General features: G+C 41.2%; 1 protein-coding gene across 2 annotated transcripts; it reads right to left on the bottom strand.

The window, feature by feature from the left end:
- Positions 1-19,748: 19,748 nt before the first annotated feature.
- On the bottom strand, positions 19,749-51,888 carry LOC139463910 (uncharacterized). Of its 2 annotated transcripts, XM_071245330.1 has the most exons (3): positions 51,730-51,888; positions 30,889-30,969; positions 19,749-26,955 (listed from the first exon to the last, which is right to left on the bottom strand). In XM_071245330.1, exon 3 carries the CDS (start codon positions 26,938-26,940, stop codon positions 22,498-22,500), a length of 4,443 nt encoding a protein of 1,480 aa, XP_071101431.1. In that variant the 5' UTR covers positions 26,941-26,955; positions 30,889-30,969; positions 51,730-51,888; the 3' UTR covers positions 19,749-22,497. The 2 variants fall into 2 exon arrangements, with proteins under 2 accessions (XP_071101431.1, XP_071101432.1); XM_071245331.1 differs by lacking the exon at positions 30,889-30,969.
- Between the last annotated feature and the right edge of the window lie 20,201 nt (positions 51,889-72,089).

A 72,089-nucleotide genomic window follows, 5' to 3' on the forward strand; every position in this document is an offset into this window, starting at 1 on the left:
CAAAACGCGCTCTCGCGACCAACTGAATGACATTCTGGTAGGTTACGGAAAGATACGAGTGGTGACGTATGAAGTTGATTTGTCCCGGAATCACTCGAGTTGTCACGAAAAGATACGAATACCCGAAACGCACTCTCGCGACCTACTCGTCGTATTCATGACATTCTGGTGTAGGTTACGGAAAGATGGGGACGAAAGTCAAATGCGTTCAGGGGACGGCAGAGACTAGTAGAAGTTGTTGGTTCATTCCGGTTCGTCGCTCTGGTTGACGTGACAGAAAACATGATATGAAATATTCGTTTTTGACAACACATGCGGAGCGTGGGGATGACAAGTGAGCGTTATTGTACGGTTTGAATTGTTCCTTGTCACGCGGAGCAGACGACATTGCCGCCATACCTCAATGAAACAAATGGAGAGAGTGACACAGCGAACTAGTTTTAACTTCAAACGACAATGCGGATATTCCTTGCACTTCCTGTCAAAATAGGCCTCAACAGTTTAATGTTTGGGGGAAGCGGTTTTTTTGTTAAAAAATAATATTAATTACAATAGAAACCCGTTTATCAATTCCGATTGCTGACCCGTGAAGATCCGGGTGGAGAACAGGTCTTCAGCAACCCATATACATGTAGCTGGAATACCGCCACACTCAGCAATATTTCAATCCAGTGATCGATATTGTGAGCAATGGTTCATGCAATCAACCAAGTCAACGATCCTGAACAAGGAACCTATTCTAAAACAATCCCCACGTGGGCTGCAGGTAAATAATCCAATTGAGTTTTGAACACATTTAATTAGCAAAACAGCTTTGTTTCTATTTTATGCGCTCGTTTGTATGTTCTATCTGACTTAATGTTGTAAAAAGTCCCTAAATGTGAAAGAGTTGTAACGAGAAAAGATGTATTTGCCAGTCACGCTGACCGTCACTAAAAGAACAAATTCCAGCATTTAACTACGGCAATTCTATTAAGGAAAAAAGGTCGTATCATACTCTGTCCTTTGCCATATGTATGAATAATGCAAACACAATTTGCTGATGGATCCCAGTGGCCGTGTTTTGAAGTCATGTTGGCCGATTGTCTGAAATTAGTTGTCCTCTTAAAGCTGCAATGCAGTGTACACTGAAACACCGTTCTTCAGCAAGCACGACCCAGCTTTCTTTACAAAATGAGGGATGAATGCAAAGAATTAATTCGGGATATAATCTACAATTTTGAGCCAATAATTAGTAAAATAATTGTTATTTTTGTAGAAGGATTCGAGTTATATGTTTCTTATACGTTTACAAAATGAGTTTGTAGTTTAACGCCGCACTGGCAATACCCTAGCTGTTAGACCGAGGCATGTAAATAATCATGTCAGGGCCAGACAAACTTGTGATTGATATTATGAATTTTGTCACGTAATAACAGAGCCTGACCACCCGATCCATTCATCTTGCCTGTGCACCGTGAAGATCCGGGGTAGAATAGGTCTTCAGCAACCCATGCTTGTCGTTAGAGGCGACTAACGGGAACGGGTGGTCAGGTTCAGTGACAAGTTTGATGCATGCCATCGTATCCCAGTTGCGTAGATCGATGCTCATGATGTCAACCATGGGATGGTCTGGTTCAGTAAAAACTCATTTGTTCACTCATTTCTCGAACGGGCTAGTCACACTACCTCAGACAGGACAAGACTTCTGAAACGTGGTGGACATTCCCTGTCAAATTACGTCGTGTTTCAGCTGGTCCACATGAAGCCCTGATAACCCAATCTACACTGGGGGTCCAGACCTCCTCCGTGGTCTAGTGGATAGTGTGTCTGCCCGGACAGCAGAAGATCCGCGTCATACGTTAAAAGATGGTACTTGTTGTTACCCTGTCTGGCGCTCGGCATTAAGAGGATAAAACAAGGACTGGTCGGTATTCTGTGTCTGAGTGGTTATGATGTTAAACTGCGGCATGGTATCTCTATGGTCTAATGGTAGAGCGTCCGCCCGGAGAGCGGAAGGTCTGGGGTTCGATCCCCGGCTGCGTCATACCAAAAGACGTTAAGACGTTAAAACATGGTACTTGGCATGGTACTGGCGCTCGGCGTTAAGGGGCTAAAATAAGGACTGGTCGGCTCGGAGTCAGTATAATGTGCGTGAGTGGTTATCCATGTTAAACTGGGGCAAACTGGGGCAAGCTGGGGCATGGTATTTCAGTGGGCTAGCACTATAAAACCAGCATGCGCAAGTTCATGCACGCCGCTATATATAAGTGCAATAATCTTGAACGCGACGTTTAACCCAATTCCACCACCCAAGGGGCTGAACAGGGGTTGGTATGGTATTTATTTCAATCAATATTCCATCACATACTTCTGAATAGGAATACAAAAGTGCATTTCATCCCAGCAAATGCCAACTGTACATTTGTTTAATTTCGTTTACTTGCTATGAAAGTGTTCCGAGGAATAAATGGACGAGTACCACGCCAGCAATTACACATCCCCTTTCACTGTTTCATGACATCTACCACGCATTATCACCACGCGACCCTCAATAGTGACACTTCGCTTCACTTTCAAGAAGACACACTTCAAAATCAAACCTGTCCAAATGCTTATCGTCTGACTCAGCGCTGGTTCCGTGAGTGTAGATAGTAACAGAAGGACAAGTTTCTTTAATTGCCACTAGGGTGCGCCACCCACCTTGGATGACCAAATACTTCTTTCTGTCTACCTATTTACTCTGGGATGTATTTCAAGCAAGACTTGGGCGCACTGTCTACCCTTGAAACCAGAGCTTCTGAATTCAGGTGTGACTAATTACTGTGCTCGTGAGTGGCGTTTCGTCTCCGCGTTGTTTGTACGAGTCTTTTCCCGCCATTGGTAGTTGTGTCGTCTGCCCGTGGAACACTGTCGAGGGTACGACGGAGATTGGGGTATATCGCACCGCTGTGGAACATTCCTCTCCAAATGTCAAGTCTCTTTATATTTAGAGTTTATGATGACAAAATAATATAACTACCAGATGAAATATTTGGCAGGTCGAAAGACATTTCGCGGTGGGTTGTCAATATTTTTTTTCGTTTACGTATTTGGTACATTTTCATCTTGATTATACGGATTGCGGTAGGATTTAAAATTTTAAACCGGCTGGGCTAATGTTTGCACATTTCTCCATAAATGTCAGACTGTAAATTTTCATCATCCTGCTAAAATACGCATGATCTAGACGTATCTCGCTGCTGTTAGTGTCTCGGTCAATATTTCCTCACAATGCGTTACTTTACATTACCATTTGAAATGCATATATGCTGACAAAGCTGAAAAGCATAGCAATATTTCATGAACACAAATCTAGAGCGTAGTGATGCGTAGTTTAACGTACACCAAGCTATCTGTCAGCTCTATTTCTTATCAAAGTTCAGAGAAGTACTGGGGCGGTGGTGTAGTCTAGTGGTGAAAGCGTTCGCACATCAAGCCGACGACCCGGGTTCGATTCCCCACGTGGGTACTATGTCTGAAGCCCATTTCTGGCGTCCCCCGCCTTGATGTTGCTGGAATAGAGCTTAAAGCGGCGTAAAACCATACTCACTCACTCAGATATGCTCTCACTCACACAGAGATGTACTCCTGGTCATAATATTGTCCCCCAACACCGTCACTACCATCATCCTAATTACCATTAACATCCCCACCACCATCACTATCAAGATCATCATCATACTCCTTATCATCATAAGCACCACCACCACCACCGTCATCATCATCATCATCATCATCATCATCATGATCTTCCACCAACCTCACCATCATTAACATATCACAAAACCATCACCTTACTGATTTCTTCATCACGAGGTGGCATTTATACAATTGCAATATTTGCATAACTATCGTTACTGTATTGCAATATGATCACCTTTCCCATTTCCCATGAAGACCCCATGTTTGCCATAAAAGGCGACTATGCTTGTCGTAAGAGGCGACAAACAGGATCTGGTGGTCAGGTTCGCTGACTTGGTTGAAGCATTTCATCGACCCCAATTTTGTGGATCGATGCTCATGAAATCAATCACTGGATTGTCTGGTCCAGACTCGATTATTTACAGACCGCAGTCATATAGCTGGAATATTGCTGAGTGCGGCGCAAAACAACAAACCAACCAACCAACCCAATGTAGATTTTCTTGCACTAGGAAGGCGTGTGATAGCCCACCGATATTTACCAATTCGGATTTAGCGATCATTGGACTGGTCAGCTGAGGCGATATGACGTCATATTGCTATATCGTTGAGAATAACAAAATGATCGGTCATGACGTCATGTATTGACATATCGTCAGCTAAACAATGTGTTACCTTTGATGTACTTTCTCTAAAGACTTGAAATGTCAAACATATTTTGGCTTAAAATGATAATGAGGAATACGTAGAATTACCATTCAAAACCGGATTTTCGGATAATCTGTAGCTTGTTGATTATTCGATAATTAACCGACACGATGACAAACTACAGCATGTCCGACATATCTCGGCTTCAGAATCTTTGGGGAGGTAACTCTGAGTATTCGTACAGATCAATTTATGCACATATTCTGAATTAATACCCATCTTTTCGTTGAAAACGCGTCATTGTACAACGTTGCACGTGGTCTGATGTTTATACTATTAATCACTGGTTTGCCGGGCCCAGACTCGATTATGCCATAACTGATTTTTTGCTTTGCAGAGTTGCGTCCCTTTTGCACGCAAGGAAACTATGATTGTGGGTTCGAATCCCGGTTTTCCCCGATTATGTTTCTAGGTTTGACAGCACCATACCCGTGCTCATTGGTTTCACGGAAGTGGTAAACGTCTGAGACCTGCATCACTTCGGGCGGCGTTAAACCCAACTCACTCACTCATTCATAATTGATTTCCCCCAAATAAGATAGAAATAATACAAAAGTCATTGGCTAATTCAACACGCACAAACGACACCAAAATATAAATGTCATCCCCGCATATAACATATAGTTGTTCGCAAAAACCACAGGGTATGGCTTTTTAAAGATGTTGTGTTTCACACAATCAGTTAACGTAAGTGGACAGGACAGTTTGTCCACATCCGTTCTGCGATCGCACGAAACAATAAAGTCTTCTCCTCCTCATTTAGAAGCGTAACTGTCTCCTTGCATAGGTGTTATACAAGACACCTTCCTAAATCAGCACCTCGTGTGTCAGGTGTTATCTAAGCCACTCCCCGTGTCTCAAATGTGTGATCGACCAACCATTGTGCATTTTCAGAAAGGCGGGCTGGGGTGTGACAAAGCGATCGTTTCCAACCCTCTCTCTTTCCCTGAATACCCTGACCTCTCAGGTATTACGTTAGAGGGATGGATTCGGGCTGCTAGTTTCAATTGACTTTTGTTACAGGTATAATTTGCTACCGAGACCGTAAACCTGACGGGAGTCTTTCCTATTATGAAAGCAATGCAAGAATCAAATTATCCACCTTTTGTGCTGAAGTCATGAAGAGGAGAGCTTCTGTATGAGAACATGTTTTGTACTCAACCAGTGTATTGACGTAGACTTGGGTTTACAGCGTACATAAAATAGTTACCAGTGTGTCTAAGTTACAGCACCGTGATTCCACCCCCATTCATTACAGCACACAACAGAAATACATACAGGCTCAAGTAAAGTTAAGCTTCATGTACATTCATTACGCTCGGTTGGCGTGTTGCAGGGTGCTTTGTTTGACGCAAGGTCTTCCTATGTGGTAGCCTAATGTTAAAAATAGAATGCTCCAACATCTTCATGGGCGGATACAGGGTTTGTGTGTGTGTGTGTGTGTGTGTGTGTGTGTGTGTGTGTGTGTGTGTGTGTGTGTGTGCGTGCGTGCGGGGGTGTACACCCCCCTTTTTTATTTTGAAAAAACTCTTTATTTCTGTATAAATTAGCATCAAAGACAATAAATAGATCTTCATTGTGCACCCCCCTTTTCAAAAAAGCTGTATCCGCCCATGATCTTACATGCATCGTTTATGTTTCATTCCTTTTGCGCTTAGTGATTATGCGTGGTAAGAGCAGTCTTCCTGGAATATTATATCTGTGATTGACACATAGTCAATGAGTGTCAACCACGTTTTGCGATATTAATTCCTTATTAAACACCGTGCATGTAAAATGGCATTAGTGGGGGAGTGAATATTGCTTTACATTATAATGAGTGAGTGAGCATTGTTTAACGCCTCTTTTAACAGTATTCCAGTTATATCACGGCGTGTATTAGTGGGAGGAAAGTGATGTAGGTCTCAGACGTTTACCACTTCGGTGAAACCCACGAACACTGGTATGGTGCTGACAAACCTAGAAACATAATCATAGGTTTCTGGCGTGCTGAAGGGAAGCAACTCTGCACAAGGAATTGCGGCGCCTTAGACGAATGAATATTTTCTGACACAATGACATTATTCGGTGAGTGAATATAGCTATATATTTTATAATGCATAAGGCGCCGCAATTCTTTAACTTGGCATAAGCGAATGACTCACATGACATTATTCAGTGAGTGAATATAGTTATATATTTTAAAATGCACAAGGCGCCGCAATACTTTAACATGGCATAAGCGAATGACTCACATGACATTAGTGAATTGGCGAACATTGATAATCGCTGTAAATGACGATAGCTTCGAGAGTAAAACAGTTATACATCTTATTAAAGGGGATACATTATGAAACATATTTCAATAACATTATGCTTTTAATGGATACATGATATATAACTAATGAATACACGTCTGTGGTCTGATATGATTGAGAGGTTTATATATTTAATAAATTCCCGGGCAAAAGAAAAAATACACTTGAATATACCTGCTTTACTGTGCTCATTACTGTGTACTGTGAAATTGCGACGCCATGTTCCTTGAGACGTCATATGCACGTCACCTGTTGTACAGATACGGATACGCACTGATGTAGGTAAGGAACATCGCTTATATTACATCACGATCAAATAACAATTTCTTGTTTGTTGCATTTTTAGCCACCGTTAAACATGGTGTATACTTTCTTTTACTCGTCAGTATTGTTCAGTCCTAGTTTATGGACATTTCCCGAGGGATGTGTACAGCAACCCCGTTAATCCAGACTGTACCGTTTTAATGACATCGTTCAGATTATACAATTTTGGATCAACGAAACATGGGTATAGCGAATTGCCTTTTTGAAAACCATGAAGACAGTTTCAAAGTCGGGCCTTGAGGACTAAGGGGGATTCACTGTATAAAATATTCACATAACTAAGGTATGAGTGTATTGAGAACGCAACCTTGAGCGCCAGAAGGATTCTACATTCTATTCTTACTGACAGGAAATTATAATTTCATATTTAAAACATTTTTTTCAGATAATAGATGGGCGCATTTAAATGTAATTTTCTTAAGATTACAGTATTATTGCAACTATTAGTTTCAAGAGTTACAATTTTGAGCTGTTACCGTCGATGACGAGAAATCGGCGCCAGCGTTAATATAGGCTTCGGAAGGGCGTCGCACTGAGGAAACTATATATTAAACACTTATCGACAAAACAATCCTTATGCTTGTGTACACCAGAATGTTTAATAAGCCACTTAAACCCAGGGAGGAATGACGAATTGTACAATAACCCGTTTGTAATGATCGAACTTTCTGTCTGGAATTTAAAGGTACATTCTTCTTGAGCTGGCTTGTTTTTAAAGGTTTTCTTCATATATTATTATCACGTGAGTGATAGCAAAACTACTACTACTACTACTACTACTACTACTACTACTACTACTACTACTACTACTACTACTACTGCTGCTGCTGCTGCTGCTGCTACTGCTACTACTACTACTACTACTAGAATAGTTCTTCAGCAACCCATACTTGTCGTAATAGGCGACATGTTTGTCGTAAGAGGCGACTAACGGGATCGGGTGGTCAGGCTCGCTGACGTGCTTGATGCATGTCATCGCATCCCAATTGCGTGGATCGATGCTTATGATGTCAATCACTGGGTTGTCTGGTCCGGACTCGATTCTAAACGGACCGCCGTCATATTGCGGCGCTAAACAACAAACAAACAAACTACAATTACTACTACTACTACTTCTACTACTTCTACTACTACTACTACTACTATTAGTACTACTACTACTACCGCTGCTACTACTACTACTACTACTACTACTACTACTACTACTACTGCTACTACTTCTACTACTATCACTGCAACTGCTACATCTACAACTACTACTTCTACTACTACTACTGCTACTACTGTCACCACCCACTACTACTACATCTACTACTGCTGTTGCTACTACTACTGCTGCTGCTACTACTACTACTACTACTACTACTACAACTGCTGCTGCTGCTGCTACTACTACTGCTACTACTACTACTCTACTACTACTACTACTACTCTACTACTTATACTACTACTCTTCTACTACTTATACTACTACTACCACTCTACTACTACTTCTACTACTACTACTCTACCACTACTTCTACTACTACTACTACTCTACTACTACTTATTCTACTACTACTGGGGCGGTCGGGTAGCCTAGTGGTTACTACTACTACTACTACTACTCCTACTACTGCTTCTACTACTACTTCTACTTCTACTACTACTACTTCTACTACTACTCTTCTACTACTACTACTTCTACTACCAATTTACTACTACTACTCTACTACTTCTCTACTACTACTACTGCTACTGCTGCTACTACTACTACTACTACTCTACTACTACTTCTACTGCTACTACTCTACTACTACTTCTACTACTACTATTACTGCTACTCTACCACCACCACCACCACTACTAATACTAATACTAATACTACAGATACTAAACGTAGCTGCACATGAAACATGTTGGACATTCCCTGTTCATTTACGTCGTGTGTTCCACCAGGCCCACTTGCAGCAATCCCATCGACACGGGAATTCCTCCGTCATACAGTGGTAGGGCGTCTGCCTGGAGAGCAGAAGATCCCTGACTGCAACATACCAAAAGACGTTAAAAGATGGCACTTGTTGCTACCCTGCCTGACATTTAGGGGACAAAACAAGGACTGGTCGGAGTCAGTATACTGTGCCTGAATAGCGTATCCATATCAAACTGCGGCATGGTATCTCAGTGGGCTAGCACTATAAAACCGACCTTACTCTGGACTAGTGCTTAATAGGCAGACACACACCAGTCTTATTGCTATGTTAACCTATATTTGACAAATAACCTTGATGTGTTTTGGGCATCTGTGTGTTCCCACAACGTGTCCGCAACAAAGAAACAACGCCCCCTTCCTCCCTCACTCACTCGGGTTTTTAATTTAGGGGCGGTCGGGTAGCCTAGTGGTTAAAGCGTTAGCTCGTCACGCCGAAGACCCGGGTTCGATTCCCGATATGGGTACAATGTGTGAAGCCCATTTCTGGCGTCCCCCGCCGTGATATTGCTGGAATATTGCTAAAAGCGGCGTAAAACCATACTCACTCACTCACTCGGTTTTTGAACTTTCGTACACAGTTCTAGCATATGACCCAAAGTGAGATGGGCGCGCTGGTTCGAATCATGAAACCACACTGGTTGATTTACAACACAAGTCTCCTGGGAATAATTCTGCCCTAAATGAAAAGTGTTTTCAATGTGACGTAACAGTAACAGTTATACGTGTGTGCAGGCATATAAAATGAAGCCCGCAATTTCGTGACTCCAGAGTTGACCTTCCCATCATAATGTCCGCACATCAATTTTCATGGAAGCATCGTCAAATATGGAACCATTATTAATGACTCCAAACATTCGTCTCCACAGGATGGCGCATCGACCAGTCGGATATCCTCGCGGGCATCGTTTGAATAATCGTAATAGGCCAACAGTGAAATCATCCATACAATGATTAAATCACCTTCTGAAGTTTTGTTCGAAAATGTAAAGCTTATGGACATTTGGGAGATGCTTGAGTTCAGATAATTCTTACGATTGTGAATACTGCTGAGATTGGGTGAAATGTGCAAAAAAACTACTGTAAATCTTTCACATTCTTCACATTTATATCGTACATAATTTTGCAGTATTATTTGTTTAAGTTTGAAAGTTTTCAGTTCAGATTGATATTGGAGAGGGGCCGTGAATAAAAGTTTCTTGAAGATTCTACTCTCTGTATTAGAACGTAGAATGAACTGTATGTGTAGATCGTAGTGTTTTAATGTTGCTCGAGGTGAGGTGAGTTGAGTTGAGTTGAGTTGAATTGAGTTGAGGTGAGGTGAGGTGACTACACACGACCATCTACACCTACTTCATATCACACTAAACACAGCCGTCTACATCTTCCTCATATCATGCTACACACAACCATCTACACATACTTCATATCATGCTACACACAACCATCTACACCTACTTCATATCATGCTACACATAACCATCTACACCTACGGTTGTGTGTAGTGTGATATGAAGTAGGTGTAGATGATTGTGTGCAGTGTGACACCACACCACACCACATCACACCCCATCACACCACACCACACCACACCACTGCACACCACACCCCACCCCACCCCACCCCAACACACCACACAAAAAAACCATGCCATGCCATGCCACGCCACGCCACGCCACACAGACACCACGCCACATATCAACACACAGGCACCACGCCATACAACACCACACCACATCTCAGGTCACCACACCACACTCCCACCCTAAGCACACCACATGCCAGCTCACCACACCATACCCCCACCACACTCTCACCCCATCACACCCCACGCCACCACATCCGAGCTCCGGTGGTGTGGTGTGGTGTGGTGTGGTGTGGTGTGGTGTGGTGTGATGTAATGTGATGTGGTGTGGTGTGATGTAATGTGATGTGGTGTGGTGTGGTGTGATGTGGTGTGGTGGGATGTGGTGTGGTGTGGTGTGGTGTGGTGGGTGTGTGGTGGAATGTGGTGTGGTGAGCTCGGATATGTTGTGGTGTGTTGTGTTGTGTTGTGGTGTTGTGTGATGTAATGTGATGTGGTGTGGTGTGGTGTGGTGTGGTGTGATGTGGTGTGATGTGGTGTGGTGTGGTGTGATGTGGTGTGGTGTGGTGTGGTGGGATGTGGTGTGGTGGGGGTGTGGTGTGGTGTGGTGTGGTGTGATGTGATGTGGTGTGGTGGGATGTGGTGTGGTGGGTGTGTGGTATGGTGTGGTGTGGTGGTGTGGTGTGGTGTGGTGTGGTGTGGTGAGCTGGGAAATGTTATGGTGTGTTGTGTTGTGTTGTGTTGTGGTGTGGTGGGATGTGGTGTGGAATGGTGTGGTGTGATGGGATGTGGTGTTGTGTTGTGTTGTGTGGTGTGGTGTGGTGTGGTGTGGTGTGGTGTGGTGGCATGTGTTGTGTTGTGTGTTGTGGTGTGTTGTGTTGCGTTGTGGTGGGATGTGGTGTGGTGTGGTGTGGTGTGGTGTGGTGGCATGTGGTGTGGTGTGATGTGATGTGGTGTGGTGTGGTGTGGTGTGGTGTCATGTGGTGTGGTGTGGTGTGGTGTGGTGTGGTGTGGTGTAGTTGGGTGTGGTGTGGTATGGTGTGGTGTGATATGATGTGGTGTGGTGAGCTGGGTGTGGTGTGGTTTGGTTTGGTGTGATGTGGTGTGGTGTGCTTGGAGGTGGTGTGGTGTGGTGTGGTGGTGGTGTGGTGGTGGTGTGGTGGTGGTGTGGTGTGATGTGGTGAGCTTGGAGGTGGTGTTGTGTGGTGTGGTGTGGTGTTGTGTTGTGTGGGTTTTGGTGTGGTGTGGTGTGGTGGCATGTGGTGTGGTGTGGTGTGGTGTGGTGTGGTGTGGTGTGGTGTGGTGTGGTGTGGTGTGGTGTGGTGTGGTGTAGTTGGGTGTGGTGTAGTTGGGTGTGGTGTGGTATGGTGTGGTGTGATGTGATGTGGTGTGGTGAGCTGGGTGTGGTGTGGTTTGGTTTGGTGTGATGTGGTGTGGTGTGCTTGGAGGTGGTGTGGTGTGGTGTGGTGTGGTGGGGGCGTGGTGTGGTGTGGAGGGATGTGGTGAGCTTGGAGGTGATGTGGTGTGGCGTGGTGTGGTATGGTGTGGTGTGGTGTGGTGTGGTGTGGTGTGGTGTGGTGTGGTGTGGGTTTTGGTGTGGTGTGGTGTGGTGTGGTGTGGTGTGGTTGGGTGTGGTGTGGTATGCTAAGATCCCTTTGAGAAACAGTATTTCAGTTCTATCAGGGAGTGTGAGCTTTTTACGAAAGGAAAGCCCAGAGTGCATGCATGTCTTAGATATTGAGCACGTTTGTGGGCCCGCGAGCACGTGAGTATGGTCCTGGCGAACCTAGAAAACATCTGGGATTCGAACCTGCAATCATAGCTTTCAGGCACGCCTAGAATGGACCGAAAAATGTACTCCCAATAAATTAGATATGATAGGTATGTGACGTCACACACGTGAGTGACCCAACGAACCCGCCCCTCCTCCTCCCACAAGCAGCCCTTAATGCCCTCTCACTTTCAAACCTGAAACTAGGGAAATCATGTTTTGCTAAACTTTAAAGACCTTTTTTTGGTTTGGTGTGGTGTGATGTGGTGTGGTGTGCTTGGAGGTGGTGTGGTGTGGTGTGGTGTGGTGGGGGTGTGGTGTGGTGTGGTGTGATGTGGTGAGCTTGGAGGTGGTGTGGTGTGGTGTGGTGTGGTGTGGTGTTGTGTTGTGTGGGTTTTGGTGTGGTGTGGTGTGGTGGCATGTGGTGTGGTATGGTGTGGTTTGGTGTGGTGTGGTGTGGTGTGGTGTAGTTGGGTGTGGTGTAGTTGGGTGTGGTGTGGTATGGTATGGTGTGGTGTGATGTGATGTGGTGTGGTGAGCTGGGTGTGGTGTGGTTTGGTTTGGTGTGATGTGGTGTGGTGTGCTTGGAGGTGGTGTGGTGTGGTGTGGTGTGGTGGGGGCGTGGTGTGGTGTGGTGGGATGTGGTGAGCTTGGAGGTGATGTGGTGTGGTGTGGTGTGGTGTGGTGTGGTGTGGTGTGGTATGGGTTTTGGTGTGGTGTGGTGGCATGTGGTGTGGTGTGGTGTGGTGTGGTGTGGTGTGGTGTGGTTGGGTGTGGTGGCATGTGGTGTGGTGTGGTGTGGTGTGGTTGGGTGTGGTGTGGTATGGTGTGGTGTGGTGTGATGTGGTGTGGTGAGCTGGGTGTGGTGTGGTTTGGTTTGGTGTGATGTGGTGTTGTGAGCTTGGTGGTTGTGTCTGTGTGGTGTGGTGTGGTGGGGGTGTGGTGGGATGTGGTGTGCTTGGAGGTGGTGTGGTGTGGTGTGGTGTGGTGTGGTGGCATGTGGTGTGGTGTGGTGTGGTATGGTGTGGTGCAGTATAACCAGGTAGCAGCTTATGTATTATATACTGTTTCATATACTGACACAGAGACAATAGAATACAATAGAATAAAATGTACAAGTGGTCCTCTTGTAGTAGGGTTCACGAATAATGAAGTTTGCACATTTCAACAGCATGTTATACATACAGGTTGTTGAAGTCTAGCTTGGTGGAACGTGTATGATGATACTTGTACACACGAATTTGTTCGTACAGGCAACACAAGATAGCCACAAAAACATTTAGTACTGGAAGAGTTATGTCCCTTGAAATGTCAATTTTCACGTATCATGACAATGACTCGGTGTTATTGCAAAGTCGTGGACAGTTTGTTTACCCAGTGCCATGATTGGGGTTGATACCGGCGTGAGTTAAACAGTGGTGGTATAATGTTATTATATACCGGAAGCGACATGTCGGTCAGTAATAACAAATAAACGCCTCTTTGCATTTTATCATGATGCTTTGCTTTGCATTGCCATGCCCTATGACTTCAAATAGTATAGTGAGTGAGTGAGTTGGGCTTAGCGCCGCTTTTAACAGTATTCCAGTTATATCGAGGCGTGTCAGCTTAACGTGGGAGGAAATCCCGAAGTAATGCTGGTATCAGACGTTTACCACTTTGGTGAAACCCATGAGCACGGGTATGGTGCTGACAAACCTAGAAACATAATCGGGGCGAACTGGGATTCGAACCCACAATCATAGGTTTCTGGTGTGCCTAAGGGAGACAACTCTGCACAGCGAATCACGGCGCCTTAGACGACCGGGCCACCCGTGCCCCAACATAGTATAGAGTGTTTGTGTTTGCCTGTAGACCAGATAGTACATGCAAAAAAGTTCATGACTGAATGAATATTGTTTTGCAATAGTCAACAATATTTCTGTATTACAGCTATTTTACGACTGTATGTCAGCAGTCGAATAGGAAGTTGGAAAACGGCCTTAGACCTGTATGTTGTTACAATTTCTCGAGTTTCCTTATTTCGAAACTGATCTTGCATGTATTATAGTGATTGAGTGAGTTGAATTTAACGCCGCTTTTAACTGTATTACAGTTATATCGCGGCCTGTCAGCTTAATGTGGAGGAAAGACCGAAGTGATGCAGGTCTCGGACGTTTACGACTTCGGTGAAACCTACGAGCACGTGTATTTTGCTGACAAACCTAGAAACATAATCGGGGCGAACCGGGATTCGAACCCACAATCATAGGTTTCTGGCGTGCCCAAGGGACGCAATTCTGCATAGCGAATCGCGGCGCCTTTGACGACTGGGCCACCATTGCCCCCGGCATGTATTATAGACGATGATCGTAAGTCGTATACACAGACTTGGAACAGTCGTCGTGGTACGATGATCGTAAGTCGTATACATAGCCATGGGAAAGCCAAAGTGCTAAGATCCCTTTGAGAATCACAGTCCAGATAAGTTTAAACGCCCTATAACAGTATTTCAGTTCTATCAGGGAGTGTGAGCTTGTTACGAAAGGAAAGCCCAGAGTGCATGCATGTCTTAGATATTGAGCACGTTTGTGGGCCCGCGAGCACGTGAGTATGGTCCTGGCGAACCTAGAAAACATCTGGGATTCGAACCTGCAATCATAGCTTTCAGGCACGCCTAGAATGGACCGAAAATGTACTCCCAATAAATTAGATATGATAGGTATGTGACGTCACACACGTGAGTGATCCAACGACCCCGCCCCCTCCTCCTCCCACAAGCAGCCCTTAATGCCCTCTCACTTTCAAACCTGAAACTAGGGAGATCATGTTTTGCTAAACTTTAAAGACCTTTTTTTAGGATGTTACCATTTCAGGATACAGGAGCAGGATTACAGTACGTTCAGCTCGGGCGGCGTGTAATGTACAGGGAAATTGCAAGTTTTTGAAAAATGTCGTTAATTTAACTCACCTTATGAACATATCCGTGTTATGACATTTTGATCCCAGACTTTAAAAATTCCTGCTTTGATGATTGTTGTTCCTAAATAACTGAAATGTTAAGACCATGTGCGAACGAACTATTAAATGTGTACTTATTTTTCTGTTTCAGCGCGTCTATTCCCTCTGGGGATTGTCCCAGTATGGCCAGGTAATGTGAAATAGGGATTAAAATCGCGATCAAGATTAATGCGACCAGTCCTTCTTCTATCCGCTTTATGACGAACGCCAGACAGGGTAATGTTCATCAAGTACCAACGTCTTTTGGTATGACGAGGCAGGGGCTCGAACAATGATCTTTCCGCACTCCGGGCAGACAATAAATCCACTAGACCATTGAGGCAGTCGATCCTCCAGTACCAGTGCTTGCCATAATTTTTGTTTGTTTATTTGTTGTTTAACACCGCACTCAGCAGTATGGCAGCTATACGACGGCGGTCTATAAATAATCTTTATATAGCTGGAATACTGCTGACTGCGGCGATAAACAACATTCACTCACTTAATTCATACCACGATGAAACAAGCGTCCCCAAAATAGGCGACATTGGGTTGACTAGAAAGTGCTGAGACTCACGTTGAAGGAACTGCGTCAAAGTGAAATATTTTGTTGTGTACATTACATGATGTCATCGAGGCATGCATATTCAGGAAACACTGAATCGATTGAGCAAACTGTTTGGCTGTGAGAAGGCCGTAAGATAAGCAGGGGGCTGTGTGGCCTTTGAATTTGATGAACGTTCAATGATCAAGTACGGGCAGCAAAGGGCTGAACAGATATGAGTACAACACTTGGGTAGGACGTTTGTTTGTCTGTTGTTTAACGCCGCACTCAGCAATATTCCAGCTATATGATGGCGGTCTGTAAATAATCGAGTCTGGACTAGACAATCCACTGATTGACATCATGAGCATCGATCTACGCAAATGGGATACGATGACATGCATCAACAAAGTCAGCGAGCCTGACCACTCGATCCCGTTAGTCGCCTCTTACGACAAGCATAGTCGCCTTAAAATTACGGCAAGCATGGGTTGCTGAAGACCTATTCCACTCAGATCTTCACGGGTAGGGACGTACTACCGGACGTAAAGAAGTAAGCGTGGCGGGGATAGACTTGAAGACGAACCTCGTCAATCAGCAATCTACAATTGTACTTCAATGTAAACTAATTAATAGTTGGAATAAAGTTTCCTGTTCCATTCTGATAATGGAAATCCCACAAATTACTAAAATCTAATACCATATGTCATATTTAATATATTTTATATATCAAATCGATAACCCTGTAAATTACCAGTTGGTGTTTAATGTTTGGTGACTGACGTAAAAATAACACTTTCCATATCACTACAGAAACAAGCTTTCTACTTTTGTGTCGTTATTGCCGCAACTCAACTCACATGACCTAAGGCTATAATCGGCGCCTTTGTCCTGCGCTGAGCGCTACATCCTGTTTAATCCATGGGAAATTGCGCGACTGCTGTTTCAGATAGCTTAAAAATCTATCGTGTTTTATCATTGTCAACAAGAAACACACTTATCTTCAGGTCGTTAAAGTGGGAACAGATATATTTTCTAGCTTGATTCAACTAGTTCCTATGTCATCGCGGAAAGGATGGGTCACGTCATTTAAAAATGTTCCTTTTGACGGTTTTTGTAAGATTTTTGTAAAAAAGTTGGACAGATGAGCCATTGTTGCGTTGTGGGACCTGTCTTCTATTCTCTTAAAAACGTCCCAAAGCCAAAGACCACGAACAAGGCCATTCTTACGCCATTGTTATGACCAAAACCAAGAATTCACCAAGGGCAGATAATCGAAAGGTAAATGTTCAATGCAAACCGCAAGGAATTTAAATAGAACACGTTTTTCCATACATATGAGATTTACCTTGAAACTTACTGCGAAATGTACTCACTTTTGAGACGCTACAGCATGAACAACGATCTACGTCGTCGGTGTAGGATGGGACACAATCAGCCAGGAAAGAATAAGTAACCCACGAAGCCTTATTTTGGTAAGTAATTGAGTACAGGGTTTGACGCTGCTTTTAAATAGCGATATTCCAGATATTCCAATGTCGAGGAACTCGAACATTCCACTGCACACATTGTAGCCACGTGTGGCATCAAACCAGCCTTGCTGAAGTCTGTTCTTATAAACACCATGTGAAACTAGGATGCACGTGCTATTTATTGTACGGGTTGCTTTGTCTGTTTGTTTGTTGTTTAACGGCGAACTCAACAATATTCCAGCTATGACGGCGGGCTGTAAATAATCGAGTCTGGACCAGACAATCCAGTGATTAATATCATAAACATCGATCCACGCAGTTTGAATCGATGACATGCATCAACCAAGTCAGCGAGCCTGACCACCCGATCCCGTTAGTCGCCTCTTACGACAAGCATAGTCGCCTTTTACGGCAAGTATGGGTTGCTGAAGACTTATTCCACCTAGGATCCTCACGGGCCTTGTACCGGTAGATAAAGGGGTAGACAGTTCTGACAGTATACATTAAACGGCATTGGTTGTCTTCCGGCTGTTTATACACCGCTCTTAGGAATATTTCAGCAATATCACGACACATGACCCTAGCAATTAGATCCACACATTATACCCATGTGGGGAATCGAACCGGGACCTTGGCGTGTCTTGCGAACACTTTAACCACCAGGCCACGCACGTCCCCTGACTTTGAGAGCATATATTTCATTGTTATTACTTTTAGTTTGAGAAACCAATTTTTAAGTGCTGTAGTTTCTCAAAAAATAAATATGTCGTTTTTTCAATGTTCAGCAAGCAGCTCAAATCCATAGCACAGGTGGACTCAAATAGATCGTCTTGAGCCCTAACTTTGCCCTTTAATACTCCATGTATGTCTTTTGGTTGTGTAATGAAGCACATCATTCCAGAAATATGACCATGGTCTGTAAATAATCGAGTCTGGAGTAACGGATTAGTGTGCACTCGAGTTTTCATTCTCAGCTCCCTGAGAAGTACACAACCCATGCTGCCAGTGAGGTGCTAGAATGTTAACAGTCACCATCTCATCCTACTGGGTACCCATTCACTGCATGGTGAACAGAGGCATATTTTGAACAAAGTTACATGCCCAAGAAGACATCACATGTGCTACATGTGCTTCAGTGTGGGACAGGATAAGAGACAAGAAGCTCTCAGGAGTCAAGCTCCAAATCACCCATCCATGGACTCTCCATGAGCAAAGTTGTGTGCCTGTGCCTGTACACAGAACCTGTGAAGATCCAGGGTAGAATAGGTCTTCAGCAACCCATGCTTGCCGTAAAAGGCGACTATGCTTGTCGTAAGAGGCGACTAACGGGATCGGGTGGTCAGGCTCACTGACTTTGTTGATGCATGTCATTGATCCCAATTGCGTGGATCAATGCTCATAATATTAATCATTGGACTGTCTGGTCCAGACTCGATTATTTACAGACCACCGTCATATAGCTGGAATATTGATGAGTGCGGCGTTAAACAACCAACCAAACAAACAAACAACCAGGACCTGTGCCACCATATTATAATAGTAAATCATAAAAGAAACAATCAACAAGGCAAGACTTGTAAACTCTTCAAATACATTTTTTTCCCATTGTAAGTTGATACAATAACAACTTGAAACAAGGCAGTGATGAAAACACAACAATATCATCTTGGATGATGCACTACAATAGTCTACAGTCTACAACAATGTTTTTCCTGTGATCTACATTTACAATGGGCAAGTCCTGCATACAAAATCAAGGCCAGATACTAGACAACACCGGTCCATTCATACAAAGGGAGTCTTGACTTTTTAGAAAAAACAATGAAATGTGAATTAAACTCCCCTTATTTGGACTCTTCCAGCCCTGTCTGAACAAAGTGAAATGCACAAGAAAAATTCTGTCACTAATTTTTCTCTTTTAAAGACAATTTGTCTGTCAGATAAGTTCTGATCTATAAGATCAATACCATATAATGATCATATAATACATACTAAACACTTTCAAATTCAAACAAGATATTAACATGACATACTTTGATAGCACTGTGTTTATCTTTAAAAAGGATACTTCACACTAATCCAAAATAGGCATAACCATTCAAAAATAACTCTTTGGGTAAATTTTGCAATTCAATATCAATTTCTCAAAGCATTAGTCTAAAAGGAATTGTACAAAGGGAGATAACTCTTAACGATTACTTCCCTTTAGGTGAGATTGTTGCTGTGGTATTTGATGGCTGTATGTTCTACCTTTTCTGTATGTAGGTGAGTGAGATAGGTATAACACTGCTTTCAACAGTATTTCAGTTGTATTACACTGTATCAGCTCCACGAGGGATGAAGGGCAGAGATGCAGGATGCAAATGTAACCACAATGACAAACAAACCATCCTACACCGATTGCTTTTAGCAATATTCCAGCAACATCACGGCGGGGGACACCTGAAAAGGGCTTCACACATAATACCCATGTCAGGAATCAAACCCGGGTCTTTGGCATGACGAGCGAACGCTCTAACCACAAGGCTACCCTACCGCCCGGCTTGGCTACAGGTCAAAACTCTTTGGACTACAGGGTCACTTTGCACACTTGGCATAATAATCATGCATGATAATATATATACCTTAAGTATGTGAACTTAATCGGACTGGTAGTTTGAAATTTGAATCTACAGAACATAAATACCTCACTTCTACAAATGAGTTAATTACTGTCACTGGTCATAATCAAACTGGGATTTTTATCTGAGATTATATTTAAGCCTTTCTTGCTACACTGGATGTGTGCTACTTTTCAGTGAGGAGACAATTTTAAATTTGCCAATATAAAAAACAAACAAAGAAGTTTACATGGACAATTGATTGATCAGTTCAAAATCAAGTAAAATTATTTTTCTCTTTCTTTTTCTGGAATTTCCCAAAGTCACCAAAGTAGAAAATGTCTTGCAATATTCCTGCATCCCTCCATTTTGTTCCAAAATATATATGAAATAGAGTTTTTCCATTTAAATTAAGTTACCATTTTCCTAATTTATGTACAAGAAAACAGTTTAAAAAAAAACACATTAAAAAAACATTACTTTAATAACATGTACACATTATTAGTGCATTAGGGTAAATTATCAGGAATATCAGTAAATTAAAGTAACAGAGATCCTTAAGTTAGGCATCACCCATACCATTACCATCCTACATGCTGCTTTACATGGATAAACTCTACACTTTGACAACACTTATTTCATATATGTTTGGTTCTGATACTGAAAAACACATGAGTATCACAACTGGGCTTGTCAGCACTCTCCTGGCTCAGGACACCCTTCCCCATTCTGGTTGTGGGACATTCTCCCATCCAGGGGGGAAAATCATTAGAGTTACCTCCCTTTGCTTAATAGGCATTGCTATTTGAAGACAGAAATGCTATGTAGCCACGAGGCCTTAATCATCAAGAAAACAGTCACAAGACACGAAAGCATTTAAACAGCACAGTATTGTTACTCTACGATGTAAAGTAAGGAGTGATGGAAGAAAGGCGTTTTACAACAAATTGAAAATGGCCGTCTAAACCATGACAGGATGACTAATATTGTAGATAAGACAGACTAGTTTTACTTATATTCTACAAAAAATAATTCTAAGGCAATGACTTTTGGACAGTTATTATCAGACAATGATTGCCTCTATTTTTCCATTAAAAGTTTCAAAAGAGTACTCTGTAGGTCATAGGGAATAATTTCTCAAGCCTGTAAGAGAAACTACTACAGCCTTCATGTCAAGATGTTTACTATTGCTAAGCATGAGAACCAATTTGAACAAGAATTAAAAAGAACTTCACAATATTAACTTCAAACATGTTTGAATAATGTGTTCTTTTGGATACACAAGTAAAGAGAATAAGTATCGGAGCTCAAAGAATTCCACTTACAGTTTCCTATGAAATCTTGGCACAAGCATGTAGCCCTGCGCTCACAGAGAGGCGACTGTTTCATCAATGTCACTGTATCAGTGTTACGTTAATAGCTAGATGAATGTTCAAGATTTATGCAACAAAAACATTTTACTTGTAAACTACTCATAACATTCTGGTACAGCTACAGAATACCGGATACACATCCTGTTTGTTGATGCAACTAATATAGCAGCATTTGACAGACTATTTTTAAAATATGTCTATGACATTTAATTGTGATAGCATTTGTTTCAAGTCGTTGTGTAGGGGCAAACCCACAAACCCCATATTATTTTAGCAAGGCCGACCCAAAAAGCATCTAAAAACTTAGAAACCATTACTGAGGAAGGACCTCAAGCACTTACCTATCATGCCTATGACTAAAGGTATCCAATATGCTGTATTCTAGCCAATATTTCTTGGTCAGAAGGCAGACACTTAATACAACCTAGCCGCATCAAAGAGGAGGAACTATTTGTCTCACAAAAGGATATTTTAGTCAAAGGTTGTTATTTTTTCCATCTTACCTGTGTTAAAACATTCTATCTTACTGTCATACTTTGATATAGTGAGTGAGTAGGCTGGATTTTACATCATTGATAGAGACATATGTATTACATTACATAATTAGGCAATATTATAACCTCATAGGCATGATAGGGGTAAGTTCATCGGAGGAAGGATACAATGAAACCCTTGTAGTCTGGACACCTCACATTCCAACCACCTTGTTGGGAAACTCTCTCTCAGTATAATATAAACAACACAACATTAGTCTGTATCAAATATTCGTTGATTTGGACATTTGTTGGTCTGAAAGATTCACTAGGACAGGGATGTGTCCAGAATAACAGGGTGTCATTGTAAGGCAGACACTTCTCCAAAACCGAGTGTCAACATTATCAAGTTAATCACCACCTGTGGAATTCTATTACCTTGGTTACTGGAAGATTTGCAGAATCAAACGCAAAGTATGTGAAATTTCATGAATGTGCCATTTTCAAATATTGACAGTTCCTGGCCTTAATAAGACATATTGCCACACAAAATGACCTGATTTGATATTTGATATCTGTATCAGATGCTAGATCTGACCTCGTTCAGACCTGATGTGCTACTTAATCACAGTACAAGCTAATGTGTCTGACAATCACTATGTAAACCATTCTAGTCTTTCTCCCATCACTCACACATGCAAATTGCACATTACACAAAGACCTAGTCCCACAAGGAACCCTATGTCATATAATCCGGTGGCTTTATGTTTTTCCCTGCCTGGATACGAGTCACCCTATCCCAGACAAAAGGCAACTGGTGACGAGCCTCCTGCTTCACTCCTGTCTTCTTGGGAGTTTCTGACACAACCTCCTTGTCCGGTCGTTTGCCACTATCGTCTGTTGACAAAGGAGTATCTGGCTTCTCCTCCTTACCACTAGATTGAGCACAAGGACCTTTTTCCTTTGAATTAGCACCAGAAGATTGGTCCAGCTTTGGAACTTTGGACTCTGACTCTGGGTTTTCGCAAGATTCTTTTCTCTTGCGATGACTTCCAAATTTTTTATGTCTGTAAAAATTGGCTTGCGGGTCATCACCTTCTGCAGGTGATGCCAAAGGTCCTCCATCTTGGGTGCTTTCTATCGAAAGCGACCTTGACTCGGATGATGAACACCTTTCTCCTGAAAAACCAGAATCTTTATCGTCTTCCACATGGAGATACATCACCTCCCTAGCTTTGGAATCAACACAGTTTGAATCATTATTTTTATCATTGCTAGCCTGGTCCTGCTTGGGCCTATCTACACCAGTGTTAGAGTCATGAGGACAGGAAGCCTGAGAAGTGGTGGTAGATGTGGGGTGAGTGTAGTCTGACTGAGACGGCTTGTCACTACTGCTATCAGGACTAGCACTAACAGTAATTTGATCAGCTGGTAAGCGTTGTACCTCTAGATTTGGGTTGGGAACAGGTTCCGAGAGGAATTTGTGAAACTCAGGGATAGATTTACCAACACCAGAATCTATGAATTGAGTGTGACCTTCTGGAGAGGTAGGATTTGAAATACTGCTTGAGTGAGGCTTCTTGGCTTGGGGAGGCTGTCCATCTGAACACATTTCTTTAAAATGAACTGACTTGACATGTTCCTCAAGGGCTAACACAGAGAACTGACAACCACAAAACCTGCACAATCCTGTTCTTCCAAGATGCTTGTCGTTCTGTTCTAGTCCAGAGGGAGAGTCACCAAGGTGACTTTCAGGACCAATGAAGGGTCCTGGCGGTCTAGCCTGGTTGTGCTGACGACAGTGGCGCTTGTATGAGCCAAAGTCATTGAGCTGAAATGTTTGATTACACTGCTGACACTGAAGATACTTTGTATCCTCACAGTCATCCCGAAGTGAACTCTTCGGGCGACCATCACTGGCACGCCTGTATGCCCTGGCTTTGCTATTGTTCCAATCCTGCTGGGTCTGTTGACTTGGGGAGACACCCCTTGGATCCAATGGAGACAAGCTCTCCTTCTTGCCTCTGTAAAAGTCAGAACCTGGGGTTGAAACAGCTTCTCTTTCAGGTGGAGCTGAACTTCGTCCAGTAGGGATCAAGGGCTCTCCTTGATGATCTTGTGGGTTTAACATATAAGGACTCTGCAGTGCTGATTTAGTTGCTGAGATTGTTTGGACAATTGTATGTTCGGCTCTTGGCTCAAACCCATGTTGATTTCTGAAGTGTTTCCGAAATCCATATGGACTGCCGTAGGTTTGCCGACAAAGTCGACAAATGAGGTACAGGATATCATTTGGAGGATGGTTTCCAATGATACTTTGGATGGGTTCATGCCTGGATACGCTGCCTTTCCTCTGAGATAGGTCCCCTTTTTCTGATCCTTGTGGAGATGCTAGAGGTTGGGGCGATTCCCTGAGCTGATGAGTAGAAGTCTGAGACAGATACGTTACTGACGTTGAGGTTTTAGGTGATAACTTTTCCTGAGTTATTGAAGGGTATGTAGCTTGACCTTGAGCATGAGAAATGGTAACCTGATTTGCTGGTCTGACAGGTGAAAGGGCTGACATTGTAGAAGGAGTCGTCGAGAATGTTGGTGCTGGAATAGGATGAAGTTGAGGTCTGTGCCCACCGGGTGACATCATCATACCTGACACTATCGTTGGTGCCATGATCGCATTGCCAGGGTTTTCACCACCTCCTCTGTCAAATGGCATCATGTCTTTCCGCGGGTAGCCACAATGGGCCTGCTGGAAGAGCTTGTCTACACTGCTCTCCAGATGCTGCAGGTGGTGGTTACCTCGTCCACTGTAGTCTACTTGACCGTGGACAATACCACCACCTTCTCTATGTCCAACATCTCTAGGCACACTTGCAGGATTGGAAGGCTTTTTTGATAAATCAAGGGGCTGATCATTATCCATTAAATCTGGTCCCGGTTGAGCAATAGGAACACTCTCTGGTATTTTTACTGTGAGATCAAGTACTGGTGCTTGAGGCGAGGCATACCTCTCCCCTCTGCCAGGATGTGGAAGGGAGACATGTGGTTTGGGGGCATGCACGACATCCTGCCTACTTCCAATACTGGCAACTGGAGGCTGGCCATGCCTACCTGGCTGTGGAGCATTATCAGCATTTCGTGGGAAATCTTTGCAAGAATATGGGCTTCCTTCGTTGTGATGATACATGTCTTGCCTTGCATGAGAGCTGCCTCTGTCTTGTCTTCTATCAGACTTGGCCATATCTGGATTATAAGCATCACCAACCATTTGTACTCCATGACTTAGAGTGGCAGGATATGGCAAGGGTTTAATAGGCTGAACTGGATACTGAATCATATTTGCCATGTGAACAGCAGTTGTGTTGGGAAATTTGCTTGGGGATGTTGCTTGCAACCTTGCCATGTCTTGCTTTACTATCATACCTTGACTGTGGGGAGACTGAACTGGCACTTGGAGGTGATTCTGATAGAAAGAAGGTTCGGCCTGTGACATAGGCATATTCATCATTGGGGATGCACTGTTAGGTGATGGCTTGCTTTGTTTCGTCGACTTTTCTCCATACTGGAAAAACGTTCGGCAACTAAGACACCTACAGTTTTTACTGGGCATATGAGAGAAGGAGGATGCATCATTCTCTGAAGCTAGCACACCATCAGCCCTCATCAGAGGAGGAGGAAAAGCCCTTGGTGGCATGTACATAGGGTGTCCACGCAACATGTACATCTGAGCCTTTGGTAGCATCCCTTGACGAGGGATCGCACCATTTAGGTATGGAGCTAAAGCTCTTGGGTTGAAACGAGCCATCATTGCTTCATTTTGCTTTGCCATTGACGCATATTTACTAACAGAGTATCCAGAAGGGTCATACTGCTTGGGGTCCTTCACCTTATCCACAGGCATATGTTTTGAGTGAAGCCCATGGTAACCGTCTGGTGGAGGTTTCTGAGACCAGTTTCTATGTGTTTCAGAATGTCCATCAGTATGAGTGCTGGAGCCTGCATCCGAATACCTAGAAGGGGATTTGCTAGCACCAGGCACAGGCGACCGATGCTGAAGACGTTCACTGTCCCGAGCATGCTCATGGGTATAGCCTTTCTTACCGTCACTATGAGTACCATGGTTCTCTGTCAATGCTTCATCGGAACTGCCTGGAGACAACAGTTTGCTTATCACTTCAGTTTGACTGATAACTCGGTCAACAATATCCTGCACACTAATAGTACCATCTAACCCAGCATTAGCAGAGGCACTAGTGACAGGCTTGCCTTGAGTTATTGAACCACTACCTGCATTTGTGGTTTCCTTAGGAACACTTATAGTATGAACTGGTTCGGGATTGGAAGTGGATATTTCTTCGTTGACAAAGCTCTTTTCCAGAACTCTTTCAATATGATCCATAAGACAAACCATATTGTTCTGCAAATTCTCCATTTCCGGACTTCTTTTCTTTTCCTTAACACTGGCAACAACAGATGTGTCCGAGCTTGTGGAGGATGGAGTTGACACTGTAGTGGTTGACTCAGTTGTAGCAGTACTCTGAGCAAGGGATTTCATGGAAACTTGACCTTTGTGGCTTACATCTGGGAGAGAAGTATGCATATCCTCGCCTAATGAATTATCTAACACTTTGTCTATCAAAGTCTGCAGTCTCACTGTGTTTTTAGGAAGATTGTCATCCCTCTTAAGAGACTCATACAAGCTTGGTCTAGTACAGGTCTGGCTCTTCTCACTGGTCAGAGGTTTGGACTCATGTTTGCAGCTGATGGCCAAGTCAACACTGGGTATCCGATTGGTCACTTCCTCTGTGGTGTCACTCTTGATCATATCGACAATACGATCCTTCATAAAACTGAACACAACATCTACTGGCTGGCTTCCCCCTTCTCGTGCCGCTGCCTGCGGTGGACTGGCTTTAGCTTTAGCTTCCTCAGAATCCTTTTTTGAGTCCTCCGCCTCCGACTCATCGGATTTAACTCCAAGGCACGACTCTATCAAAGAGTCAATAGCAGCCCGAACTGAATTGGTCTTCATGTCAGAATCTGTTGATGAATCTTGGCCTTCTTCTTCAATCTTACTTTCCTTTTCACTTGTATTGTCCTCCCCAATGCTTCCCAGGGCTCCTTGTTCGTCTCTTGTAGTTGCACTCATTAATGGATTTCCTTCCATAGAGGCGTTCTGTCCCATTCTTTGCTTCAGGTACTGAAAAGAGAAAGGTTTAGATGAGAAATAGCACTCCTAAAAGTTGTAGCCAGGATAACAAGTCAAATTAAAGATGTTACTTGCATAATTTTTATATTTTGGTATGATCTTGGAGAGTATAATTGAATAAATTACCAAACTGTGGAATTGATAATTGTTATTTTCTCTAGGTCTAGTGCATGCTTATCTGTCATGAGTCTTTTATACGTGTCCCATGACATGATACAAGTCTGGCTGGAACTTGAACCAGAACTCGCGTTACATGCAAAAACAGAAGCAGCTTCATCATCATCTTTTCCTGAATATTTTCCACCAGAAATATGCATCATTTATCACACTGACGCTACTGAGACGGGCAACAGGTGACCTCACCAATATTTATCTATATTCATCTTTGATCCCCGATGTTGTCAAATGCAGTAGAACAAAGTCCTGTGTCTGAAGCTACCCTATAATTTGTTTGTTTCTCAGCAATCATCCAGCTATATGATAGCGGTCTGTATACATATATATCTGAGTCTGGGCCAGACAATCCAGTGATTGACATCATGCGCATCAATCCACACAATTGAGATACGATGACATGCAGCAACCAAGTGAGCGAGCCTGACCACCCGATCTGGTTAGTTGCCTCCTACCACAAGCCTATTCATCTTTAGCCACCTTATAAACAACTTATTAGCCCTTCTTGTTTTGAAAAACAAATGCCAAATTTTGAAACAGAAAGTCACATGCCTGAATGGTTGGTTGGTTTGTTGTTTTATGCCGCACTTAGCAATATTCCAGCTATATGACGGCGGTTTGTAAGTAATCGAGGCTGGGCCAGACAATCCAGTGATTGATATCATGAGCCTTGTTCCACGCAATTGGGATCGATGACATGCATCAACCAAGTCAGTGAGCCTGACCACCCAATCCTGTTAGTCGCTTCTTACGACAAGCATAGTCACCTTTTACGGCAAGCATAGGTTGCTGAAGACCTAATCTACCCCGGATCTTCAAGGGTCACATGCCTTAAGGACAAAAGTCTTCTCGTAACTATATCATGGTTGGCTGCTCCCCCATTTTATTTTTCTGTAACATTCTTGTAACTCCCAAATATATGTTTTCCCATCTTCCTGAGTCAAGGGAGTTAACTGACTTAAAAGTCCAGTTTCCACCCTTGCCGAACTAGGCTGGTATTATGGAGTTCCATTTTGGCTGGACTAACGAGTCTATGCATTGTCCAATCAAAATCGCGCAACAAAATCAAAATCCGGTTCCTTTACTGTCATGCAGATTTCGGTTGATAGTAGGATTTGCAAAGCATGTGCACTGCTAGATCGTTGTCAACAGATATTTCTAAATCTTTACATGTTTTTAATGAAGGTGCTCATGTGATTTGATGCACTGCACAATATAAGACTCGTTTTATCACAAAATAGATCTTGACTATCGATCAGATGGTCTTGGCTGGGCGCCGCCATTTTGTTTAAAGCAAATGCAAGTAGTGGAATCTGATTGGTCCTTAGGAGAGGCAGAGAAGGGACATAACACTTTATAGCCACTGAGAGGCGCTATGATCGAGCCCAGGAATTCAAGCCTAGTTCGCCAAGTGTGGAAACTGGACTTTTAAGTCAGTTAACTCTCTTGCCTCAGGAAAATGATGTTTTCCATGACACACCCTCTATAATGAATATGACAACTCCCTAAATAATGTTCAAATGTACAACTTTTTATTCCTGGTGAACATTTGACTTGCCTTTGCAGGTGTTTGTGGCATGTCCCTGTATTCTTCACAATGTTAAAGGTTTGCAGTATTTGAATCAAGGGATTCCCTACTGTTTAAACCATGTTAACTTTTAATGTACGTGTTATGTCAAGCAATCCATTTTCATGATCAAATTTCAACACTGGAAGGAAACATTACTTTTATCTTGCTTTTTTAGTTTCCTTCCACCTCATAAAACATTTATGAGGTCATGGGAAATAAATAAAAGATAAAATAAAATAAATAAAAAATTAGATTCTAATGGCAGACAATGCAAATGACAAAAGGTCATTGGGACATAGATTCAAGTTAACAAAAAACACATCACTTTTTTCCAGGCAAGTTAACAATTCGACGAGGTTATGAGCATAAATATTAGTTTGAAACATAAACCATTACTGTCATCATGATCGCATTATATGACTGATGCAATGTATTGTAGATAAATGTAATCCATCATTGTTCCTTGGAACAAATAATCTTTCCTGTCTGAATTCTGAATACATGAAAGTTGTTGTCTTTGGGAATTTTATCCACCTATGTTTTCCAGTTAAAACATCAATCAAGGCCTATTTTTGGGGGGGTTGTTAACCAGCCTTAAACATTCACGCTGGTCTGTTAGCTTGAGATTTGGACAAGTAAATATCCAATTTTTGTAGTCCTCGTTAACTAGTAGGATTTGAAGGTTATTATTCTGAACCAGTTCTCAATGCTTCAGTTTTACTACAAATTGAAACTGAATAAAACTGGACTTGTGAAGATCCGGGGTAGAAAAGGTCTTCAGCAACCCATGCTTGTCGTAAAAAGTGACTATGCTTGTCTTAAGAGGCAACAAATGGAATCGGGTGGTCAGGCTCGCTGACTTGGTTGATGGTGTGGATTGATGCTCATTGTCAATCACTGGATTGTCTGGTCCAGGCTTGATTATTTACAGACTAACGAAATACAGCTGGAATATTGCTGAGTGTGGCATTAAACAAAAAACAAAACATTGTCTCCTGAAGCAGATTCTCAACTAGCTACAAACTTGGAGGACAAGTGGAATAAGGTTTAGATGAAACAAATTTCTAAGGCTCAAGATTATACTCGTTACTGTTTCAATACATACAATTATTAGAACAATGGGGGGGGGGGGGGGAGAAGGAAACATTATTCTCCAGGAAAAGCAAAAAGTCCAGATATACCTTTAACAGTTTTATTAATAAGACCTGAAGCCAAATTACATTTTTCGATCATTTCCTGGAACAATTGTAAATACAAATCCCCGCCCTCAGAGAACCACATAGTCAGTCTCATTTAGCATAAGAGTAAAACTTTACAGACTTATTCAAACTTTAAACATGTTAAACATTTAAACTTTCAAATTTAATGTTTGAAAACAAACAGGATGTTATGAAAGCAGTAGGACTGGGTGGGTAACTCAGGTACTTGGGTCAGATGAATCCTAAGGACCCGGGTACGCACAGGGCTACCCGGACCCATGGTTAGTCACGTGACATATTGTTTAATGACAATAAAAGTCAATGGTTATACTGCAAGTCACTATTGTTTGCATTGCTTTCTGACTATGCACCCATTCTTTCTGACCTTTAAGTCTGAATACTGATAATGCTTCAGTCAACTTCAGTGTATGCATGACTGGATCATTTTATACATTTATCTAAACAGTTTTTGCCTGGGCTCTGGTATAATAATTCCTAATCGGATGTTTGTATCAAAGTCTTTAGACCTACTGTGTGTACCTGGGTAGGGTTGGGTACTTGGGGGTTGGGAACCGGGATGGTAACGTTAGACTCGTCCCAGTCCTATATTGTGAGTGAGTTTGATTTTATGCCGCTTTAAGCAATATTCCAGCAATATCACGGTGGGGGAAACCATAAATGGGCTTCACACATTGTACCCATGTCGGGCATCGAACCCGGGTCTTCAGCGTGACGAGCGAATGCTTTAACCACTAGGCTACCCGACCGCCCCCAGTCCTATATAGTAGTAGTAGTATGTTGGCCTATGTACATAGCGTGCTCAGCATTGAAAGATTTGATTGGCTGGAAACAAACCAGTCTTTTTTATACAGCCTGAAGCAGGTTGTCTTGTCTGTATTGAAATCCATTCATTCTGTGAGCTATCATCCATAAACAATGGTCAGATTATTGGCTGCTTCCAAATGGGGTCATCGTCCTCACCTTAATACATCGAATGGCTGCTGTAGCAGGGAAGCTTCAGGACATGCATGGTCACTCTCTGTACATATAAGGTGATTCATTCTACAAAAGAAAAATAATTTCTTTAGTTCACATATACTGATAGTCTGTGTGACGAATCATAACAATAAAAGTGTGATTGTCATTTCTTTGGGGTTAGAAGTCTGTCAAAATGTATTGAATGCTGCTTTGATGGACTCTTCCGCAGACCCTGAACCATATTTTTATCCCTTCTGCCCAGTCCTGACTGTAATGCTATAGCCTGAATGAAGCAAGTCTAGATTTTCCACAGGTACTCCTTTCTCACTAGGGCTCCTTATCAAAATTATAAACAAGTAAAAGAGCACCCACAATTGGAGGCTGTGTGTTGCGAGACTATAGTCGTATGAACAAAATATTTTTTCTTTTAGTAATATGTGTTTACAGAGACTAACAATTCCAGTTGCATGTACACTGATTAAATCATCACACCATATTTCAATTGGTTAATGTTTGTAAAATCCATTTGTAGTCTTATGTCAATTTCAGATACAGAAACTTTTTCATATATTTTCAACCAAACTGATTTACTTTGAAGCGGTCCCCCAAATCATATTAGAATGGAAGAGCAAGTATTGCTTGATGCTGAGGTCAGCATAATTCCGCCAATATCATGGCAGCTTGTAAATAAAAAAATATGGATCAGACAAACCAGTCGCTGAAACATTTAAAATCACTCCAAGCTGTTGAGTTATGATGACAAGCAATATTGCTAAAAGCGGCGTAAAACCATACTCACTCACTCACTCCTCAGTGAGTGAGTTATAACGCCACTTTCAACAGTATTCTAGTTGCTTCACAGCCTGCCACCCTGACAGGGTAACGATGAAGGGATGCTGGACTTGAAACCAGTGAGAAAGGGAACAAAACTAACAAACCTAGACCACAGGTTGAATTTGGGGTTTGAACCAATGATCATAGTTTCCAGGGGCATCTTAGGACGCACGCACGTCATCCAATGGTGTCTTTATCTTTGAAGATTCCGCAACCCCTTCTTCTTCATTGGGTCACCTTGACCTGATTGCATATCGACCCAATTGACTTGATAAATGTCGTATGATCTGATACAGTCAGAAACTGTATCACGACATCGCGACACTTGTAAGCTATCTTCCACAACATGTACAATATGGGTCAGGTCAAATTTAATGACCAGCCACGATCTATCAAACTAGCCCATCACGTCCATTATGCCTAGTTTGATCAACCAAGCCTGAAGGGAAAAGTTCTTAAAAGAAAGTAAGAGATAGGCTAAGAGCCCTATCTGGCCCAATAGGGCTCTGGCCCACTTAACAAGTTGAATTTAACAGTTGTGGAAAACTTTGAAATATTGGTATGAAAGTTATCAGACATATTCATAAGGACCCTATTTGGCCCACTTAACAAGTTGAATTTAACAGTTGTGGAAAACTTTGAAATATTGGTATGAAAGTTATCAGACATATTCATAAGGACCCTATTTGGCCCACTTAACAAGTTGAATTTAACAGTTGTGGAAAACTTTGAAATATTGGTATGAAAGTTATCAGACATATTCATAAGGACCCTATTTGGCCCACTTAACAAGTTGAATTTAACAGTTGTGGAAAACTTTGAAATATTGGTATGAAAGTTATCAGACATATTCAAAAGGCTGACAACTAGTCTTTTCCATTTTTACTTCTGAAATTACCAAATACAGTACACTACATTCATCACGAACAAGCTTATAAAGATCTGCCAGATGTAACTAATGTATTGTTTGGTCCTGATCATTTGTTACATATATATGCTGTACATATGCTTGTAATGAACTACAGTTATAAGGAACTAAAATTAGTAGTCCCTTTGAGATCGTTATAATCGTAGTTTGTTGTAAATTTGTAGGACTAAACTGAGAGAAAAATTCCAATTTCATGAGATTGTGACCAACAGATAAATGTTTCAGCACATTTTGAACTGTTAAAACAATCAGCTGGGGCCAAAGATGTGCTCACATTTCAATACTAGAAGAAAAATACACTTCATGAAAACATTGAATATCTTCCCTTTTCACTCATTTCAGATTACCCATGCATTTAGTGGTTGAAACAAATTTTTATTCTGATTCACATAAACATAATTGATAACATTCTCATAGGTTTTCATTCTTTCTTGCTTTATCCAGAAAAGGACCCTTATCATACCTTGGCCTTTTCATAAACATGATTACTTCTGAGGTGACACTCACGGAAAGTATTCCTAGCAGATTGTAAATGCATGACATTTTACAGTACAAATAGATCCTGATAACCTGCAGTGACAATGACAACAGTTTTTTTTGTTTGCAGGTTAATGTTACGGTTGGCAATATTCCAGCTGTATACTATTTCGGGAAATAAGGGGGTCACGGATCGCCAAGTGATCTTAGGAGCTGCAATTCACTGTGCAGAGTTATGTCCCTTGGGCATGCCAGAAAGCTATGATTGTGGGTTCAAGTTTAAAAAATAATGTTTAATGACAATCCTTTTTTTTAAAGACTACACCAAACCATGATGAAAATATTGAAAAAATATCTATATAATAATAAAAATAATCACTTGTTTTTAAGTTATCTGCCCTTGGTCATTGGGCCTACGGCCTTGTGTTTTGGGCAGAATGTAGTACTTTACAGTCTACGTATACACATACAAAATTTCAACAAAATCAAGCCAGTGGTTATTTTGCTATCTCTGGTACATAAATCGGTGGAATCATAAATGATAAATAATAATAATAAATTGAACGTAGACAATACAGCTCTCTGCCTTTCAGGCTTGGAGCCCTGATAATATCTGCATTTCTAATGCGCCAGATTCCATTCACCAAGTGGGTACTCATAGTGCTACAATATTATTACCCTGGTCAATGGATCAGTGAGCACTCGATTTTCATTCTCATCTCCCTGGGGAGTATGCAACCCCAGCTGCCTGTGACGCACCAGAAGGTTAACAGCCACATTACCATCTCATCCTATATCAGTCATGACGTCACCGATCTGTGAGTGACATACTCATTCCTGGGTTCCGGTGTCTTTAGTTTTTAAAATGAAATAAATACAATTACCATGAATATACACCAGTGAAGATCTGGCTTAGGATACATCTTCAACAACCCATGCTTGCCATAAAAGGTAAGCAGGGTCAGGTGGTCAGAATCAGAGACTTGGTTGATGCATGTCACTGTAGAGAGAGTGAGTGAGTGAGTGAGTGTGTTAGGGAGTCTGGTTTTATGCTGCTTTTAGCAATATTCTAGCAATATTCCAGCAATATCACGTGGCAGGGGACACCAGAAATGGGCTTCACACATTATCATACCCATGTCACGAATTGAACCCGGGGTTTTGGCATGATGAGCGAACGCTTTAAGTACTTGGCTACCCGACGGCCCCCATGTCATTGTATACCAATTACATAGATCAATACTGATGTCAATCACTGGCTTATCTGATCCAGACTCAATCATTTACAGACCAGCGTAATATAGCTAGAATATTATCATGATTATATTGTAACAAAAAATGACCCAAAACATGAATATACATGACCATTTATGTCTTCCTTAAGATGAATTTGCACATATTTGACAGCAAAAAGTGCACAAAATATTTGAAAACAGATCTGGATTCCTGTTAGTTTTACGCCACCAAAGACGAAGTTTCGAAACCGGGAACATGCCAGAATCCAGTTAATGATTATCACGATGCTGTAACACAGTTAGTTGGGCTGTGAATAAGGTATATTTGAGATGTTGTGTATTAATTCTTTTGAGTAGTATATATAAACATTATTATTGTGTGGGTTGGTTTGTTGTTTAACACCGCACTCAGCAATATTCCAGTCATATGACAGCAGTCTGTAAATAATCAAGTCTGGACCGGACAATCCAGTGATTAATATCATGAGCTTCGATCCTCACAATTGGGATTGATGCTCATGCATCAACCAAGTCAGCAGGCCTGACCATCTGATCCCGTTACTCGCCTCTTACCACAATTTTTGGCAAGCATGGGTTGCTGAAGACCTATTCTACCCCGGATCTTCACGGGTCTTATTTGTGTGTGTGTTTCTTTGTGTGTTTGTTTGTTTGTTAAACACTTCACACAGCAATATTCCAGCAACATGAATATGACAAGGATGACAACAGACAGTATCTATCAAGTCTGGACCCGGCAATCCAGTGACTGATATTGTAAGCAACAATCCTCACCATCAAGGTATGACATGCATCAACCAAATCACCGGCCAGACCACCTGATCCATTAGTCGCCTCACCAATTCTAACCCTGAATCCCCACATGAATAAAATGATTAAGTTCATCACTCAATTCATTACAGTCAGTTAGTTAGCCAAAACCATACCTGATATCTCTGACAAAAGCAGACTCTTAATATTCTTCTCAAAAACCCCAAACAGATCCTACACAACCAGCTTACTTTGCCCAACAATCAAATCCAGACAACCTTGTACACGTCCAAAAGAAACTTACTTCCTTCCACAGTATATAATAGAACCTCAACATTCTTTTCAGTCGTGCTTGAGTAACGTTGATGTCTGGCCCAAGTCCATATTGAGCCTCAGTCTATGTGAACTCATCACTGCATTCAACAGGTTCTCCAACGTCATTGTGCAAGTCATCACAGGCAATTTTCCAACAGTTCCCCAGTTCAGCCTCACTGATCAACTACAATGGCTGTCTCAGGCTACTACACAATGCCCTGGTACGAGACAGCTTAATGTACCATATGAAGCTCAGACAAGCACCGATCTGGATACCTGGGGGACTTCTCAAACATATTTTGGACCTTAAAAAGAGAGCTTTGTGTAGTGCTGCTTCAACAGCTAATCAGTCGCATGACGCTGCTTGAAGGAGGCATGCTTGAAGCGACTTTGGTGAACACCATCAGCATAGGTATGGTGCTGACAAACCGAGAAACAATCTGGGACAATCTGGGATCAATGCTCCCCATCAAAGGTTTCTGGAACGAAACTCAATTTGCAGCACCTTAGATAACTGTGAGTAAATGAGTTTAATGGCTCTGTTGGCAATATTCCAGCCATATTATAGCATCTTAAAGAGGCAAGGGAAATAAATGACTGTAATAGTCCAGTTTCCACACTGGCCGAACTAGACTCAAATGTCATAGCTACCAGTGACCAATCAGATTCAACATCTTATATCACTTGCAATTGCTTCAAACAAGCAGTGAAGACGATCTGATCAACATCTATATCAACATCTATATTGTGATAGAACAGGTCTTCGCGAAGTGCATCAAATCACATGAGCACCTTGATTAAAAACATGAAAATATTTGGAAAATATCTGTTGATATGAAGACGATGGTACACATGCTTTGAAAATCCTGAAATTGACTAAAATCTGCATGGCAGGTTACGAACAGGATGTTGATTTCTTTACATGATTGCATTATGCATTGACTCCTTAGTCCAGCCGAAACATAACTCCATAATTCCAGCTGGGAAGATGCATCATGGTTGCATACACTAGAAAGTCTTCACACTTAGGACCATGATTGGAATCGAACCAGTGTTCGTACTGACTGACAAATGTTAAACCACGAAGCTGCTCCACCACTCTTGGGCTGTTAACAGATGGGGAACCATCTTCCTACCATCCTTGCTTTGAAGAACTTACCTGAAATTAGTCCCATTTCGTATACAAACACCTTAACCATTCTGCGTTCGGAATGGAGTTGGAATGACAGCATTCCCCATACATCAAAGGAATTTGGAACCATTTTCTTCCCATTCTTGCTGAGGAGACCATGGAATGTTCATTAACTTCCAAACTGGAACGACTATATTGGTACCTTCATGTCCAAGGTTTCCATGTTACTAGGCCAGAAATAAAGCAGAATAGTCCACTTATATTCAGCTGCCAGAAAAAAATATCAAAGTTATGCAGTCAATTTTGGCACATTCTGCAACCAAAATTTGATCATTCTGCACACAATTCTGCAAACTCTTAAGCTTAGTTCCATGAATTTCAGAGATCTTCACCTGTCTGACTTCACCTCAAAACAATATAAATATACGTTTACACATGTAAGACCAACTTTTGACTCACACATTAAAATTCTGCAGAGTATTTGACAAATTCTCTGGCAGACAAAAGCAAATTTCTGCACGAGTTCTGCACTAAATGTGATTTTATGGAAGATAAGTACATTTCTGCACCGAGCTGGCATTTCTGCAAACTATACTACGATCAGGGAATCGCAGAAGACAAAACAAAAAACTAAATTGAAATCTTCTTTGATACACGTACCATGTCTGATCTGATTTCAACACACAAACAAAGTTTGAAAAATGTAGGGGCTACAAGACAACCCCCAGCCTGAGCATGGACCAGGAATGTCCTAGAAGTGTTCCCTTTCCTATACTTAACACATGACAGCACTCCTACAAAAGGAACATTTCTTTGGGGCCCATCACGCTCTACTAGGTCTGTTTGTATCTGGGATGACATGCCAGTCCTTTCAGTGAGATAAACACATGGATTGAGTTAACAATCAACTCTGTATGGTTGACGAAATCTTCAGAAAATGGTTTAGTAATTATCAAAGATTATGAATTGATAGCTCTCCAGAAGGATTTGTCAATAAAAACATTAACTGTCTACAGCTCCACTTACTTTTTCGTAACCATTGATATTTTATATACCGGTATGTGAGTTTCTATTTCTTGCTCATACATGTAGTTGCACTTATGTTATTCGATACTGGTTTCACCAGGAATCGTACTCAGTGGTCATACTCACATATCTCCAGACGGAAAAATAACACTTCGATATTTTGAATAGTAACCTGATAATTGATTGGGTGATTAGCTTGAGCATGAGGAATAAATGTTCAAATCTAACCCTAGAAATTCAACCTACCGGTATCTAAGATTACCTTCAACTTAAATAGAATTTCTTTTTAGAAGTATTTATTCAGGTTATGAAATTGTCGTCCAAATATAGTAGTGCGGCCATTGAAATCAGTGAAAGGATCTTGTTACTTCAGCATGTTGTGAGTGAGTGAGTGAGTGAGTGAGTGAGTGTTTTCCAGCTCTGGCAAGTATTTCAGTCAAATTAAGGCATGTCAGTTTGATGTGATAGTAAAGTTTTAGATACTTACCAGTTTCATGAAACCCATGAACACTGATATGGAGCTGACAACCCAGAAATACAACCACGGCGTGTCTGGGATTCAAACCCGCAATTCAGGTTTCAGGAACACCTAAGGAATTTAACTCTGTACAGCTAATTGTTGCGACTTAGACGACTGTGCCGGCTAAGCCCCTGACAAATATATGCATGATATGGTCAGCAATATTCCAGGTATATGACAGCGTTCTGTAAATAATCGAGTCGGGTCCAGACAATCCAGTGATTGACATCATGAGCCTTGATCCACACAATTGGGATACGATGACATGCATCAACCATGTCAGCGAGTCTGACCACCCGATTGGGTAAGTCGTCTCTTACAACACACAGTCGCCTTTTACGGCAAGCACGGTTTGCTGAAGACATATTCATACCTGGATCTTCCCAGGTCGACCAACACATGGCGTAAAATGGACACTATCAGTATCCTGTGAACAGCACTTGTTCAAATTTGCTTGTCCCATCCATTTTTTGAAGGATATGATAATATACACTCAACCATAAAAGCCACTGTGAACATACAGGTGCTGTTGTCAGTCAAATTGAAGTCATTTCATCCAAGCCATTATAGTAGTTGTAACTATATTAACATGAATTTGGAAATTTTTAATTCTCGTTTATAATTTGGGGCCGAATACCATGAATAGCGGCCCGAGTAGGTCCAGATAAATCCTTGATGAGACATAAGCCTTTGCTGATTGTCTAGGTTAAACTGTATCTAAGGTTATCTGACTGGCTAACATAAAGTGTGTGGAAAGCTGTTAGAATACATTGTTTGTCTGGTTAAGAAGAAGAGGTGAAATGGGGTTTAACGTCGTGTCTAAGATTATTGCACTTATATAGCAATGTGCATGCATGTGTGTGTGTGGCTGCTTGTACTAGTCCGGACTGATGCCGATTTATAGTGCTGGCCCACTGAGATACCATGCCGCAGTTTAACATGAATACCCCACTCAGACACAGTATACTGACTCCGAGCCGACCAGTCCTTGTTTTAGCCCTTTAATGCCGAGCGCCAGACAGGGTTAAGAAGAAGACGAAAATGTATTGTTCATATACACCCACAGGGAGCAGAGAACAAAATATGAACATGACTCGTTAAAATGAAAAGTTATAAACATTGACATACACAATGGAATACAAATATTGCTTTGTTTAGGTCTAGAGAGGAGATGCAGATTTTCTTTGCATGAACATTTTATAAATGAAATAGAAGATATTTTTTGCAAAAGACAGGTGGATTTAGTAGTTTTTTCAGTGATATTGGGTGCACAGCTAAGGCGGGTGATGAATTTAGTTCCAGTCTCAGGTTATGAAATTAAAAGACAATGATAGTGTTGCTTGCTTATATTCCAGAAAAATGTTAATAACTGTGTCTGGATCAGACAATCCAGTGATGACATTATGATCAACTATCCATGTCATCCGTGTACAATGACACACAAACAACCAGCAGACTTGGTCGCCTCTTCCACAAGCTTAGGTTGCTGTGGACCTGTACAATCCGTAAACCCCTCAGGATTACATTTCAGCATTAAGAGAGGGTATTTAAGCTCCGATGTTCATACAGTTTGGCCCTCACTCTATGAAGGTTCATGCTCCATGAACTCATACAAAGTGAAAGCCAATTCTTAAAATGGTTGTATCACTATTTTGTTCCTCAAAGGATCTAGATCGATACGCAATATTTAGTACGCGAGACTCCATCTTTACACTGACAGCCAAACAACAACCAGCTGTATCGCAGGATAAAGTAGTTCTTCAAAACGAGAGGTGACATGAACGTATGTGACTTGCTCAACATGCTCTACAGGAACAACTTTTGTAGTTTCTTTACAACAAATGTATTCAAATAATATCCTCATAAGATTAGAAATGTCTGATAAGAACTACCTCAGTAAGTCAGTCACAATAACAGCGTCATAATACATTTACATCAAGTACAAGACGTCAAAATGGCCGACACGGTTTATTGTTTCGGGAGAGATTTTGGAAGTTGTTAATGAACCTGTGGCGGTTACATGTTCTAGTCATCATTGAACAACTGGTCGAACATTGAAAGGCGATTAAAGATGTGTTAATTCATAGATTGCTGTAGACTGTCACTGTCAGCCTAAACACGAATCGGGTCGACACTTCAATAGTGTGGATGTGCATTTCTTCGTTTTGTTCACTAAGTTTCGGTTGTAGCGAGGATATTCGTAAACGATCATCCAGTCAAACTCTTTGACGTTGCCCAATGTATACTGAAACGCTGATTAGATTAAAGGGTGTAAATGATCAGAAAGAACACTTCTGTATGTATTCGTGCGAGGGAATTCCCAGGGGCTTCCCCAGGAATTTTGAAGTAGTCCGTCAGTGTTTACGCCATATCAAGAACATGTTATCGTGAAAAATGTATGAACATCAAATCCATACACTTATGAACATCAATTTCACGGTCACGTTACCGATCTCTCGTTCAATGGAAATGTTGTATATCGTGTAAACTTCAAATTAAAAAATTATTCAGACATGTTCCTTAAACACTTAAAGAATATCACAGAGACGTATTGTTGATATATGGTTGTCATCACTTGCATTATATGAAAATCCCATCTTGTGCTATGATTTGACATCTGATATCTCTGTCAGATAAACATTTGGCAAACAATGATCGTCCAATGAAAATGAAAGGTGCATGTTTTTTCACCTTGGCTTCATTGCAAAACTGGTAACTTGGACATCATTCACGTCATTAACTGAAAGACGAGTCTGAAACGACTGGGTGTTAGATATCCACAACATCTGCACTGTCATTGTTGTTCTCCATTTGGAACTGCCCATTTTGATTCAACTTTGAGAAATAGATTCAGACATGTTGCTCAGAAAGTATTTCAATCCACCAAAGTCATTGATTGATTTGAAAGTTCATCATAGGTGACCTATGGTGGGCCATCTTACCAAGGCAAGGGAGTTAACGTAAAAATCCAGTTTCAACCATTGCCGAACATGGCTGGAACTTAGTGGCACAATTGTCATGCCACTGGTGGAAATTAACATGATTAAGAGTTACAGTAAAACCTTGTTGTGTCGAACATGGATGTGTCAAATTCCAGGTAGTCTCGAACTCACTTTCTGTTCCCTGCAAATTCCTTCCATATTTATCATCATTAATTCTCGGATCAGTCAAACTGGATGTGTCGAATTCTCGGTTGTCTCGAACACATTTGGGAGTCCAAAGCATCCATATTGTCCAACCATTATGGTTGGTTTTCGGTAATTCTGTTTGTTGGTTGTCTCATGATGTCAATCACTGGATAGTCTGGTCCAGACTCAATTATTTACAGACCGCCGTCATATTGCTGAAATATTGCTGAGTGCGGCGACAAACAAACAAACAAACAAACACAAACCAGATGTCAGACTCATTAGTCCAGCCAAATATAACGCCATAATTCTAGCGTAACTTGGAAAGATTGAAAACTGGACTTTCTATAGTCAGCTAGCTCCCTTGCCTCATGGAGACAATGGCGAGCTTGACATATTCGGACGAAAATATCTGATTTTAAAGCGATGACTTATTAGACATTTACCATCTAGAAAAAATCATGTGCATGGATATCTGAAAATCTCAAGTGCTGAAAATCTCAAGTAACTCATGTTTTTTGCCATCAATCATTAATTACATAATATGATAAACATGACAAATTTCGCTGACATTTTGTTTTCATTGGTTGTCTAGTGATCAAATCCATACATGCAGATTTATAAGCTCATATAATGTTTCACTGGGATCGAAATAGCAGCCGTGGTGTATGTAACCTAGTGAGTGAGCCACTAGACTTAAGAGGAACTGATAAACCCCAATGCTCTGAGGAATTTCCTTTTCAAATGCCTGTACGCCAATATGAAATTGCTGATAAATGTTGTTTCTGATTTTTCCTCCGGCTTTTAAGACAGATAAAACACTGTCCCTCCTCAGGTTTGGTTAAAAATATACACACAGAGGCCCCTCTCCCTCATGTTTGCATTTCAAATTCGAACCAAACCCTCGGGAGCCTGTTTTCTCATAATCCTACTTCCGCTTTTGCCTGAAGCATTGTGGGTATCTTGTATATCTTTTTAACCTTGTAAGAGGTGAGTGAGACCTGCTAAGACAGAGGTTTCACATTTCACATGAAAATTCCACGATGTGAATCAAACCTGCAACCCCGCATAACCCGTTTCGTATAGAACCCACTGAGCCACTGCAAGGGTGTTCAGTCTTACATGCCAGGACTTCAGTTGCATGCATGCTGCACACAGTCTTTCTCTTGCCCGCTCTCTTTGAATTCACCTTACACAGCGACTGCTGCATTGTTTCACTATAAGGTATCCCAATGTTTTCTTATTCTTGTATTTATATTGTCCACAACTTAAAACAAGATGGTGTTAAAAGATCGAGCTCGGGAAAAGCACTCTGTATTTGGCCCTTGTGCCCCCACTTGAGGTTTTACTTTTTTTACCCAAACCTAAGAGTTGTGTTTTAACAATAACATCATACATAATGAAACAAGCACGTCAGAATTGTTACTACCACTCTTGAGAATTACAGATCCATCCAGTGATCAATATCGAACCAGGACTGTGACATACCTTGAAGAACGATCCAGGTGTGATGCGCCATGCATGTTTGTTGTGCTTCACATGAGACAGGAACTTATCACAATATTCCAACGGAATCATTTTTAAAGCAGATGTTCAATAAGAACGGAAGTCTGATTTGGTTGCCATGGTATCTAAATGTCATAACAGCTTTCTCTTTCTATTATCACCTTTCTCAGATCTGTTCTGAAGATTGGCAGTAAAGGAGTGTTGTTCGATGTTCACATTTTAAAATAAAACCCTTGAGAAGGCGTCAGTGTTCAATAGGTCACACAAACTGTACCAACACAAAACCCTTCCTTGAGAAGGTATCAGTGTTCAATACATCAAATTAACTGTACCCACACCAAACCCTCCCCTAAGAAGATGTCAGTGTTCAATACATCACCTACACTGTACCCACACCAAACCCTCCCTTGAGAAGATGTCAGTGTTCAATACATCACCTACACTGTAACCACACCTAACCCTCCCTTGAGAAGATGTCAGTGTTCAATACATCACCTACACTGTAACCACATCAAACCCTCCCTTGAGAAGACGTCAGTGTTCAATACATCACCTACACAGTACCCACACCAAACCCTCCCTTGAGAGGATGTCAATGTTCAATACATCACCTACACTGTAACCACACCAAACCCTCCCTTGAGAAGACGTCAGTGTTCAATACATCACCTACACTGTACCCACACCAAACCCTCCCTTGAGAGGATGTCAGTGTTCAATACATCACCTACACTGTAACCACACCAAACCCTCCCTTGAGAAGACGTCAGTGTTCAATACATCACCTACACTGTAACCACACCAAACCCTCCCTTGAGAAGACGTCAGTGTTCAATACATCACCTACACTGTAACCACACCAAACCCTCCCTTGAGAAGACGTCAGTGTTCAATACATCACCTACACTGTAACCACACCAAACCCTCCCTTAAGAAGACGTCAGTGTTCAATAAATCACCTACACTGTACCCACACCAAACCCTCCCTTGAGAAGATGTCAGTGTTCAATACATCACCTACACTGTACCCACACCAAACCCTCCCTTGAGAAGACGTCAGTGTTCAATACATCACCTACACTGTACCCACACCAAACCCTCCCTTGAGAGGATGTCAGTGTTCAATACATCACCTACACTGTAACCACACCAAACCCTCCCTTGGGAAGACGTCAGTGTTCAATACATCACATATACTGTACCCACACCAAACCCTCCCTTGAGAAGACGTCAGTGTTCAATACAGAACATATACTGTACTAACACAAACCCTCCCTTGAGTGAGTGAGTGAGTTTGGTTTTACGCCGCTTTTAGCAATATTCCAGCAATGTCATGACGGGGGACACCAAAAATGGTTTTCACACATTGTACCAATGTCAGGAATCGAACCCGGGTCTTAGGCATGACGAACAGATGCTTTAACCACTAGGCTACCCCTCCCTCCCTTGAGAAGTTTGTAACAACTATTAGAAGGAAGGAGCGGTAATTGAAAATCTTTTAGATGAAGCAAACAGTTTTGTCACAAATTTCTGAAGGAAATTGTTACCATCTGAAGCAAACCTTAATGTCCTGTTAGTCATAATGGCAATATCACCTCAAGAGGCCATCCTTTTCATAGTGCAGGAAATGATCATTTGGATTTTCTCAAACATGTTTCAAAATCTCTTAAGTTGCTAAAAGGAAAAACATGATGAAGACTTCATTAGATGGCAGCTTAATATTTGCTAACTGCCATTCAACAAATGGCTAATGTTGTCTTCAAAACACAACATGAAAGAACAAGTCCAAACATCTCCTCTCTCTGCTCATATTAATGCTTGTCGGTAAGCATGTTTTAGGGATCCCTTGCCCATGTTGTCATGACCGTAAAGTAAATTGTTAGAACTCCAAGACGAGCGAATTTATCATAATAGAAGAGAAAATAATACCCTGGATTATTGAGGATTTCTCCATGAACTGATGAAGTATAAACAAGATTTCTGAGAATAATTCTCAAATAGAAGATACCGTATTCGACGTAATAAGCACCCCACTCTAATAAGTGCCCACGGCAAAATTTGCTAATATATTGGCTAGCGAACAATCCCAATTAGCAGTCCTTCTGCGTTATATGCACCCTTAATTATGGGCAATTAAATTCTGGAAAAATGTATCTGTCGTATATAAACATTTCAGGCTGTCAGCATAAACCACAAAATTTATATTTCAAGTAATTCAACTCTGTTTTTATTACCCAAATAATATTCTAATAAGAGTCCTCTATCTCAAATTTTGAGAACGCCCTGGGCTCTTATTTTGTCGAATACGGTACTGTTTTCAATGTAGGGTGATTTCAAAGATGTACAAGTCTTGAATGACAGGGATATTGTGCAGTAAAGCCCTGTTCGTCGTGTTTTCCGCTTGAAATATAGTGCCACACTCGATGAAAATAATGTATGAACCACAACTAATATTGTTTAATGAAGTACGACAAATATTCATATTGACAAATGGGCAGGTTTGCGAAAGAAGTTAAATAGTTTCTTGGTAATCAGCACAATCATGTCTGATGTATATTTGACACAGCTGGCAGACCGATCAGAATGCAGCCTTTCAAAATGTAATGGTAGAATTTCTCACAGACCTCATTAGAATTGAACATGTCCTTGCAAAAGAACAATATCATAATATTAAACCACAATACAGTGAATTACGCTTATAACGAACATGCTTATAACGAACTAAAATTAGCAGTCCCTTTAGTCCTGTCCATTTGCTGTATATATGTTTATAACGAACTACGGTAAAAACAAACTAAAATTGTGCATCAGTGCATGCAGGCAAGCTGGGCATGACCAAGAAACGCTATTCATCAACAGTGGTTTGTTTGTTTGTTGTTTAACATGCATCAACCAAGTCAGCAAGCCTGACCACGCAACCCATGCTTGCTGTAAAAGGCGACTGTGCTTGTCGTAAGAGGTGACTAACGGGATCGGGTGGTCAGGCTCGCAAACATGGTTATGCATGTCATCGTATCCCAATTGCGTGATCGATGCACATGATGTCAATCACTGGATTGTCTGGTCCAGACTCGATTATTCACAGACCGCCGTCATATAGCTGGAAAATTGTTGAGTGCAGCGTTAAACAACAAACAAACAAACAAAACATCATTCGAAAAAGAGATGAGTGACCATCAACAGTTGTGAGATTTAACTGATAACTGTGTAGACTTTCCCATTTTTAAGGCTTGTCACAAAGGGTAAAAAAATGAACCCAATTAAAAAAATTAAGGCAATGATAATTGAAGAAAAGTTACTTAAGAACACTTCAAGTTCCAGAAATAATGTTATGCCCATTGGGCATGTTGAATGGGTGATCATATATTTTGTGCTCTTACAATACGATCTGTATATACATCCCCAGGCAGTGTCTCAAAATATACACTGACGTCCTGTTTACTCACACATTCGGTTGCCATGTAAACAAGACGAGAAAGTGTTAACTGAATCACAAAATACATGTCATACGTCATATCCATATTTTAAGAAGTTGTCACGAAAACAGCTAAAAGTATTCATGTAGCCTATGGTAACAAATGAATGGGATTCGTCCATGCATTTGTTTTCAATGTTACCATGGTTACTTGAGTGAATGAGTTTTCACGCGGCTTTTAACAATATTCCAGCAATATCACAACGGAGAACACAAAAAATGGGGGAATCGAACGCGGGTCTTCAGCGTGACAAGCAAACACTTTAACCACAAGACTACCTCACTGCCCTCAAACAACTTTTGAGCAAGAGTGGTATGGCGCTCTTTGAATTCTTCGTAGAAAGATTTGTTCTTCAAAAATTACAAAATATAAACATCAAAGGCAGGAGCTTATGGAATATCGCTCGACATAAAGGGAAAGTTGACTTTTGGAAAGTTGAAGTCATCCCTCTTGTCATACACTTGTGGAGGGTGTTTCGTCACTAGATCTTTATGCATAGATCGAAAATATGAAACACAAGGCGGTCTCGCTGGTCTCCTTTATTTCTAACTCAGGCGGGTGAATCAGTGGAACGTAATTGGTTATATGATCGTTATTGTACGATATAAGATGGACATACCTGAAGCTCAAGTTAAACTTCTTGGCCAAATGGCCTTGTTTTGACCTCGACTAACAAATGCAAGCGGCTAATTCCAGAAATATGTGAGCATATGACTTTTGATGCCTTACTTTCCATGCTCCTGCATACCTGTATTAAAGTCAACAATCGTAGGAAAGGATTTTTTAATAAATATAGCTGAAGAAAGATAAAGCTGACCTGTTTATTATGAGTGTGCACTGTACGGGTATTTATTTTATCACATTGGGCATATATTTTCACAACGGGGGAGGAATTGAGATGAGAAAACTTGTTTTTATTTCACGTTGGAAAGAAAATTCAGGGCGGGCGGGATATGGGTAATACAGAAATATATTCGGACGGCCTTGGGATGGTGGATCATTTGAACTGTTTGAAAACATTGATGACATTGTGACAAGACGAGACAGAAACATTGACCAGCTCTGCCTTTGAACCAATGCTCAAAGCAAAATCACAGATTTCCTGTCAACAAGTCGATTTTTTGTGTCTGTATTTCAATGAAACTTAGTCAATAATATATCTATAACTTATATTTACTTATATATTTTATGTCATTTATGACATGAATAAACATAGCATACACACACAGTGCACATTTTTGTTATTTATCGAGAAACATAATGTAGTCACGTGACTTGATGCAAGATGTCCGACTGTCAAAATGCTTGTAACGAACTATGGACGTGATGAATTAAAATAAGGGGTCCCTTTGAGTTTGTAGCGGAGTGTTGATATATTGACATCAAAAGACGTGGGTGAGATTCTATTTATCATCCAAAATCATTCTTCCGACTTTTTCAGTTTGTAAACAGTAATAGCCAGTGTCTTGAAGAGTACAACATGCTTCAGAAAGATTAGTGTTTGTTTGTTTGTTGATTAACACCGCACTCAGCAATACTCCAACTTTATGACGGCGGTCTGTAAATAATCGAGTCTGAACCAGACAATCCAGTGATTTACATCATGAGCATCGATCTACACAAATGCAATACGATGAAATGCATCAAACCATGTTGGTGAGACAAACCTCCGATCCTGTTAATCACCCCTTTCAACAAGCATAGTCGCCTTTTACAGCAAGAATTCTACCCTGGATCTTCACAGGTCAGTGTGAGATTAGTGATGTCATTTGATTGTGATGATGTCAAAGCTTTGTAGTGCAATTTCATTGTAGCGATTTATCTTCAAGTTCAAGGCTTGGGTGATAAAACGTTTAATTATTTATTCTAATTAAGCTGTGAAAATATTATCTTTCATAGATGTTTTAACTAACAATCATATAAAGATTCAAGTGGCAAAAAATATAAAAATTGTTGTCTAGGTTGATTTGACAGTTAATGTTTACAAATCATTCTTGAAATAATATCGGAGTGAAGGAGTTGGGTTTAATGTCGCTTTGAACAGTATTCTAGTTATCATGGCGTGCGACCAGGTCTCGAATATTTACTAATTTGGTGAAACCCACAAAGGAGTATGGGTATGGTGCAGACAAACATCGAAACATAATCGGGGCAGCCCGGGATTTAGAACCACAATTATACTAGGTATTTGGCGTGCCCAAAGGATGCAACTCCGATAAGTAATTGTGTGTGTGGCTGCTTGTACTCGTCTGCACTAATGCCGATTTTATAGTGCTAGCCTTCTGAGATACCACTGAGTTTTGACATGAATACCACACTCAGACACAGTATACAGACTCCAAGCCCACCAGTCCTTGTTTTTGCCCAATAATGAGCCAGGCAGGGTAGCAGCAAGTACCCCCTTTTAATGTCTTTTGGTATGACGTGACTGGGGATTGAACGTCGGACCTTCGGTTCCCCAGGAGGACGCTCTACCACTAGACCACGGAGGCAGCCCCACACCTTAAGGCGACATGTTTTAAATCAACTGAATGGGACGACCCAACTGACAAATTAATAATGAAGAGTGAAAGAATTCACTGATGCCCTGGGATCATCATCACTTAAAACCCAGCAATAATATATACCCAACATGCTATGGTACACTATATATTATCGCTTATTATCATTTTTTATTTGTAGTAAAATTGATTATTGATAATTTATTTATTTATTAGCCATTCATTTATTTACAAGACGTAAATACTGAATTTGGAAAAGAACTGCATTAATTGTGTACCTATTGTAAACATGATCTTTGTCATGTGTATTTATCCAATCAATCAGACCTCATAACTCTTACCTGTTCGTATTATTATGATGATTTGATTATGGTTATTATACATGTCATCTTGTTTCATTTATCTTTTTCATGATGTCAATCACTGGATTGTCTGGACCAGACTTGATTATTTACAGACCGCCGTCATATAGCTGGAATATTGCTGAGTGCAGCGTTAAACAAACAAACAATAAAAAGAAAGGTTATACAAAATTAATAACAGGTCTTATCCATTACAACAAAATGATTAGATCAGTGATAAAACCCCAGCACTACAAAAACGAACAAGAGTCAAATCTGTCTTTCCATATACAAGAGTAGTTTTTTAGCTACAGAGACAATACTATGGAATTGGGATTCAGAACTTTGCATTTCTATGTCATTCAAAATCATACTTGTTGCCATGGAAACTGATATACATAAATTCTAAAAATCCCTTAACAGCAAAAGGCATCAGTTGATAACCTGGTCTTTGTGTGTGCACAGTTTCAAGAAAGAATACCTTTTTGTTTTAGATATAAGGTCCAGACAAACACACCACTATGAACAGAGTCAAAGTCGAACTTGTTGCCATGGAAACAGGAAAAAATATTTTTGGTTAAAATTCCTAAATAGCAAAATGCACCACTTCAGCCCTTGGTTAATACATGTACCAAGTTTGGATGAAAATTCTCTCACAGTTTTCCAGCTGTGCTACAGAAATGACACCTACCCCCACCCTTTTGAGACTAAGTCCCAATTGTTTCAAAAGAAATCAAGAATTAAATATAAAAAAATTCAAAATTACAAAATAGCAAAAGGCACCACTTCAGCATGTGACTGATACATTTTTCATGTTTCGATCAAATATACTGAATGGTTTTCAAATTCTGCCCTGGAAACGAACCCCATCCAAATTCTGCCCAGGAATTAACCCCATTCCCAATGGAATCTATGTCCAACTTCTTTCCATAAAAATTTAAAAAAAATAAAAATTCGAAAAATCACAAAATATCAAAAGGCACCACTCCAGTGTGTGACTGACAGATTTGCCAAGTTTAGATCAAATACACTGAATGGTTTTCGAGTTCTGCCCCAGAAAAGGAAATGATAACGTACGGACAGAAGGACGGACAGACAGACAGCCTGGCTGATCACTATATCCCCCTCTGTATTATATGCCAAGGGGAAAAAAAGACTGCAAACATGTCCAGGAAAGGCCCCCTCGTACACACACGTACAAACCTACTTGTCAAGACGCACTCTGGTTGTTGGCCTTGTTACATGCAATGAATACACAATTCTGTATCGTGTTTGATATGACCTTGACCTTGACCTTACACCGAATTGACATTCTGAGAGATGAGGCACATATTTATTATAATAGCATTCAGCACCTACATGTCGTGTAAACTTTACGACAGCCTACATTGGACTGAACTCCATGAGCTATCACTGTGCGACAACAATGGAATAAAAATCAACAACAATTGATATAAATAGGACAAGATGGAAAAATAAAAATATGCCTAAAGGAAAATCAGTGAACTTATCAAATTATCATAAACATAAACTCACAAATGGAATTTCATCTGAATTGTTGAAATTTAAATTTGATCGAAATTTAAACAAGTGATGAATACAATGTTATATAGATTGTAAAAGGTAAACTTTATAGTGAACAGTAAAATGAAGTTTAGTACAGTAACCTAAACAAACAACTCACAGAATAAACAGTAACAACAAATAGTCCATCAAATGGGATAATGGCCACATTCGTTGAACATCACAATTCCACCAATTGAATTATTATTAACTCTAATTTGTTATTCTAATAAATAAAATCCTTAAATTTTGTACAAAGATATGACACAATTTCACATGCTTCATTTTATATAAAAACACTGTAAACATAGAAATGTGAATAAATCTGTACCCGCCTTGTCCAAACAAACTACAAAGCAGATTCAAGTTTGGAAAATGGGGGGAAATTTGACCACTCATTTGTTCACGCCTTTAGATTAAAGTCAAATTTCTCAAAAGAAACAACATCAATAGACGGTCGACCAACACAAAACCCAAACACGGCCACATTTGGAGCCTGAAAAGTGCCGAAATTATCGAGTAGTATAAAATGCCCAATCAACCAATTGATACCCAACTTCCTGCTTTGAACCAGGTTCCAATCACCCCCCTGTATTGGGTGATTCCATGTTGCGTAATCCAGTATTCACCTCCTAGCTGTGCGATAAAAGTGTCTCGGTGATTATATTCTTCTGATAAAAAAGAATACTGGTCGTGAGTCTCGTGACGTCAATGTGTTACAGACAATCCGCAACATTAGTGATGCAGAAATCAGCTTGCGGCGATAAAATTGCATACTGGAGAACAAGCTTCACCTACATGACGCACAATAGTATACTAAAATCCCCCGACAAATATCTCGGCAAATACTGCCATAACCTTTCGCAAAATAGTTCTCCGAAGATGTGAATATTCGTTATTTCAGTCCACTCGGGTTACAAGTTATGTACACCATATTGTATAACATGTCTGGTGATCTAGGGTGAACCGGAGATCTAGGCCTCGGACGTGTCTGCTTCGAGCCAGAATTTACCCCACCTCGTGCAAACCTCGCGAATTGGGTCTGCGGGTTCACGAGACATCTCGCGCCGTAAATCTGCTTCGGGGTTTCTTACCTGTAATGGCGATTATTGGCGACGAGACACGTCGTGGTGTCATCCACTGTGATTGTAAGGACAGCGTTAATTATCCAGATATATCCAGTGGATGATGGGCCCTGGTCAGGATGACACACATTCTCTACATGATTTAGACCGACTTCCATTCAAACATGCACCATGGCTTCCTAGCTATTATTTGGACCAGTCCACTTTTCACGACAGGTATGACAGGTTGTTATAATAGTTGACATGCCGACGCCTCCGCAAACGCGTTGAAATACACATCTGTTGATGTGAAATCGATTGCAGGGGGTTGTATTAAGCAACCGCGCAGCTTTAATACACATTCTATGCCATTGTTAGGGCTGATTCTATGGACTGTGCGTAGAAGATAATAGGTATTCTAGCCAAATAAGAGTGCAAATGGGTCGCGATTGTTGACCTAATTTGTAAACTCGTGGTATTCGTGCAACAGGATCGCTGTTCCACTTATGTCTAAAATTATAAACGTGACGTTTTCACCGCTACCACGTTGCGTCATAAGAACACAGCCCAACAATTATTGTCTGAATTTGACCTTGCGCTGGAAATGGGTCAGTTTCGCTATCTTGCAAGATGTTTATTGAATGCAATGTGCTGCATTGAAAGATATCTTCAATATTATGCTCGAGGGATGTTGAACCACTACATATTTTATTCATACGTGCTAACGTTTGTGCAACTTACATCATTACTCTTTAATATTAACAATTGTTATTTTGTCATTAACTGAATTTTAAATCGATGCTGTCAATCAAGCGTACGTTTTAATAGATGTTTGTTTGTCATTCTGAACAAAGACATGTTAAATATTGAAAAGAACATTCCCTTAATGTCTCTAGTTGACTATTTGAAGTGGCTTTGACATACATCGAGAATTGATATTACTGAGTACTAATTATCTTAGCAATGATAACTGTTTGAGTTTCTCGTGAAACCTTTTACATATACGAGATAAAAGATTATATACTAATTTAAATCATTTATGCTAACTATTAATTTTGATGTTTCCATGACAACTAGGGCCCGGTTATTAATGAGTTTTTATTTATTGATTTGTTTGTTACGTATCGATTGGTTTGTCTACTGAACGAACAGAGACGTATCGAGGTAAAAGATCTGGTTTCCGTCGGAGGCTGCAAATCGCTGTGCGGAGTTACATCCCTTAGTCGGACAAGGATTCGCTGATTGTGGGTTCGAATTCTAGAGTTGACCTCAATATAATCCTAAGATAGACGAACAAGTTCTTATAAGCTCTTCCGAACGGTGCTACTCCCCCCGACATTACATCATATGTTTAACAGAGCGCTGTTCCACGAGGTCGCTCAACGCATCTAACTCACCATTGATCCGTTTCACTCGCTGACAACCTTTAGCGATATTAAATAATGTATATATTCAATATTTATTTAAATATAAATTTATGTATATATCATAAAGTGCACATGAATAAAAAAAACGGTAAACGAAACAATCCCTAGGCAATTAAATGGTTCACTTGCTTGTTTAAAATTCTATAAAACTTGCTGAATAGACGTCAGATATGAATCACAGGCATCGAACGTTGTGAGTGCAAATGTCAGTCCCGATATACCGTAAAAGCCGTATAATGGGGCTCATGACTTGGCCAGTTGTTTGTCATCCTTCACCCTAACAACATGGGTCGTTGCTCATGTTATCAATAACACAGACGCAGGGTCGATTATTTAACTGCCGTGATATTATTAGTCTCGTTTATAACGCCTTATTTACACAAGTACGCACAAATATAGTATGTGTAAATACACACCCGTAAGGGACTGGTCATTTATTACAGGAGAGGGGGAACCGGTGAGTTTGGCCTGAGGACGCCCCCCCTCCCCATATTATGTAACATGTTTTCATCCCCCCCCCCACCCCCAACCCCACAAATACATGTAACATTCTGCCCCACCCACCCAAAAAAATAAAATAAAATAAAATAAAATAAAATAAAATAAAATAAAATAAAATAAAATAAAATAAATAATGTAATAAATAAAAAAATAAAAAAATGATAATTTAAAAAAGAAAGAAAATAGCAATCCCCAAATACTGTAATATACAAATTCATAACGTTTTTATTCTAAAAAATACTACTGGGTCATTTTTTCGGTTTTTTTCATGCTTGTTTCCCCATGTTTGGGTCATAATAGAGGTAAGGATGGAGAAAGACCTCCCTCTAACTTCAGCAACCCATGCTTGTCGTATGAGGCGACTGACGGGATCGGGTAGTCAGGCTCGCTAATTTGGTTCATGCATGTCATCATATCCCAATTGCGTAGATCGATGCTCATGATGTCAATCACTGGATTGCCTTCACATATCTCCTTCACATAACTGGAATATTGCTGAGTGCGACGCTGAAAAAATAAAAAAAAACATAAGAAGGAGAACGTTACCTTAAGAAATATTGATGAGAATGGAATCTGGGTAAGACTGAATGGATAATCAAACCAAAACAAAATCATCGTGGGTGAACACGCCCCAAACCAACCATGTTGCATTTACCGATAGCCCGAGTGTGCTAATGTATCATTAAGTCATACCATTCCTGTGTGAAGTCATTAGCATTAGTCAGCGTTCTGTGTGGATCTAGGCATAGAACTTCAAAATGATGGCAAGCTCTGTACCAAGCTGTATCGCAAAAGGGATGATTTCAATTTTTCCATCGTGAATATACCATGAGCCACTAGTTATGGCGCCTTCATTTGCCAGTGGCTTGGTGCTTAAGAGTGAGTGAGTTGGGTTTAACTCCACTTTTAACAGTATTCCAGTTATATCACGGCGTGTCAGCTTAATGTGGGAGGAAAGCCCGAAGTGATGCAGGTCTCAGACGTTTACCACTTTGGTGAAACCCACGAGCACGGGTATGGTGCTGACAAACCTAGAAACATAATCGGGGCGAACCGGGATTCGAACTGGTGCTTAAGAACGTGTGTGTATAATTTTATGGAAATACACATTTTGGTCACAGATAAACCTTTCAATCAAGGTTTCACCAGCAAGGACCTGTTCATTCCAGAAATGGAAGCGTAGACATTGAAGGCAATTTACTAAATTACAAGAAGGGCGCGTTGCTTGGCAACGCTGATCACTGGATTGTCTGTCTCAGACTCGACTGCCAGAATCGTGGCAGGATTATTGCCTGGTGCGGCGTTAAGCATAATGCACTCACTTGACAGATTAACTACAGTAAACTACGGTTATAACGAACTCAAAGGGACTACTAATTTTAGTTCGTTATAACCGTAGTTCGTTATAAGCATATATACAGCATAACTACAACATATACTCGGGACCAAAAAAGTAAGTTCGTTATATCCGTAAGTTCGTTATAAGCGTGTTCGTTATAACCGTAGTTTACTGTAATATGAACGAATTTGGTGTTCCTTTACTTCTGTTGATTAGTTTATATGCGTAGGCGGATGAACCGGTTTAAAGGATTCGTGGAAAGAAACACGCGGTAATGTTGGCGTGTAATTATTCACTGCCACGATCGTGTTTGAAGATAGTGCACCAGGCTAATGACTCCATGACAGACGCCCACGCTCCTTTCGCAGTAATTGATGTTATAGTGATCGGCAAATGAGCGAGTGAGTGAGTATGGTTTGACGCCGCTTTAAGCAATATTCCAGCAATATCACGGCGGGGGACACCAGAAATGGGCTTCACACATTGTACCCATGTCGGGAATCGAACCCGGGTCTTCGGCGTGACGAGCGAACGCTTTAACCACTAGGCTACCCGACCGCTCCGTGATCGGCAAAGAGAATGTCTGGACATCAGGGAAGCAGACAGAAGAATAACGCCATGTCCCACTTTGTTGCTGTGTTAACACACGCCGTTGTGTCGGCAGATTGATAGACAAAGACACGGCGTATTACCATGTTTGTTTGTTTTGTTTGTTTTTTTAACGCCGCAATCAATATTCCAGCTATATGACGACTGTCTGTAAAGAATCGAGTGTGGACAGATTGACATCATGAGCATCATCTTCCCGAGGCAAGGGAGTTAACTGGCTGTAAAAGTCCAGTTAACTCTATTGCCTCGGAAAGATGCATGAACATTGACCCACGCAGTTGGGATACGATGATATGCATCAACCAAGTCAGCGAGTCTGACCACCCGATCCATGTCTGTCGAGAGAAGTAGAAATATATAACAAGACGCTATTGCATTGCGTCCTACCATATAATGCAACGTGCTGACTTGGTTGATGCATGTCACCGTAACCCAATTGATCTATGCTCATGATGTCAATCACTGGATTGTCTGGTCCAGATTCCATCATTTACAGACCATCGTCGATATTTCCCAACCTTTCCTGTGTCTTTATTGGTTCCCAGCAACCTGTGCTAAACATGGTGGATGGGGTGGTCTGGCTCAGCAACATAGTTGACACCGTGTCATCTCACCCCGACGGCCCGGATTGTTGCTCATGGTATGAATCACTGGAATGTCTGGTCCAGATTCGAATATTTACATACCGCCGGCGTATAGCTGGAATTTCACTGAGTGGGGAAATAAACAAACACAAACAATACAAAATAATAATAATGATACATTCATGTTATTTACATGTTTCCGTGTATATATATTAACTTGAATGATTAAGTGAACATCGCTAATATTACCGAGTGGGGAATTACATAAACAAACAAACAAAGATAAAAAATAATAAGAATGATACATTCATGTTACTGTCATGTTTCCACTGTATATATTAACTTGAATGATTAAGCGAACATCGTTGTTTCTTAAAACTTCTCGCTGGCTCCTTGAAATCCTTGAGATTATGACGTGAACAAAACATACAACTGGTGAAAAAAATACAGTCACGTGCATATATTTTTCTTCTTCAAGACATACATTTATCACCCAGATGACAAAAACACCCATGAAAACATGTGACTGTTGACAGGTACGCGAAGAGATACATTGATCTTGTTGAGCGAGATTTCAAGAGGACAGGCACTACACCATGCATGTTTGTTTGTTTGTTGCTTAACGCCGCACTCAGCAATATTCTAAATATATGGCGGCGGTCTGTAAATAATCGAGTCTGGACCTGACATCATGAGCATCGATCCACGTGATTGGGATACGATGACAAGCATCAACCAAGTTAGCGAGCCTGATCACCCAATCCCGTTAGTTGCCTCTTACGACAAGCATAGCCGGCTTTTACGGCAAGCATGGGTTGCTGAAGACCTATTGTACCCGGGTCTGCACGGGTACCACCCTGCATGTACTACAGTGACGTAATATCCTTTAGTTGTAGGACAAGAAGTGAATGACGCAGAGACCCAAGGCGTGTTATTGGCTCTGAAGAGTTACGCCCCTTTGTCTAAAGGATCCGCTGATCATAGATCTGAGTTCACATTCGCTCCGATTATATGAGCGTTGGTTCAACGGGTTTTACCGATGTCCGTGTCTGCGACCTGCGAGAACGTTAGAAAGGAGGCGTGTCCTCAGTCTTCGAAGGCGCTGGAATTCTTTGAGTTATGTCCCTTAGTCATGCCAGGATCCGAGGAACATGGGTTCAAATATGATTATGGTGATTTATTTGTCAGCCTCATACCCGTGTTCGTAGTGTCCAAAGTAGTAAACTTATAAGACAGGCGAGCTGTCCTACCAATATGATAGAATATGCAGCTACTCGCCGACTCGTCTCGCATCAAAACACGGGGCTGTGTACTCGCGGGCAGATGACCACGGAGGAGGCTGATCACTGTGTCGGATTAACGAGACTGATTAATGAGTGATTTCAGCAATTCGTCGCAAATTAGGGAGTCGGAGTCGGAGTGCGAGACTGTCGGATTAACAGATCTAAATAGCACTGATTTAATCGGTTCCCATCATTAGTGTCGGATAAAACTGATTGTCGGATTAACGAGACTTGACTGTAGTTCGGTGTAGTAGCGTTGGCTTTCAGGCCGAAAACCCGGGTTCTATTCCCCACATGGGTACAATATGTGTAGCCCATTTCTGGAGTTGTTGCTGATATACTGATAACAGCGGCGTAAAACCATACTCACTCACTCCAATATTATGCCGACGTTGTGGAACATAAACACAATCTCCAAAAAAAAACCATCACTCCAAGGGGCACGCTCAGTAGGTTATGTGTTAGTGAATGTCATATGTCACCCGTCAGTAATATGAATGTACAGCATTAACAAAACTGCCTTTGTAGGTCATAAACTGGCTTTACGAAACTATGGGGAAAAACTACAAAATTAGCTGTGCATTATTCTCAACTGTAGGCATGCACGTGTAGCGGCCATAAAATTTCCGAGTCCCGTGATGGGATTCGAACCACGGACCTTCTGACCGAGGTCGGACGCCTTGTCCACATGACCAAAGAGGTTAACCCCGTCAGCAGGCTGACAAGGTAAGGATGTCATCTGTGGATGACTCCACGCCCTGCTACACACGCAACTGAGTATTAACCGACTTGGTGATTTGTATATTTCCTGATCAATCACAAGCCCACCGTCACTGCAGGTGAGACAAGCTGTCAATATGCGAACTCCACCTGTTGTTATTTCATACGAATCCCACGTGTCGCTCGTGCACATGATCTAAACACAAAGGCGGTGTCACGACAATAATCATTCCTATTAAAAACATATTTTGAGGGTACTGACCTTCAGTGGTATAGATAACTGGTTGAATATTTTGAGTTTATATATTTTCCTGTATTCATATTCAAGGATATGGCTTGCATGACGACATCATGCTTGTGTGTTTTGAGTTTACAGTAGATTCTCAAGATTCTTACATAACGCACTACAAGGTCAGGAAGTGGTGCTCCTCGTTCTTATTTATATAGTCTAGTTATTAACTTTCTCTTGATTTATAGGTATGAAAAGCTCATATATCGCCGGAAAAATGCATAGAGGTGAAATAAGATGGCAAAAGACTTCCTTTGCATGCCATAAAAGGCGACTATGCTTGTCGTGAGAGGCGTCTAACGGGATTAGGTGGTCAGGCTCTCTGACTTGGTTGATGCATGTCATCGTATCCCAATTGTGTGGATTGATGCTCATGGTGTCAGTCACTGGATTATCTGCCCAGACTCGATTATTTACAGACCGCTGTCATATAGCTTGATATTTTTGTTTGTTTGTTTGTTTGGGTTAACGCCGCATTTAGCAATATTCAAGCTATATGACGGCGGTCTGTAAATAATCGAGTCTGGACCAGACAATCCAGTGATTGATATCATGAGCATCGATCCAAGCAATTGGGACCGATGACATGCATCAACCAAGTCGGCGAGCCTGACCACCCGATCCCGTTAGTCGCCTCTTACGACAAGCATAGTCGCCTTTTACGGCAAGCATGGGTTGCTGAAGACCTATTCTACCCCGGAATCTTCACGGGTTTCATATAGCTTGAATATTGCTGAGTACGGCGTTAAACAACAAACAAACAAACAAACGTTCTGACTGTAGGTGAGTGAGTGTTTCTATGATGTCACGCCGTGTCAGAATGATGTAGGAGGAGAGACACGGATTCTGGCACTCCTAAGGGACGCAACTCTGTACAGAGATTTAGTTGGCTGGGCCTCTCACGCCCCCCCTCATTCGTGCAATATGTATTTTAATTTCGCTAATTACGATGATAAACGACGAAAAAGATGTAGTTATTATTTAACGACAAGGCATCGAAAAGGTGATACATTAAAAGTTTCATGTTATATATTGATTCAACGCGACATGCTTTGTATCTTAAAGGCCTAGTGTATTGACATTCTTTACATTGCGGGGACATGGGTGGCCCAGTCGTCTAAGGCGCCTCGATTCGCTGTGCAGAGTTGCGTCCCTTGGGCACGCCAGAAACCTATGATTGTGGGTTCGAATCCCAGTTCGACCCGATTATGTTTCTAGGTTTGTCAGCACCATACCCGTGCTCGTGGGTTTCACCGAAGTGGTAAACGTCTGAGACCTGCACCACTTCGGGCTTTCCTCCCACATTAAGCTGACACACCGCGATATAACTGGAATACTGTTAAAAGCGGCGTTAAACTAAACTCACTCACTCACTCTTTACATTGCTTATTATATTCGAAGAAATCAGAAAACATTTTCAGGGCCTTGATAAGCTGTTATTAGCCACCGCTGGATGACTGCTGTTTTCAACGTGCTTACTACAAGCTACGAACATCGACTCTAGAATATATTACGCATCGCATTATCCCACCAACGAAACATCAATTCAAACTAATACTTTAATTGCCGTGTAACCGTACAAACACGCCCAAATCGAAATCGCAATGTTCTATTGATTTACTAAATTGTCAAATATGATGGACTTCAAGGTTCAAGGACTGGGTCAGTTGGGTCATATTCTTATTAAAATAATGCATATAAATATGAAATAATACCCCCAAGCTAAATTTAATTTGAATTTGTTTTAATAAAGAACCCTATCGTTATTGGTTGCGGACTTAATTATGGAAAATCCCGCTTGATTTCAAGACCGCACGGCGATATTACCTGAGTTTTCTATGGACTAATCATTTCCAGCTGTCACGAGGCAGTACAATTGTATTAATACATCCTCATGGATTCATGGTAAACTAATTTGTTGCGCGGCAGTTATCTTATTCTATGAGACACGCTGTGCTTGTAGCCAGTAGCTGTGTCTACATGAATATATACTCTTCAAAAAAAGAAATGTTACATTCAGAAAAATCAGTCCAAAATTATTGTGAGTGAATAAAGTGTTGAAAATATGATACATTATTAGAAAGCGGGCCATTTCCTGCACAGTAGTACTCAAAAGAATGAGCATGTCGCCCAAACGAAGCACTTACGAGACACGGTCGACAAAATGATCTACAAGTGCCCAGTGTTTGCACGTGCAACTGAACTTGACTCCGTTGCACGTGCAATCAGTGTGTGACAAGGGGATATAAAGCTGCATTGTTTTCAATCCCGTCACTTCACCTGTTTGTCTGTATTGCTTGATGAAAGAATGCCACGTATGACTCAAGAGCAACGTCACAACGCAATAGGCCGTCTGGAGGCAGGACAGACTCAACAAACTGTTGCCACAGCCATGAATGTGTCCCGCGCAACCACCAACAGGCTATGGATACGGTACTCAACGACAAGAAGTGTTAATGATCGACCTAGAGCAGGCAGACCAAGAGTTACCACCCCTGTACAAGATCGCTACATCCGACTTCAGCATCCTCGCGATCGCTTTAGAAGAGCTTCACAAACAGTAAACAGCGTACCTGGGTTGAGACGCATCTCCGAGCAGACAGTTCGCAACCGATTGAGAGAAGCAGGAATACGAGCACGTAGACCTGTTAGACGCAACGTCTTGACCCCACGTCATTACGCTGAACGCCTTCAGTGGAGTAATCGTCATCGTGTTCGATCACGTGCATGGTGGAGAACAGTTCTCTTCAGTGACGAGTCCCGTTTTATGCTTAACAGGGCTGATGGAAGAGCCAGGGTTTACAGGAAGCGTAATGAACGTTACTCTGCTAACTGTGTGCAACAGGCCAACCGTTTTGGAGACGGAAGTGTGAGGGTGTGGGCCGGTATCACTCACAATGGCCGAACAGATCTAGTGCAAGTTGCAGGTGCAATGACAGGCGTACGATACAGGGATGAGATCTTGCAACGTCTTGTTGTGCCATTTCTGCACCGTCATGGAGGGATTTTCCAGCATGATAATGCCAGACCGCATATTGCACGTGTGTGTCAGGAGTACCTGCAAATGAAACAACATCAATGTGCTACCCTGGCCTGCCCGATCACCAGATCTCTCACCGATTGAACATTTGAGGGATGTTCTTGACGGGCGACTTCGACAACGTTTTCCAACTCCAGGAACACTCCAAGAACTGTTCCAGGTCCTACACCAGGAATGGCAGAATATCCCTCAACGCACAGTGCAACATCTCATTGCTTCTATGGGTAGGAGATGTCAGGCAGTGATAGACGCTAATGGTGGACATACCCGGTATTAACAATCTAACATCACCTCGTGCTGTTCATTATCATTGCCGTTTCATTTTGTGATCAAGGTATCAGTTTTATTGGAGACATGATTCGCTTATGACCTCAGACCATGTATTTGTTATTGTTCTTTGTGATACTGCCTTTCAAAGTAAGATATATCCCCCTGGAACTTGATGTAACATTTCTTTGTTTGAAGAGTATATATTCGCCTTTTACGACAAGCATGGGTTGCTGAAGACCTATTCTACCCCGGATCTGCACGGGTACCATCCTGCGTGTACTACAGTGACGTACTATCCTTTAGTTGTAGGACAAGAAGTGAATGACTCAGAGACCCAAGGCGTGTTATTGACTCTGCAGAGTTACGCCCCTTTGTCTAAAGGATCCGCTGATCATAGATCTGAGTTCACATTTGCTCCGATTATATGAGCGTTGGTTCAACGGGTTTTACCAATGTCCGTGTCTGCGACCTGCGAGAACGTTAGAAAGGAGGCGGGTACCCAGTCTTCGAAGGCGCTGGAATTCTTTGAGTTATGTCCCTTAGTCATGCCAGGATCCGATGAACATGGGTTCAAATATGATTATGGTGATTTATTTGTCAGCCTCATACCCGTGTTCGTAGTGTCCAAAGTAGTAAACTTATAAGACAGGCGAGCTGTCCTACCAATATGATAGAATGTGCAGCTACTCGCCGACTCGTCTCGCATCAAAACACGGGGCTGTGTACTCGCGGGCAGATGACCACGGAGGAGGCTGATCACTGTGTCGGATTAACGAGACTAATTATTTATGGAAAATCCCGTTTGATTTCAAGACCGTACGGCGATATTACCTGAGCTTTCAATGGTGTTATCATTTCCAGCTGTCACGAGGCAGTACAATTGTATTAATACATCCTCGTGGATTCATGATAAACTAAATTGGGTGTTATCTTACTCTATGAGACACGCTGTGCTTGGTGCCAGTAGCTGTGTCTACCTGAATATATATTATCAGTAGGTCACATTGCAAGATTATTAAGTAGGTCAAGTTGGTGAGAACTCGCGACGCTCATTGGTCGTGGCGATGGTCAATAAGAAGGACTATGTGTGCCTATTGTCATATTATCGTAATGTTAGGAATTGGCTGATTATTCTCCTCGTTTATTATTCAGTAACTAATGCTTGCCGAAAGAAGGACTAACGGGATCGGTTGTGAGGCTCGCTGACTTGGTTGATGCATGTCACCGTATCCCAATTTTCAAGATGGATGTTCATTTTATCAATCACTGGATTGTCTGGTCCAGACTTTATTGTTTATGTCCGCTGTGAAAAAGGGTTGAATATGGCTTAGTGGAATATTGCTAAAAGTGGCCTTAAATCATTACGCCATGCCACACCGGAAGTATTGTTCGGAGTATCAGTCCTTCAAAATACTTCTCTGATCTTTATATATAAACGAACATAATAAGACATCAGATTACTAACAGCCACATCAATTGACCTACAAATGATACACCCGAACACCTGTTTCGTTCACTATACACACTTGTTTTTATGTTGCCTGCGCCATGTATACATCCCTACCAGCGCAAGAAGAACATGTTCTTGATGCAATCAATCCCTTTGAAAGAACGCAACGATTTATGATCCCTAATATTTTGTGTTCAGCATATAAAGTGAGACGGTGTTGTGTGTATCGTTAAAGTGAGTGAGTGAGTGAGTGCTCGTTGGTTCTCGCAACATTCCAGCTATATCATGGCGAGGGAGCCTTAGATTTGTTGACGTTTTGCGCCGATATCGGGAATAGTACCCACGTCTTTGGTTGTCCGAATTGCCGCGGTTCATGACTGACCGTCCTTGGTTCTTGACTGACCTGGATGGGTCCATGACTGACCTGCCGTGGTTCATGACTCACCAGGCGTGGTTCATGACTGACCTGACGTGATCCATGACTGACCGACTTAGGTTTATGACTGACCGTCCTTGGTTATTGACTGACCTAGATTGGTCCATGACTGACCTCTCGTGGTTCATGACTGATCGTCCTCGGTTCATGACTAACCTGCCGAGGTTCCTGACTGACTGACTTAGGTTTATGACTGACCTCTCGTGGTTCATGACGCACCAGCCGTGGTTCCTGACTGACCGACTTAGGTTTATGACTGACCTCTCGTGGTTCATGACTCACCTGCCGTGGTTCCTGACTGACCGTCCTTGGTTCATGACTAACCTGCGGAGGTTCATGACTGACCTGGATTGGTCCATGACTGACGTGCCGTGGTCCATGACTGACCTGCCGCGGTTCATGACTGACCTGCCGTGGTCCATGACTGACCTGCCGCGGTTCATGACTGACGTGCTGTGGTCCATGACTGACGTGGCGTGGTCCATGACTGACCTGCCGTGGTCCATGACTGACCGTCCGTGGTCCATGACTGACGTGCCGTGGTCCATGCCTGACATGACGTGGTTCATGACTGCATACATTGTGCGTACATTGTCAGACATGACATAGTTCATGGCGTTCGTAGAGATAGTTCAAAGCCTGACGGGACGTCAAATGCAGATGGGACTCGGTTGTTAGGTTCGTCAAACTCTTTGTATAAAAAATTTCACCCCCTTAACGAAGTTCGTGGAGCGATAATTCGGTTTTAAACAATACTGTAGTGTATATGTCTTGATGTGGGACAATGTTCCACTGACATCATGTCTATTATATATTTATACGTATGACGTTTTTACGTTGAATGCAAATATTCCATTATGTACGGGAACAAGCGCAAACATTAATTAATGTCGTTGGGAGATAGAGATAGATAATAAAACGCTAGTCCACATACGTTTTGTCGGTACAATCGGTTCTAGGACGTGAGACAAGACCAGCTGTCGACACGTTAATTTCACTGTTTTTCATTTTTTAATGAAATGAACATGACATTTATATGCTGTAATGAAAACAACATGCTCGCCAGATGGCGCTTCTGGTCGATGAGAATTTCAAGCGTGTAATTTAGAGTCATGTTAAACTGGTGCAAACGCTACACACAGGTAAAGGGATGATATAAAAATGCGCGTTATGTCCTTTTTTTCTGGATTGCTTCTCAGAACGATGATATTATGACTCGGGATAGCAAGTGACTCGTAAGCGCATTATCAGGTATAGGAATATATAACGTCAACGACAGACAATAATCAGTCTCGATTATCTGCCGAAACATATTTCATTGGACGTAAAATGCAAAATAACGGTAAAAGTCAAATGAATGTATCACTGACAATCAGTGATGATGACACCAGGTGTCGCACGCATACAGCTTTGGGTTGTACAGCTTTGGAACTTTGAAATATTAGACATTGAGGAGCAACCGAAATTATCCATCTCATTTGGTTTTATCTCATGTCTGATTTTCAGTCTTAAGTGAGAGTATTATATTCACAAAAGAAACTGCATTTAGCACTAGAGGAATAGATCTACTTCTACATGGTTTTATTTCAAAGAAATATTATTTGATTTTAAAACTTTTGAAAATAAAAAAGTAAAGAATGATATTCAACTACTAATGGTATCTTAGACATCCCATCTTTGACAAAAAAAACCCCAATATCTTTGACTTTGCAGCACACATTTACAACATTTCAAACTTGGTAGGGGTTATGCGGTTTCAAATTCATTGCTTATCCCAGTCTTAATTGAACCAATGTATGTTTATTCACAATGACCAAGCCAAAATTTACTTTTCACAAACTGTTGCAGAAATGAGTGATGGTTAAATAGACATAATCAAATTTTACAACAGTTCTTTCAATTTTCAATAGTATGACGTCAACGCCAGAGATGACGTCAACTCCAGGAATAACGTCAATCACATTGGGCGTAAAACATAAAATAGCTATGAAATAATGAATAATTGGATTTTTGATAAGCACCAGCCAGGTACAGTAAACTACGGTTATAACGAACTCAAAGGGACTACTAATTTTACTTCGTTATAACCGTAGTTCGTTATAAGCATATATGCAGCATAGGTACAGCAAATAGTCATGACCAAAAAAATAAGTTCGTTATATCCGTCAGTTCGTTATAAGCGTGTTCGTTATAACCGTATTTTACCGTATCAAAACTCTCGGGATTAACGCCATTCGTTCAAGCGGTTCAGATAATCCGTTATCCTCGTAGCTCCTCTGTGTCTTCAGATTAGTTTCATTGAGGATTCGATGCCCGGTACAGACAGTTGGAAGTAATCGACATTGTTCGGTACAAACGTCATCAGTCATGTTCTGAAGCCCTATCTCTCTCCGCGAAATGTAACAGCTTTGAGACAGACATGACGTCACTCTGGAATACTATCACCCTGTTTTGATCAAAAATACATCTCCTTCTCTCAAACGGTTCTTGTCTCGAATAATGTCAGCTTTATGTGGGAGGAAAGCCCGAAGTGAGGCAGGTTTAACACGTTTACCACGAACACGGGTATGGTGCTGGCAAACATAGAAACATAATCAGGAACCGGGATTCGAACGCATGATCTTAGGTTTCTGCCGTGCCCAAGGGGCGCTCTCTGCAATAACTCTCTGCAATATATTAAATATCAATTATACAGTAAACTACGGTTATAACGAACTCAAGGGGACTACTAATTTTAGTTCGTTATAACCGTAGTTCGTTATAAACATATATACCGCATAACTACAGCAAATAGTCGGGACCAAAAAAGTAAGTTCGTTATATCCGTCAGTTCGTTATAAGCGTGTTCGTTATAACCGTAGTTTACTGTATATTGAAAATACTGGATGAATTTATATTCCCCCCAATAGACTATGTTATTATCATATAATTAGTGGGTATTTCGACAAGACTCGGTAAATACACAATGCTTATTCATATTTACCATCCCAAAACACACAAGCATCATGACCTCTATGCACCGATTATATCATAATTAATATTTCTTATCCAGCTCGTCACGTTTTGTTACATGTTATGATGATGTACTTACTCGATAATATTTCCAGTAAATATCCATGTTTTGTTCATTATCAAAGGTAACCTTCATATAAAAACGCTGTAGGGAATAATCGATATGCATTTATATAAACATGACTATACATGATGAATATGTCACATAAATAGCTCCGCCTACTTTGCACTGATAGATATTCATCGTCACACTTAATAATCTTACTTCAGATATGCCACGAACAATATTATATGTCTGTTTTGCCAGCTGTTGGGGTTTAAAAACAACAGAAAAAACATCATAGTGAGTGATAGATAGTCATCGTCACACTTAATAAACTTACTTCAGATATGTCACGAACAATATTATATGTCTGTTTTGACACCTGTTAATTTTAAAAACAACAGTAAATCATCATAGTGAGTGAGGTTTTACGCCGCTATTAGCAATATTCCAGCACCCTCACGGCGGGGGATTACAGAAATAGGCTTCGTACATTGTACCCAGTGCACCTTAGTATAACTATCAAAATGGGGAGGATATTTTCAAATTTAGAGCATCAGTGACCAGATGTCTGATGCAGTTCCCTCTTTGACTTGTACCACGTGTCTACGTGTTGTTCAGGTAAACACTTGACTTGCCTTTGCGTGTGTTTGTGACGGGTTTCACCGGTGGACACGCTCATCTTTTCGCGAATATATAGCATCGTCACTATTGGACTGTGATTCATAAACATATGCTTATGATACAGTCGGTATACTGCAATGGGCTTTGCTTTTAGCAGATATTCCTTATGATTATGAAAAGGGTTTGGCGCCTTTATTTACAGTGATGTTATGCCAGACGGTGGAGGACAGGTGTAATCGTTTGTCGTACGCATGCTGTTTCCGTGCTTGTCAGTCAAGTGTCATGTTCATTGCATCTTTTATGAATGTTATATTTGACATGCCTTATTTATTGTTAATTTGTCCAAAACCCTCAGAGACCGACTGACACATCATTAAACATTTTGATAAATCACTAACACTTGTTATTGTCATGATATTTTGACGTACTGATCTTCAGAAATCCATGCTTGTTGTAAAAGGCGATTAACGGGATCGTGTGGTCAGGATCGCTAACTTGGTTGATGCATATCATCGTATTCCAATTTCCCAGAACGATGCTCATGATGTCAAGGACTAGATTGTCTGGTCCAGGCTGGTTTATTGACAGACCGCCGTCATGAAAACTGGAATATTGCTGAGTGCGACGTTAAACAACAAACAAAACTTCAAAACTCACAAAACTGTGAGTGAGAAAGTGTTTCAGTGAAGTCACAGAGTGGCAGATTGATGTAGGAAGGAGATACCGACATGATGTAGTCTCAAACAAACAAACAAACAAACAACAAACAAACAAACAAACAAGCAAACAAACAACAAATTGTAGCGTCAAACAATCGGAATTCATAGTTTAATATGAAATACAATGCCGGGCAAAAGAAAGTATACACCAAACAAATACAAATGTTACTAGGCTGACCTGTTGTGAGGTACATATTGATATGAGACCGCCGTCATAAAGCCGGAATATTGTTGAGTGCCGACACATTTGGAGGTGTGATAATTTCCTTTGCCCGGTAGTTTATATATTCTACAAAAAAACATTCGGATTACTGTTATTTCTTGATAATATCACAGCCAATGTGTATTTTACTGTTTTATTGACGTTAACGTTGAATTTGAATGTTTGTTTGTTGTTTAAAGCCGCACCAGTGGTTTGTAAATAATCGAGGCAGGACCAGGCAATCTAGAGACTGACATCATGCGCACCAATCCACATTATGGCTCAGGACAACAAACAAACAAACAAACAAACAAACCCAAACGTAGTATTAACCGAGTTTTTGGGTACAGTATATGTTTTCCCTAGTCGTATAGTTCTGCATCGTACCAGCGACATATTCATATTCATACCATTTAACAACACCCAGTTTAGACGATGAAAGTAGGCAAATCACGTTGGTGATATTCTACATATCAACATTTGGAGAAGAAATAAAAAAAGAGAACTTTAATGTGAAATTAAAGAATTCATAGTTTTATTTGTCTTTCATATCTTTAATTTTTCAATGCTGGGCCTCAAACGTGTGACAATGGCATCTCAAAATACAAGTGCTTTGAAAGGCTAAAAAAGCTTAGCTTTGCATTCATCCAATTGTGAAATTTGCACAAAAACTGTGCATTTTGTACACAACACATAATTGATTTGCGTAAGTTAAATGGTGTCCACGAGTAGTTTTATTCACTGATAATTTAACCTATGGGAAAAAAGTTGCTGTTTGATTTACAACCTTATCATTATGAATAACATGTAAATTAACTTGTTACCTATATCAAAGGATAAAAGGAATGGTTGGCAGTTTGTCAAGCTGGTAAACCAAAAGTAATAATAAATGTTCTTCCTTTCTGATAAAAGTTACTTTGTGGAGAAGTTGTTATTAAAACATATAAGATGTACATAATGTTGATATCTCATATAAGAAATAAACGATAAAAAAATGCATATTTTTTGTTGTTGTCATTTTGTTAGTTACGTGGAAACTATAAATATAGTTTCATACTCCGAAATGAATAAACAAATGTGTTTTTTTATCAGTCTGCCCAACACATTTGTAGTCGGTGATTTCAAAGACACAGGTTGTTTATTTCATCAGTCAACGTTTTTAAATACTTTGCCTTATTTACTTATTGGCTATCGGGGAAGTTTGGATAACTGGCATATAACACAAAATTAGATGTATATTTTTGGGGATGCTTTATCTCGTGCTGAAAGGTCACATGACACAGAGTTGGGGAACGTGCCGCGGCGTAATCTGATTACTGCACGTGCATCTGCACCGGTTATTTTAGTTTATGTTATGCTAGTCCATTAGCCTACATCCATTACCCTGATTTGATTTGCGTATCAATTGAAACTCTCACTGTTAAGCGAAGATAAGAGTCGTGAATTCAGTCGTAGGCCGTAATGACATGGGAATGGGACCCGGATGTCTACTGCTGCTGCTGCTACTGCTGCTACTACTACTGCTGCTACTGCTACTGCTGCTACTGCTACTGCTGCTGCTACTGCTACTATTACTGCTACTGCTGTTGCTACTGCTGCTGCTGCTGCTTCTGCTGCTACTACTACTACTACTGCTACTGCTACTGCTACTGCTGCTACTGCTACTACTACTACTACTGCTACTACTACTACTACCACTACTGCTACTGCTACTGCTACTACTACTACTACTGCTACTACTACTGCTACTGCTACTGCTAATACTACTACTACTACTACTGCTACGGCTACTGCTACTACTACTGCTACTACTACTACTGCTACTACTACTGCTACTGCTACTACTACTACTACTGCTGCTACTACTACTGCTACCGCTACTGCTACTGCTGCTACTTCTACTACTACCACTACTACTACTACTAGTACTATTTATACTATTGTCCCGTGAAGATCCGGGATAGAATAGGTCTTCAGCAACCCGTGCTTGCCGTAAAAGGCGACTATGCTTGTCGTGAGAGGCGACTAACGTACACCAAATTGCCTGGATCGATGCTCATGATGTCAATCACTGGATTGTCTGGTTCAGACTCGATTGTGTACCAGGAATATTGCTGAATACTGAATACAGAATGCAAGAATTTTTGTAATGTGCCATATCCTCCAACGAATGCATTCCCATGGAGCTCCATGAAATATTGCCCAAAGTGTGATCAGAATTTGAGGACAATGATAGTCAATGTTGTTAAAGATGACGCACAGTTTAGTGTGTTTCTTTCAAAGTGTATTACGTGTGCCCAGTCACACCTTGATACGACCGCCTCCGTGGTCTTATGGTAGAGCGTCCGCCCGGAGAGCGGAAGGTCCGGGGTTCGATCCCCAGCCGCGTCATACCAAAAGACGTTAAAAGATGGTACTTGTTGTTACCCTGTCTGGCGCTCGGCATTAAGGGGCTAAAACAAGGACTGGTCGGGTCGGAGTCAGTATACTGTGTTCATGTAAAACTGCGGCATGGTATCTCAGTGTGCTAGCACTATAAATCGGCATCAGTCCGGACTAGTACCAGCAGCCACACACATACACGTGCATGCACGTCGCTATATAAGTGCAATAATCTTGGACGCGACGTTAAACCCCATTGCACCTCACCTCAAACCTTGATACCGTTCCAATTAAGTCGTCATATATTTACATATTTCATAGGTATTCACATACACGTTCCTAATAAAATATAATATTCATATATTACCTGAATAACGGCGTATTAATGCAATTTGACTAGACTGTCTCACAGTCCCTGAACCATATTATTTTCCCGTCCGTCCAGCGCTTACTGTTATGCCTTAGTTCTAAATGAAGCAAGTCTAGATTCACCTAACAAATATTCACATATGCGTTTCCTGAATAACGGCATTTTAATGTAGTTTGACTAGACTGTCCCACAGTCCCTGAACCATATTATTTTTTCTTCCGTTCAGCGCTTACTGTAATGCCCTAGTCCTAAATGAAGCAAGTCTAGATTTTCCACAGGTTCTGAAAACCTTAATACACCGGGCTCCTTTTCAATTTAATATTTATTTTTGATTCATCAACGTTATGTATTTCCAGACGCCAAGCGTCAGTCCAGTTTGACGCCTACGTGGACATAAATCGACTTTTCATGCCGTTTCATATTTTTGTAGATCAGAGCATTATTAAATCCGTGGTTATCTATATTGTACTTGGATGTTTTGTAGATGACTTTAGCAAATGAAACACACGTCCAATACGAGGGGTGTTCATTAAAGATTTCCCCTAAACCACTTAGGGTTATCATACTTGGTTGAAATTTCACATGTGTAATTTACATGTATCTATGGGTTATGTCTGAATTTGCAGCACCGAACTATTAATCTTACCACTTGTACAGGTGTTATGATCGAGTAGGGTGTGACAATGGAGCCAGTAGAAAACCGAGCAGTGATTAGGGTTTTTATATTTGAAAGGTCGCACACCAAAAGAAACTTTCGAACAAGCGAGGTCTCCATAGTTGCATAAAACGATGGGAGAAGTGTGTAACTCTTGGTGGTTCCTATGTGGAGAAAGACTAATACCTATGCCAAGTTTCATTCCACTAGGTCCATCGGAAGTGGGTCAGGGGAAATCTTTAATGAACACCCGTCGTATGTATGCATATTTCGTTTTCGGGAACATGAATTTTGTTTTACAGTCTGCAATCAATGTCCAGAATTACGAATTTGCAGGATATATACGTGATGGTATGTGGTGTCACGTGTTCCTCTGTACTGCATACAAGGTCACACGTCTGATACAGTTAAGCGACGTTGGTCACGAAGTTCGGT

The sequence above is a fragment of the Haliotis cracherodii genome, unplaced genomic scaffold (assembly GCF_022045235.1).
Source record: "Haliotis cracherodii isolate W230 unplaced genomic scaffold, xgHalCrac1.p SCAF_16, whole genome shotgun sequence".
NCBI classification, from domain to species: domain Eukaryota; kingdom Metazoa; phylum Mollusca; class Gastropoda; order Lepetellida; family Haliotidae; genus Haliotis; species Haliotis cracherodii.

Excerpts from the sequence above, each read along its gene's own strand:
- LOC139463910 (XM_071245331.1), bottom strand. The coding sequence starts at position 26,940 with ATGGGACAGAACGCCTCTATGGAAGGAAATCCATTAATGAGTGCAACT.